Raw genomic sequence first — 60,948 nt, 5'->3', positions numbered from 1 at the left:
AATTTATTAAGATATTAGTATTTTAAAATTTAAATAAGTAAATAAATAGGTAAGATGAAAAACAAACTATTTATTTTAAATGTGAGTTAAAATTTATATATTAATAAGTAAATTTTATTTGATTTAATAAAAAAAGTAAAAAAAAAATAAATAGCTAGCTGACCCGCGCGTCACCCGCGGGTTAGTGGAGAATGTGCACTAGCACAGCTGGTGCACATGTTCATGCGTCAGTAGGACTGACGCGCGCGTCAGGTCTACTGACACATAGTAGGTATAATATGTAATATTTTAATAAAAAGATGTACCACATGTTATTTAAACCAAAACAATTGTACCGCATGAAATAATTTGTACTTTTTTGTATACATCTGTAAGTGACCCCAAAATATCAAGAGAATAAAAGAAAGAATCCATCTAGAGGTCCCTGTACTTTACACTTTTTTTTTTCCGTAGGTCCTTATACTTCATTTTTGTTTTATCTGGTCCTTCTATTTACCTATTTCCGATTTTCAGGTTCTTTTTGAGTTTTTTCTTGTTCCTCTACTTATAATTTTTTTTTCTCCAGTTCTTTTAGTTATAATCTTTTTTTCCTCTAGTCACACAAAAGGATTAGAAAAAATTCAAAAAAAAACCTGAAAATAAAAAATAGGTAAATAGAGGGACCAGTTAATATAAAAATAAAATATAAAGACCTACAGAAAAAAAAAGTGTAAAGTATAAGAGCTTTTAGATGGATTTGGCCTAAAAGAAAAGGATTTTAATAGCTGGCTATAACACCCAAGTAAGTGTTGTGAAGAGAAAAAAGAGACAAAATGAGTAGTGTGAAGAGACAAAATGAGTATTGTGAAGAGAAGAAGAGACAAAAGAAAGAGATAGTAAGTATTTGTTTGCATGGCAATAATCTGCCATTCGAATCTTTAAATTACTAGGTAGGTTCCATTCAAATTTGATATTTTAATCGGTTCGTTAAAAGGTAGCTCAAAAGTTACAAGGTGTAGCTTAGGAGTTACGTCCAAAGCTAAATGAATATGCAGCGTAAGTTATCAAAGTGATACCACTATCTATATGCAGAGCATAACAACACAGAGATGGTTTTGTCTGAATCCAGCATAGCCGATTTGAATGCCAATGTTACAATACTACAATTTACAATCATTTCCGAGTCTGGCTTCTTCTGTAAAGATGTATACTTCATCATATCCCTTCCTGCAATTAGGACCGAATACGATATCTGTAAATTCATGTCAGTAAAACAAACTTGACGCAATTGAGCTTACCCAGCCTTCCCACAATATGTGGGACTGAAGTTGTAAATAAGATTGTCAAGAACTTTGCGAGCTGCTGGCCTGTTCGATGACTTCCTAGCTTCACTGCAACACCAATAAATATTCAGCATCAAAATGACTCATTCATTCTCCGCATAAAATGATACCACCTTAAGCCAACTATTGGCTGAAATATGATATGTTACATTAAAAGTCTTTTCATTTTCACCTAACAAAACCACTCATGCGTTCAATTTTTAGGAAAATAATCTCGTTGTCATTCAGTGTGTCCCATAGCTGCATTGTACTTTGGTCTCCATGAAATTTTTATTAGTACTTCCTTTGGGATTCCCACCGTAATTTGATGTCGCCTCATGGTCCATGGGCATCGAAACAAAACTATTACTTGCAAAGGATCTTAAAATGTCAAACACATTGAACTTGCCCCATTGCAACATCCTCACATTTCCTATTTTTCCTATTGTTTTCTTTTAAAATATGCAGCATTTATTTAATAGCATCTCAGCAACAATCACGTCCTCACCTTACAAGAAAGTTTGCAACATGTTGAGTCACATGAATTGCATCCTCTGAGTGTGGAATCATAGATGAACCCCATTCAAAGGCATTTTTCTGCAATATTTTCCAAACAGAGCCAATTATGATCCCATTATTTCCAGCATAATATAAGAAATACTGAGTTGTAAAAGATAAATGATATAGGTATACTGCATTCCAAAATTTGACTAGCACTTAATGCCAACATATGGTACCTAGTTTTTTTCCCCTCCAAATCTGCCTAAACCGATGTTGATGTCAAAATATATTAAATATAAGATGCTCACATATGATGTAAGATCTGCAATTTTCAGCGGATCCCAGCAAGATGAGGAGGTTGTCATGGTGTTGTCTCCTCTATCTCAAAAAGCATCAAGTAATAAGGTATAACTGACTATTCATCTTCCGCATAGTATCCAAATACTTAACCAAGATGCATTTCTCAAATAAAGTTACGTTAACTTTATATATATATTAAGATAATAGGTAGATACGGGGAAAAAAGCAAATTGTTGAATCAAGTACATTCATTCACCAATCAAAACCATACAACAGGTTAATTAAAAACAGATTATAATAGAAGTTACCTCTGGATGCCACTGAAAGGCAGTCACAGGATAGTTGTTTGCTTGTACAGTAGAGACATAAACCTAATAAATATGAACAGTCCAGATATTATATTTCTTTAACTGAAGGATAACTGTACCAAAAGAAAACAATTAATCAATTACTTTTTTATCGGCATCTTCACTAGTAGTCAATATCTTGAAGAAACTAGACAGATCTTGATTTTCTTTAAGCCGTTCTGGTGAGATACCATACTGTTCCGGTGGAAAATCAGAAATAATCAGATGACGAAGGAATAAGTTCTATTGAATCATTGGTCAAGTATTTTGATTTGAGAAAACTAAACTGATAAGGGAAGCATTGGTGATATACAGTTTAAGAACTAGATTTAGTCTCAAGTATATTTCCACAAATAAAAAAGGTTGGCATCATCAGTTTGCCACATTAACACCATATCTAATGTTCAGAAACATTTAAATTACAATACTTGAAAGAAAGTAAAAAAGAAAATGCACTTAGGCCATCTCCTTGTTTAGACTCACTGCTTATCGGTCTACGAATGTATCACTCCGAGTGACCAATAAGGAGATGGCTAACTAATGTATCACCCCAAGTGACACATTAGTTAGTCACGATTCACTCGTGACTAACTACCAATTATTAATTTAGATCATTGTCTTATAATCACTTTATTAAAAATTATGAATTTCAAAATATGTTCTCTTCAATAAGGAATTGGATGCTCATTTTACCTGATCTAAATGCATTGCCTCTTGTTTGGTGATCACCTAGGTAGCATGAACATTTCATATAAACAGCATTTACCATTTCGGAAACGTGTCAAAAACTTGGCGTTTCAAACACAAAACTTCATTTTTGACATAGAAAACCATAAAATAACACGCTGTTTCGCTGTGTCCGAGTCCATGCTACCTAGATTACCACATTCCATAGGCTTGTAGGAAATTTAAAATTCTAGATGCCTTTTGAGAATCATGGAGCATATCTTATTCAAACCGTACAGCTAATGATGTTGCTACAATAAAAAAAAAACTCATAGATATCTGCATATTATATGGCTTGCTTCTTTAGAAGAATATTACTTTATATTTAGCTTCTTATTAACAACTAGATTTACATACGCAATCCCCCTCAATATAACCACATAACATCTTTTGGTGGGTCCATTCCAGCCTTGGTGGACATTTGCAGGAACCAAAAGTAATTATTTTATCATCAAGAGGACCTGATGGAAACTTAAGGTTTACAATAGTACTTCAGCCTATTTGGCATTAAAATGGACACATGCAGAACGAAATTTTCCTTTTAGCCTCAAGTGGCAAGTGGAAGTTGGAACAAAAAGAATGTCAAGGACATGATAGATGTTCCCTGCACATCCTAACTAAATTTTGCCTTGAAGTGCTGCAAGAAACTTCAAAGTGACCATAACTGAAAGCAAGGAGAATAAAAATTATCTCATGTGGCAAAATAGTATTTAACCTTAGCAGGTTTAAACTGCCAGCACTATCAGGTTTTATAAGCATAATTCTAAACCACATGATTGCTTCTCAAGCTTTGGGTCAATCCAAGCCATCATAAACATCAGAGAAGGTATCTCAACATCACCCATAAACAGCAATCTAAAGGAATCTATGCAGAAAATCAAATTAATGCTTATTAAAACATAGTGTACGTTGTTAATCATTTTAGGCACTTCAATTCCCTATTAAAAATGTCCAGATTACATATAATAAACCCACCTACTACATGATGACAATAGAAAACACAAGATGTACGTGGAGAACTTAAGTTCAAGAATCAGTCATTTGCAGAATGAAAATTTATTCAACTATCAAACAAAGGGTCAAATGACTTTAAATATGAAACTCTACGAAAAGAGATGCACAATGTCATGTTGACTACAGTATGCCATCAATGCTACTGAACTTACATGATGGTTTTGCATGACAAGACAATCTGTACTCAGCTTTCTAAGCAATTCTGGCGGAAATCTGCAAAAAGCAATGAATATTAACGGGTTTTTCTGCTTGGGTCATATAAATGTTATCTTTCCCCCCTTATTAAACCATCATAAAAGCTTCCGTGCTAATACTCAAGTTACTCCTCAGTTATTTACAAATTGCTTATGTGATTCATTTGAAGCATCAAATGTTCCTACGGATGGAAAGAAGGAGACATAAAAACACAAATACCTCTGAAACACGGTTCCTTCAATATTTATGTTTTTCATGAACTGAAGTGTAGAAGCCTCATCTGCTGCGTTAAAAGATTCCAGAATGTTACCGTCCTATATTCAAGGAATAAAGAGTTTTACCTTGTAATGTACAATCAATAGAGCAAAATAAAATATTGCTTTAGGTTTAAATAGCAATTACATTAATTTCTACCAATGGAAATTTTGTGATACAACAAAACTAATTAGATACACCAAGTAGAAAAATGATCAAGACAGTACAAGCATAATGTTGCTATATCCTTTTCAGGAGAGCCTAAAAACTGATCGAAAATAGGCCAAAGATGACTTGAGCCAGCAAGTCGAGGATGCATTAACTATACATGAAGGTCCAATGATAGAGAACGAGTTGATGATGCATACCAACAACTACTTCTCAAGACTCATTACAAAGAATTAGAGGTCTAATGACTAGAGCAAGGACAAAGCCAATGAAGGAAGTTTTGCAAGGATTAATCATGGAAACTTTACATACGGAAACTGCCGAAGGAGGTGATTATTCAAGTCCTGAACTCGTAAACATTCGAGAAGGACTTAGCGAGTAAAATAGAGAAGAAAGATGTTTGACAATTATGGACTATGTGCATGGCAGATCTGAAGAAGGTCAAAATTAGAAAGTTGTAGAGGACATCTTGATCTTTCTAACAAGTCGAGAATCACATCAATCTGCTATAGGTAGTTTAAAGATGTCATATTTTTAATTTGCTGCATCTGCATAGGATCAACATGGCAAGACAACTTTGGCTGATTGACCAAATCTTCCTATTTGTGGAGAGGTTTCGTGAAATTTACGTAGGTCACTTATTTTTCTTTTGTTTTTGATATCTTTGACTTATTTTCCTTTCTAGTAGCATTTACATATTTCACTTAATTTCTATTTATTTTTGATAGCTTTGATTTACTTATATTCCTTTCTAGTATAGCCTCTAGTATAAAAACTAGAAAAATTATTAGACGCAACCGTTGCGCCATGTCATTCGTGCAACAAGCCAATGATGCGTTAGCCATGTGGAAAAAGTGATAATAAAAAAATTAAATGATAATTAAAAGATTCCCTATCGCAAATGCTCATTGGCTTGTTGTAAATATGACATGTCACAACCAATGCATGGGATAAACACTCATAAAAACTAAGATTATTTTAGAATCTCGGAAGATTAATATTGTCAATTCCAATTCTAAATTACGAATTCAACTGTATTAGGATTTTGGTGCCTCCCTCTATACAAGGGAAAATTTTATGTCTGTGGTGATCACATTGTTCGTAATTAATACTTCTATGTCCCAAAATAATAGTCTTATTCTTAAAAACATACATACTAAGAAATATGGTTATTACAGTTATAAATCATAATATTGTATATAACCCTAATTATTATCAAGTGAGAGACTTCATAAAAAAAGTACAAATGTTATATGATGATTGGGAAGCATAAGAATGTAGCAATAATTGTCAAACAATAATTTTTAGCTATTTTTATGATTAAAAAAATTAACAAATGAATTTTTTAAGTATTTCAATTAATGAAATGAGTTTTCCAATTTTTTCACTTACACTATTTAACATTATCATAAATAAGGATAATGTAGGAATAAAACAAATAAAAAGGGAGTTATAATTGATTGGATTTCTCCATTGCGAGTAATTTTTTTTCTTAGTTTTTGGCCAAGAACAAATACTTAACCTATCAAACCGGACGTTCACCTTATATCTTAAGTTTTAGCTCACATGTTAGATTAGGGTTTCAGGTTTTTTTCGAAATCGGAACTTAAAAATGATTTGTATTCTATTCTGCATATTTGTTCCAGGTTCCAAATTTAATATGCTTGGTGTTTGCATCATAGCTTTGCCTCTTTGAAAAAGGTTTTATCTATCCTTTTGAAAATAAATCTGTTGCAAGTGACATAGGTGTTGAAGCAATTTTAATGCAAGAAAGCAAGTCAATTGCGTTCTTTCGAAAGAAACTGAGTGGAGCAAGTCTAAGTTATCCTACATATGACAAGGAATCCTATACTTTGGTAAGAGTCTTACAAGGAATTCATTATTCACATTTCCATGAGTAAAGAATAAAAAATAAAAAAAGATAAGTCTTAAAAAGCCAAAAAAATGTTTTCCTAAAATAGGCAAAGTAGTGGGACTGTTTTTTAGAAGTAACCAAATTGCCATCTAATATAGGACTTATATTTGTGTTTAAAGCTAATAACCTTCATTGTTCTTAGCTTTTGGCCTATATAAATAAGAATCAAATCCTTTCTAACGCACAAATTGATAAATATATAAATTATTTTAAAAATTGTTAGTGGGTTGTCATAAATTTCTACATGAACTTTAAAACTTATCGAGCTATCCTGTTTGTGGCTTTCAAAATTCAAAAAAATTATTTCCATTCTTTGTTTATCAAATAATTTTATTTGTGGCGTTTTTAAGAAGTCAAAGTGTTGTTTTAATTATTTAATCATAATTCAATTGATAAAGTGATAGAATAATTAACCTTACTTCAATCTTAAAAGATCCAAAACTATTTCAATTTATTGAAGGGTGTAGATTTGCATTTCAACTCTTTAGCTATTGGGGAAGTGTATAATTTCTAAATTGATAATTTCCATCTCTGTTTATGAGGAATGTAACTTGTTTGTACCATAGACTGGACACCTTTCTTGAGTTGATTTGGAACCCCTATCATGGCATTGGCATACCTGCCATATTCTTCTAATCCCATGGAGCACATGTGTGAAGCTATAAACGGAACACCTAACCTAATTGTACACCCCGCATTTTCCCTATTGATTCATCAACTATTTAAATAATCAACACAAAAAACAGAAAAACATTGCCTTGACGGCTTTGAAGAACAGCACTGGCACTTGGCATAGTTTATAAAGGAAATGCAGGTGAAATCAAAAGAACAGGAAAAACTGCTAAATAACTGTAGCTGAAAAACCAATCCAAAAGCAAAAAGGAAAGATGGACTACCTTGCTGATGATCATTGTCAAAAGTTCAAAGCCTAAGCAAATTGCATATAAAGGAAAGTGGTACCCTGCATCATTCTTGTCTAAGACTTTCTGCATGTAACAGACAATTAAATTGCTTCCCGTTAGTGAAGATAAGAGCAAAGAATAGAACTGTTTGCCACGCTAAGTAAATATTATGCTTTAGATGTGAAGACACATGAATCAGCTAATGGTCACGCAAAGCAAATTATATTCCTAAAAGTACGTTACTGCAGACCATTTCTAGAGGGCAAAAGTAAATGAGTTTCTTTACCTTGAAGAACTGCAAACAAACTAGCTCCAAGACATAGAGCATAAAGCATCCTACAATAAGAAAAGAAAAAAGGAATACATTTTGGGCAGTGTACGTGTTAAAACAAAATACACGACTGCCCCTTATACTTGAAAACTAATGCAACTAATTGTCTTGTCAGACTTCAAATATCTTTTTAATAGGGACATGGCCTTCACTACCAAATATCCTTACACGATATAGTTAAACCAGGATAAGAGTGTATAAAAGTTAAGACATATCAAAGTTCTGCCAACTGAATTTCAGACATTTACAACACAAAAACTAATCACATCACATGTGATTGATGGCAAAAAAATATTTAAGAAAGTTCACTTTGGAAATACTTTGACAATAAATAAATTAAATAGAAAAGAATCACTTTCATTTCTTTCTTATTCTTAATGGAGTTTGAAGAATCAGGTGGTTAAAGTGTCTTACTTCAGCCTGCACACCTGTCTGTGTCACACAGATTAAGCTGATCTCATTTGTCTTCCACAACTCAATGATGACTGGGCGAGGCTCAAGAAACGCTGGCATAATCGAGTTGTCCAGAAAGGGGTGGATCATGCATCGAAACAGAATACTATCTTATGATGCCTACCGGGAGTAATTCAAATTTGACTCGTTAAGTTTTTTTGTTTGATATTAGAAAATGGTAATTTAGTAACTTATACTGAAATTTCAGCTCAAGCATTTATATTTCACTGTAACAGAGTTTCTTTTTGTTAAAATATGTTTGTAAACTTTTTACATTCTTATGTTCATATTTCATTATAATAGTTGAGATACAAAAAGAACCATATTTTATAAGAAATTTGCACCTAACATGCCTAGCGCTTTTAACTAGCTTCAAGCTACTAAAAGCACTAAATTCAGTAATGACCAAACAAAAGCACTTAATTCAGTAATGACCAAACATGATCTATTTGTTTGATCTTTCAAAGGTAACCACTTCTACTCAGGCATGTTCTAACCAATGCAAAACTCAAATTGCCTAAAGTAGCTACTAGTTGCGAAAACAACCTGTTTGTGCGCACATATTGATTAGAGAATGGATATAGACATGTATACCTTAAGAATTGCATTTATAGTGTCATAGTATAGACCATTTTTAGCCCAGCCCCCGGTAAAAAGAACTCCATTGATCAGATTGAGCTTCTGCAATACAAAAGCAAATAACATAATTTCATTAAGAATCTTAAAGACTAGCCAAATAGCCATGGGAATGAAGCAAGACAAGTGAGATTACCTCAAAAAGAATGTGGGGAGGCTCGTTATAGATAAGGGGAATAACACGAGCCCCGGCAGATTCAACAAATTTGACATAAGAAGCAGCAATATAGGAAGCATTGGTGGCATTATTCAGCCTCCCGGAGGCCCCATCCCCAGGGTGACTCACAATTCCGATGACCGGCCGGTAGTTGAGCGTGGGATCGGGCGCGGGACATGAGGGCACGCCCTCGGGAAGAATAAGAAGATTGTCAGTGTAGGATTGAGAAATAAGAATCGGAATCCAAACATAATTCCACATGTCTGTAGTAGAAGAGGGAGTGGAAGGGGCGGAAACGACGGCGTCGTTTGGAAGGTCGGAGGAGGACGGAGGGGAATTAGTGAGGAAGTGTGAGGGCATTTTGGGAATTAACTACAAAGGAGGAAGAAGAAGAAGTCATGGTAATTGACATTGGCAGCAACAGCCAAGCACTGTACAAGTAGCTGACATAAAGAAAAAAAAGAGTGGTGATGACTCATTGTCCGTTGCCTTCTTACGTCAAACCATCTGGCTTCTTCGATGGCGACGAATTTGGCATAATATTTGATTAATAAAGTTTGATGAGTTTTCAAAATAAAAAAAATACTAGTCAATTTACATATAACTTGAAATATGATAAAATTAAAAATAGTAATATAAGTAATTTTATGAATTAAGAATTTATAATTAATCGGTAATTAATTATTTTAAAACACGTATATATATACAGCGGCGGAACCAGAAATTTTTTCAACCCGTGCTAAAGTAGGGGTGTAAGTGAGTTAACTTCGCTAGCGAGCTACTCGATACTCGGCTCGATCAAACTGACTCGAGCTCGAATTTATAAGGCTCGCTTAGTAGACGAGTCAATCTCAATCTTAGTGATACTCGACTCGAAAGCTCGCGAGTAAGCTCGTTTATGTATTTATATTGTAATTTGATATATTATTATCTTAATTTTGAACCATTAAATATTTAACTCATATTTTTAAAAAAAAAAAAATATAAAATATAAAATATATAATTTAAATTTATCTACATGTAAAAAGAAATATATTATTTACAATTTTATTAAATTATTAATACTTTAGTTTTGATTTAAATTTATTAAATAAAAATAAAACTCGAGAATTAATATTTTACTAATATATATATATATATATATATGGTTCAGATTTAAACTCGTTAAGCTAGTGAGCTTTCGATTTACTAGCTGGAATCTAAGTAGGCGTAGTCTGTGCACAATTGCAAATTTGGAGGATTACAACGTAATTAGGCGTAAATAACCCATAACAATCCAAAGAAATTGTAATATAAGTCTAGAAATTGGACTAATTGCAATATTTTAGAAGTTTATGGGCCAATTTGCAAGTTTGACAGACTGAAATTAACCATAATCAAACCTATAGGGCACAGGGAACCTTTTTTAACACTTTCAGGCCCCAAAATGCACTTTTAACGCTCTTTTACTTAACCATCAAATTTTAATACGAATTTAATTAATTTAATAGTGTTTCTAGCCAATTCTAATACCTAAAGCCCTATCACTTCACACACTTTCAACCTTAGAATATTCTAGAAGATTTCAGGGAACTCTAGGTCATATCATTCTCCTATAAATACTAATGCTAGTCAGCTGAGTCAAAGGTCTAACCAGAAAGGTAAAAATCATAGACCAAAAATTCGAACACCCTTAGCAAACCCTAGGCCGAATATATGCACACACACCACACAAAAATCGCACTTGAATCCAGTTTAGAAAAACACCTAAGATCGCTTTAATTCTCCAAGAACGCAAGTCTGCACAGACTCGAAGCTGGATTCCGCATCCACTTCGTTAGTAAACGAGTTAAGGACTCAGACCGGTAATTCTAAGGACCCTCTATGTTTGTTCCTTTGATTTTCATGTGCCATGATTCAATAAGAATGTATGTTTAGCTTGTTTGTTAATTTTGTCATGCTATACTTAATATTTTGATTGCCAAATTGCCATGGAATTCGATGATAGACATATTAATTAGCTGTAATTAATTGAATTTATGTTCAAATACAGAAAACTAATTGATTTAAAGCCCTTAGAATGCATGTTTCTAGGTGTTATAATTTTTTTGCTATGAAAAAGCCTTATAAATAGTTGCTGCCCAGAAACAATTGTTTGTTTAAATGAGCTTTTAAAAACTCTGAAATTGCTATTTTTCGATTCCTTGTTTGATGTTATGCGGTTTTGACTATTTTTTCATGAGAAACGGACTTGAAACGAGTGAGAACGAAGCAAAATAAAATCTCATAATTGTAGTAAAAAATCCCCCGCCGCCAGCACAAATCGGCGGCGCCGCCATATCATCATGCCGGCGCCGGCAGCTTAATATGGCGTCGTGTTCTTTGTTGTCGCCTCTTCCCAGATTCGCTTTCAGATCTTTCAGACTCCGATCCAAATTTCAAAATGTGTTTCTGGGCTCATCCGGACTTTGAATCGGGTTCAGTTTGAACCCAGACGTGGATAATTTAGTTTAGAATCATATTATATATTGTAACGGGCCAGAATTGATGTAAAACGGACTAAGAAGTCCAAATATGTAGCATAGTATATAACATGAACCGAACATGAACACCTTGTTCGCTAAACGAGCCGAACTTGAACACTCCAAAACTCGGCTTGGCTCGGTTCATTTACACCCCTATGGACGGTTTTTAAAACAGTGTTAGAATGAGGGGCTTATTTGAGTTATTTTTTAAATGTTAAGTGTGATTTAGCACCTTTTCAAACATAGAGGGTCAATCTGCTTCTCATGCCAAATATGGAGGACTCATTTGATCCTTTTCTCGTTTCTTTATTTTGTTACTGTTCGTCTGGAAATAATCCGGACTCGAATCTTTGAATTTATAGTCGGGATCAGTTTGATGCTTTAACAAGCTTGTGAAAAGATATTCACATGGCTTCGTTGGTTAAAATACTTAACCACGTAATCTAACAGTATTAATCTGGGAGTTAAGGAACTCATGCGAAATTAATATCAAAACTACTCCTAAATTAAAACAATTCGGGGATTACGGGATAAAAATCACTTGCCTTGGTTTTTTATTGATTGATTTGTTGATAATAAAATATAAAGCTCTGAGCTATTTATAGCTCTAAAAAAATCAAGTCTCCTAATTTAACTCTAATTCATATTCCTAAAGAGAAATATTCCTAATGAGTTAAAAATTCCTATTTAAAAAGTAAAAGACCAATCCCTCAAAAAAAAAGTAAAAGACCAATATGAAAAAGGCTTTAATTGGGCTTCATTCCCTAAATAAGCCCATGTGATGCTCTGACCTATAATTCTCTGGACCGGTGTAAACAATGCCCCCAACAAGTCTGAAATAATAATTTTGGGCTTGTTCCTTACAAAAGGCCCAGATTTCTGAGATTTCTTGGCCCATATACTGGTTTTGCAAAATGCAAAAGGGTGCGCATCTATAAACGGTTCGGTACCTCCTTGATGCCACGTCACGCCAGCTATTTCACATGATGCCACGTACCGTCCTCATGAACTCTTCGGCTTCCTCTAGTTTTACTCTTTTAAGAAAAATTGCAAGTCTTTTCTTCATTACTTACTTTCTCAGCAATTTCCAAGATTTTCTCTCTCCTCTGCAATCTCAAGCTCTCTGCAATTCTTCCTCTTGGTAAGCATTCACCTTCTTCTCTTTTTTAATCGCCTTTCTTCTTAGTTCGCCTAACCAGGGCGATTTTCTTTTGTAGCTACCATGGCTGTTCTCGATGATGCTATCGCCGCTCAAGTCACTAAGAAAATCGCCGAGACGCACGCCGTTGCTCCAAACACAGACTTCCAGGTAATTACAGATGCTGGTGATGACCAACAACGTGTTGGCCCTATTCTTGTATCACCAAGCCAATTATGCAAACTAGTCACTCCCTTCCATTATGAAGTTCTACCACGCTTCGCTCTACCCCATCAGTCTTCCATCTGGGTGAACACCATGTTCAGGAACTGGCCGATCGAACATAAAAGGTATCTGAACCGGGTAAACAAACTCAAGCCCCATTTCGGCAAATTGTGGGCCGAGATCGATATCTACGACATGATCAACCGATGCAAGGCAAGCAGACCAATCGCCAAGCATTACATCATGGGGTCCTCGCTCTTCTGATCAAGTGCCGTGAACTGCTTCTGCTTCAAGTTCGGCGCTATGACAGTCACACTCTTAGACTTGGCAGCAATTCTTAACATCCCTGTTGTCGGCGAGCGCATTTCGCCAATATGGATGCTGATACCCCAGTATTCAAGCTGAACAAATCTCAAAGAAGCTATGGTCCGTTCGTCAAGCTGTTTATGGGCGAGGAATTTACCAAACCTGATCAGAAAGAACATGTTGCCTTTCTGGCGTTTTTTGTGGCGAAGTTTGTCATGAGCACTTCTTCATTCAGAGTTTACCCAGGATTGTTTCACCTTGGCAGCTGCTTTGACTGAAGGTCGTCGATGTAACCTCGGATAATTCATGCTCGTCCACCTTTATCGTGCCATAAATGATATCACCCCACACTCTGTGCATCATGTCTTCAAGTGCCCGGGAGGTCCTCTATGGATCGTACAGCTGTGGCTCGCCTTGTATTTCTTGGAACTCTTTGAGGTTGGACCCCAGATCAAGGCGCGCTGTGCGGGTACTCATTGATCTCAGGCGGTACTCGCCTCCCCCATGTTTTTGACGTCTTGGAGGTCTTTACTAATTCGGTCAGATCTTCTGGACTATTCTGCCAAGTTCTCACATTGAAATACCCCCCCCCCCCCCTCTTGGTTGTTCCTCGGATGGGATAGTGCCGATACTGAAGAGGCTCGTGCCGATACTGAAGAGGCTCGTGCCGATCCTAAGTTAAATTTCGGCGGTCAATACTGGGGCAGCTCTTTAAAATCTCGCAACTTGATTGCTGGTTTGGAGTACGAACGTAGCGGAATTGAAGCATATTGTCCGAACTACGTAGCTCGCCAATTAGGCTTTAATCAAGGAATTCCCTGTCCTTTATTGATCTCCGTCAATAATCGCAAAATCTATAGACCCTTCATGGAAAATTACCCTGACCTACAATTTGTCACTCGCCTTAACCGAGCCTACCTTCCTCCTATCGCTGAAATATCTCCCCCTTGTAAGTCTTAAAAATGCACCCCTAAGTAGGAAAGCTGGTGGGCTTCAGTCATAGAGTCCTACTTCGACCTCAACCCAAAAGAAATTCTTGCTCTTCGTGATTTTCTTTACTTCCTTTAACAAGAAACCCCACTCATGCCGATCTGTTTTTTTTGTAGGCCCCGAAACGTTCCGAATTTGAAAGTATTCATTTCCATCTTTTCGAAATAGCTAAGTTTGAGCATTTTTATAAATTTAAATATGATCCCCTTGATCATCCGGGTATGAACCATAAAATGCAAATACATAGGTGTCTAGCTCGGTATAAATATGACAAAAAATGAAAAAGGTATGGGAAGAAAAATTCAAAGACACTTATTTGTACGAGTTTTACCTAACCCATATCGCCCTAGGTTTAAGTACAAGAGCCCACCAGTACCTAAGTGCAATATGTAAATTGTCACCCCAATTAAAAAACCTAAGAAAAAACTTAAGAAATCAGAGCCGATTATCAACAGTGAAGGTGTGTCATATACTGACATCAGATGCCCCTCTATTGTCGAAGCAATAAACGAAATAGTCAAAATCGGCTAAAATTGGATACCAGGTAAATGATATACTTTCCTTTTCTGATTTGATTCTTATATCGCCTTATTAACTTTGCTTTCTGCCTTCAGTGGGTGTGCCGATATGGAACAAGGGTGATATCTTCGACACTGATGGGGAAGAAAAGCCTGAATCGAAACGGGTAAGACAAAAACGGCCGGCGAGCAAGAAAATATCCAAAAGGGAACCGAAACCAAAAAGAGCCAAAACAGAACTAAGCAGATCCCACATGTTCAACCCCAGCCCAGGCGAGGTAGAGTCTGCTCCTAACCCCTCGCAGAGTGCCCACCCATCTTCAAGGGGCGATACTCAAACCGGAGATGATCAAATCGGCGATGAAAGCAACCAACTTCAACACTCCCTGTCTTCCAAGCGAACTCCATCCCAAACGACTCCCACCATTTTGCAGGTGCTGACGTTCTCGTCGCTGCCTCATAAGCTTTCGTCGCTCGGCTCTGATCTGCTTAACCTGCCTGTCAGAATTGCAACCAAAACTGCAACTAAGGTATTTTCTTAACCGTCGCGTTATTACTAACAGTCTCCCTGGCAGCTAATATTATATTGTGGTCAAACCTGGAAGATCCCTGATGTTGACTCGGCTGACAAGGATATTGTTACAGCCAAGATGAAAGCTTTCCTCGAGACAAACAGTGATGGCGAGGATGCACCTGTACCAACATCCGAGGAGGCGACCATGGAAGTTAGTAGCCAGTTATCTGAAAATTGGGGCGAACATCTGGATGTGATGGCTCAAATTAAGGAGAGGGGAATCAAATCTATACAAGTCGGCCGAGGACGTCAAAAGGCTGAAGAAGTCTGTGGCTGCGTTGTCTGAAGCCCCATCTAAAATCCTGGAAGCAACAGCTCGCTCTTCGGTGGGGAAACTTCTAGTAGCGCTTCCACGATTTCAAAAAATATACAAAGAGTCTGTGGCGATCCAGGCCGATCATGACAAGCTTATTATGCAAGATACTGAGGCGGAGAAGATTGATTCCCTAAAGACAACTGTGAAGTCGGCTGCCTCCAAACTCCAAGATCGCCGAAATCATGCTAAGGATCTTAGCACCAAAATTGCTGCTCTGCAGCTCAAACTGGAAACTGAAGAGCGCGATGGCGACGATCTTGAAGCATCTATGGACAAGGACATGACCGAAGGCCTTGATTTGAAGAAATGCTGAAACGTCCTTAAGAGCAGCATCGTCAAGAGCCAGTCTAAGGCTGAAGGAGCTTGTGCATGGTACAATCAAGTTCGCAGCGAGCTGGGGAATTTTTTTCAGTCATTTCTAAATTTGTAAGCCTGATATTTTTCCAGGCTTAAAACATTTGAACACTGTTTAGTTTATGCCCATTATGTATTTTGGTACTGTTAATCGGCCTGGTGGCCGAATTTTAATATTTCTACAACATCTCCTTTCAATTCCAAATTATGTTAATTGTTAGCTTCATCGGCCCTTAAGTCCGATATATGTCAATTGAATTGCTTTGTTAGAATCATTAATAATATTCTCTTAATAGTTTAGAAAAACGGAGACGCGTTGAACTAACTCAACTTACAATAGCTATGGCCGAATTATTACAATAAATTGATCAAGAAATAATATATTTCAACCTTTCTAATAAAATTTCAATTTATCGATCAACATTTTTCGAAAAGTTTACTCTTTGAAAGAATTATTCTTCGGCAGCCCCAAACAATCGTCGGTATATATTCTCCCAACAACTAGGAACTTATTTCTTTCAGAATTGACCGTTAATTGCCTTATTGTGTTCGTCTCCATCAATATCGGCCAGAACATATGCACCATTGTCCAGTTTTGTAGTCACGATGAAGGGACCTTCCCAATTTGGACTCCATTTACCGAATCGCCTGTCCTTGTGGCCTATGGGCAAGATTGCCTTCCACACCATATCGCCCACTACAAAAGACTTTAATTTTACTCGCTTGTTATATGCTCGTTCCACCCTCCTTTTCTGAGCTTACAGGTGGTCTAACGCTGTCAATCTTTCTTCGTCCAACTCAAGTGCTTCTATCGCAATCTTATCAAAATACTCATCCTGAGATAGCTTATTTTGATACAGGCGGTGAGTTGACATGACTGTTGATTCCATTGGCAGCATCCTCATCGTGCCCATACACCATCCTATAGGGCGAGGTTCCCGTTGCTGATTTTTGACTGGTTCTATTCGCCCAAACAGCTTCTGACAATAAAACGTGCCACGGCCATAGATTTTCTTCAATCATCTTCTGGACGATAAGCTTGATGGCTCTATTAGTTGCCTCAGCCTGCCCGTTGTCTTGTGCATAATATGGTGTCGAGTGCAACATCTTAATTTTCATCTGAGAGGCCCATTCTACCATATCTCCTCCTATGAACATCGTCCCCTGATTAGTAATAATGGATTCGGGTAATCCATGGCGATGAAAATATACTCTTTGAAGAACTTTATCACAGCTTCTTGTGTGGGCGATGTTAAAGGTTTGGCCTCAACCCATTTTGTAAAGTAACATGTGGTGATAATGACAAAAGTGTGGCCATTTGATGAACCAGGGTATATTTTCCCTATAAGATCTACGGCCCATCCCCGAAACGGCTATGGCTTGATGGTGGAATGAAGTTGTTCGACAGGTACATGCTGTATCGGTCCGCATTTCTGACAAACCTCACACCCTTTTGCATACCTGATGCAATCTTGCTCCATCTTCGGCCAGTAGAACCCATACTTGTGAATCAACCATCTCATTCTTGGCCCTGCCTGGTGAGCGCCTGTTATCCCTTTATGAACCTCGGCCATTGTCAATATTGCTTCTTTTGGGCCGATGCATCTGAACAACAAGCCTTCAAATCCTTTTTTATAGAGCTCGCCCGCAAGGACGACATAATTCAAAGCCAAGGTTCTTAATCTTCTATTTGTCAAATCTGGCTTCTCTAACCATTTGAGGATTTCAGTCCTCCAATTTTGGGTTACATCCAGCTGATACAATAAAAAATTCCTTTCTTCAATGGTGATGCCCCCGGTATAGAGATTCGACGCTTCTCTTTCGTAGGAATCAAATTGGAGGTTAACCATATAGCCGCTACTATGCTGAGCCAAATCATTGGCGATAAAATTGTCAGGCCTCTCGGTATATTCCAACCTTGTGTCATGGAAACCCTATAATAAATGTTTTGCCTTGTTGCAATACCTTACTAAGAGCTCGGATTCGCACTTGAACTCTCCTATCACTTGCTTGATGACCAACAAGGAATCTCCCCATACTTGAATCGTTGTTGCCCCCAGTTTGGCCAATATCTCTAAACCGAATGTCAGAGCTTCGTACTCAGCTTGGTTGTTCGTACATTCAAAGTTCAGGGTGAAAGACACCTTGTATAACGCCTCTAATGGTGATATGATATGGACTCCTGCCCCTGCCCCCTGGCTGGTTCTAGATCCATCGAACCACATTCTCCAAGTAGTTTCATCTACATAGTTCACCTTCTCCTCCTCCAAGGTGATATAGGGATGGTCTGACAAAAAATCGGCTAAGACTTGTCCCTTTACTGCTCTTTAAGGGATGTACACCAGGGTGAACTCTGACATAGCAATCGCCCACTTCCCAATTTGATTTGTCAAGTATGGTTTCAAAAAAATATACTTGATGATATCGGTTTGAGACATGACATATACTACCACCGACAACATGTTATACCGGAGTTTGCAGCAGGTGAAGTACAAGCAGAGACATATTTTCTCTATGTCGGTGTAGCGATTTCTGTATCGGTCAAACGTTGACTCATAGTAAACCGCTCTTTCGACTCCTTCGTCCTCCTGGGCGAGCATGCATCCTAAAGACTCGTGAGCAGCCGATAGATATAACAGTAGAGGCTTGTTCGACTTTGGAGGCATCATAACAATGGGGTTTCAGCAGGTACGCTTTCAACTCGTCGAATACCCTCTGTTGTTCGCTCGTCCAAAAAAACTGATCGGTCTCCTTTTCCCTTAATAAAGCGCTCCAGCTGCGAAGTCACCCCGCAGTATTTACAATAAATCGCCTGAGAAAATTTATCTGACCAATGAGCCTCTGAAGTTGCTTCTTGGTTTTTGGTTGTCATAACCGTAACCTAATCTCGTTTAGAATTCATTAATTAATTTCATTTAGAATTCATTATGCATTGCATATAATGTGTAATTATTATAAAAGAGAAATTGAATTAAGGATATAGGCATTTTAGATGTCCAAATTTAAATTGAAAACAAAAGTTACGATTAGTTAGATTGAGTTGATGTAATTGAACGAAATAAAAGACTCGGGGATTAAAAGATATGGTAAGTATATCATTGAGGGCTTAAGAGGATATTAGTATGGAGCATATATATCCAAGTATAAATGTAAAAATTACCCTTAAGGATTTATCAAGTGTTAAGGTTAAACACCTATTCTATTTTGGTAAATTAATAATGTTTATGAGTATATAAAAGAGAATAAGAGAAAGGCATAACCAATTTTCACAAAATCAAACCTAATTAAAATTTCCAAAGCTTCATTCTCAGAGTTCTTGTGGTCTAGGAAGGGATTCATGATAAATTGGTAAGTAATTTTTTCAAATTAGCTTGTTTATTTAAGTTTTACCTATGATTTTCTATGTTATGTTTTAGAATCCAGAAATTGCAGCTTATTGCGATTGATGTACATTGAGTTCTATAAATCCAAATTTAGTAATTCTTGATTCCACAGAAACTTTAGAGTGTCTCATACAATGTCCGTTCTTTGAGTTAGATCTGATTTTGTTGTTTTGATACCTAAAATGACCGCAACATTTTACTGTTTCAACTATGAAAATAGTTTGACCTCACCTTACTAAAACTGGTATAACTCATTGCTTTGATATTGAAATTATGAAATTGTTTTTGATTTGGATTCTATACTCAAAGGGAGAAAACGTCGCCGAAGGGTTTATTAAAATTATGTCTAGACTATTCACAAGATATGTTGGATTAGAAGCTTAATGTTCTGCCTACTAAGTCAGATTTGTTGCCATGTTCATAATCATGCATAAACCATATAGAAATCCATTTGTAGGATCTGAATTTAGGTCAAATGTGTATTGGGTATCTTTATAGGTATGTATATGTGATTGTGATGGTGTTTTGTGATTTACATTACTCATTTAGGTGCTCGTTTTGGCAACGACGGTGCAAGTAGAAAGTAAGGCAGCTTGTGACGTGATTTTTGACTAGTTTTGGTTGTTGTGTGGTGAGTAGATATACTAGCCCTTGCTACTGAAATAAATATGCTTTTTTGATATTCAAAATATCAAGGTTTATTGTGTTTTAAATAGTTATATACAGTTGTTTTGGAATGCACGAAAGGTGTTGGATGAAATGCCTTGTTTAAATATTTCAAATACTACCTTTGGCAAATGTTGTATAAAATGAAAGAAGTTTTGAATTGAATCTATATAAGTGTTTGATTTTAGTAAAGCGTTTTTGATGCTTTTGATATAATGAGTATTTGTTTATGAATGTGTAATACCTTTCATCATTTTAATAGTCGTTTGATTTGATTAAGTTTTGAATGAAAATTTGAAATGGTTTTACTATTGAATTGTATTGCGTTTTGATGAAATGATTTGAGATTTCTTTTTATATAATATGCCTATCCTGTAATGGTACATATTTGAGAGGTGCTGAGTTGTGATATGCACATGGTTATGTGCTGAGTTAGTGATATGCACATGTGAGATATTATGAGTGTCTATGCGCATTTGACACAAGGCACTTGATTAATGGTCAGTGAAGGGAGAAGGGCTGAGCCGTGATAATGATGGAGAAGGGTTAGCCATCAAGTGTTCCTAGATATGTTGGTTAGACAGTTGATCAGTGTTGTGTTCCTGATTATAGGTCTATGTTTTATATTATTGTTGTAGAGTAATATATCAATCTTATAATTGATGATTGATACGAACTATGTTTCATATTTAAAGTGAAATTGTTTTGATATTCGTTTATATTTATAAATGCTTTCGTGATGGACTTTACAAGTATTTTATGTTGTATTGAACTGTTTTCTAGTATACGTTATTATATGATATATGTAATTTAAGTATATAAATGTTTTATGTTTGTTATGTCTATTCACTAAGCTTTCGCTCATTTTAGTTGTTTTAAAACCTTTTCAGTTAGCAAGGCAATCTACAATACAGTTGACTAGAGAGGGAGTTGGACTTAGAGTTTGGGCTTGAGACATAGAGGTTGGCCACATCTCCGAGTTTTGATATGCCTTGATGTTTTTGTTTAGAATAAACTTATTTGTACCTAAATATATATTTTGAATCATACGTATAAAAGTTTGTACCAATACTTAGTTTCATACAGTGGTTTAAATAAAATGTTGTATAAAAGGTTTTCATATATTCGTGCTTAATTATTTATAGAACACGTTTTAAAATGTTGATTTAGAGATAAATATATTTTAAATAACCGTCAATCTCGTGCTAAGTATGGCGAGGTTCGACATCGGTGGTTCATTATTGATAATCACCTTTGCTTTGTTCTTGTCTATTTCTATCCCCGTTGGTGAACCAAGAAATCCAAGAAGTTTCCCGCCGACACTCGAGATGCGCACTTCAGATGATTCATCTTGAGTCCATTGGTCCATATACGATCAAACCCCTTCCGTAAATTGGCCAAATGTATTTCCTCGGTGTTTAACTTAATTACTACATCATCGCCATAGACCTCAAGACAGTCCAAACCTTTGAACATTTTGTTCATCGCCCTCTGATAGGTGGTGCTTGCATTTTTTAGGCCAAAAGGCATTACTATTTGTAGGCTCCGATCGGCCCTAGACACCAAAAAGCTGTTTTGGACACATCCTCCTTACTACTCGGTACTTGGTTGTATCCCGAGTGTGCATCTAGAAAGCTTAGAACCATGTATCCTGCTGCTCTATCTATCAGCATGTCAGCTACTGGCATAGGATATTCATCTCTGCGGGTAGCCAAATTAAGATTCCTAAAGTCCATATAGACTCTTAGCTTCCCGTTCTTTTTCATTACCGGGACGATGTTGGACAACCATTCAGTGTACTGTGCCTCTCGTATGAACTTTGCGTCTTCCAACCTCTTGATTTCATCTTGGATGAGAGTGTCCACTTCCCTTTACATTTGTCTAGGCGGTTTCCGAAAAGGTCTAAACCCGCTCTTCAAAGGGGGTTTATGCTCGACAATCTTTGGATCCAAGCCTGGCATTTTGACATATGAACAGGTGAAGCAATCTTGGTATTCGACGAGGAGAACGATCAGCTGTGCCTTAAATTCTCCACCCAAACACGAATTGACACAAATAGGATTTGGCGAATCCTCAGTTCCCAAATTTACCTTCAGTAGCTCGTCTTGCACCTAGGCAAGGTCATCTTCTATTTTGCCCGTTGCTAGCTGTAAGTCTTCTATTTTAAGAGCCCCGGTGGGATCTTGCTCCTGGTCTTCATAGATGCACTCAGCCGATGCAACTTCATACAGTACGACGAGTTGTCTGATTTTTTTCCGTTAGCTCGTTATGGTGTACTATCATTTCAAGGTTGATGATGGTAGATCGACTGTTGTCCCCCAAAGGTAATAGATATTGGCCGATCCGAGTTGACCAACAAGCGGGGGATGCTTGTCTGTCCTTTACAGCTAAGAGACTGTATGTTTCGTACCTCTTCGTCATACAACCTTGCTTCTAACACGTTGTGATCTTCACCGAAAGGATTGGGATCACCCTGAACTACTTTGGCCTCGCCATCTTCTCGACATATGAACATCATTTGGTGCATGGTAGATGGTATGCACATGTTGGAATGTATCCAATCGCGGTCAAGTAAGATGTAATTACTTCGTGCATTGACTACGAAGAACCCCTCTCGATCTCTACTCGGCCAACCTTAATCCTGAGGGTGATATATCCCTCGGCTGGTGTTTCACCTCCACTGAGATCTGTCATATACACGTCAGTTGGGTCCAATTGATCACATAACTATGCCGAGCTTCTTAAGCATCTTAGCCTGGAGTATGTTTACCCCAACACCGTTATCTATCAACACCCTACTGATTGAAACTCCATTTAGATCGGCCTTAAAGTATAATGCCCGAATATGGCGAGTCATTCGTGTTGGTGGTTTGCTAAGTGATACTACAGCCGTATTCTCGGCACTATCATCCTCGGGGATGATTACATCTCCTTGCAATGTCACCTTTTGTCCAGGCTTGCTTCTATATGAATCAGGGAGTGTAACCACTTTTACCCCAAATTCGTCCTTGACCATTGGGACCCATGCCTTGAGTAACCTTTTTTGTGAGAGACGATCACCTCTCTATCTCTGGGCACCCTTGCTTTCAATTGACTGTCATGATGGGAGACGAGCACATCCTTATACGATCGCCGCTTATCATTCTCTGGTTCAGGTCCCTTTGGGAACTCTTGACTATGTGGTTTATCTATCGCCCCTTCACTTTCAGTAACCTTTTTCGGCACCCATATCTTTCGTACCTTTGATGGCGCATGGTTTGTTGTTCGGCGTCTGCACAGCTCGGTCGCCACTGGCTCAACTTGTGTTCTTGCCCCCAATCTCTCGGCCATGGGATTTATTTATCTGTCCGTCTTTGAAAGTCAAACGGTCTTTGAGGGGGACAACCGATTTACAGACATCGCCCGTACAATGGTTAGCCCTATACTCTTGCCTTAACCTATGCATTTTCCGCTTTTGGGTTTTCGTCATTCGAGAAGTCTCCTCCGTTGGCCGAAAAAATCCTTTTGAACACGGTCGTCTTAGACTCCCGCTGTAGCTGGTGTTTCTGCCACTGTCCAATAGGCGATTTGGGTTTCGGGTTCTCTCTGACTTTGTCGCCCTTTGTGGTGGAAAAACAGGTGCTGCAAGATGGACAAGTGACTTCTGGTGGGGGTGAATTGTTGCGTTTCCTCTTTGACCATTCGTTTTGCCCCCTGTCTGCTCGCCACTTAGACCCATCAGTTTCTACCTTGAATTTGGGCCTTTTGGGCTTCCATTTGCTTTGCATCTGCCCCTTCTCCTAGAAACTATCAAAATATGGCCGAACAGTCTTGATAGACACATATTTTATGTCGGCTTCCTTCTTGGAAGGGAGCATAAGCTTTCCCTCATTGATCGCCATATGTATCACGTTCCTAAAATTTACGCAATTGTTCGTACTATGCCTCCAGGAATTGTGATACTTGCAATAATCCTTTCCAACCATCTCTTCTGGTCGTGGGATCACATGTCCTTCACTCAAGGTGATCTGCTCATCCTTAAGTGATGCGTCGAAGATTTCGTTAGCCCTGGTTAGGTCGAAAGAATATTCCTTTTGGACGACCGCAGTCTTGTTCTTCTTGACGAAACCCAGCTTGCGTAAGGCCGAACATTCCAGCGGTTTAGAGCCTAAGAATTCAGCCATGTTAATTTTCGTCCTCCGAGCTACTATCTTCACTGTCCGAAATCACAGCTATATCTAACTGATCCTTGTAATAGGTTTCTTTGGACGCCCCTCGCCTCTGTTCCTTCTCTTGGAGCATTCGTTCATAGCTCGTTACCCTGTTTGTTTGTTCAAACAAGTCTCGGAACCAGTACCCTTCAAAATGTTCTCTCATGGCGAAGCTCATTCCTATGACTACCATCGGAACGCAATCGGCCTCAGACATCTTCGTCGAACATCTAGTCTTTAGATTTCTGAATCGGCCGATATATTTCTCTGCAGATTCGCTCAGCAGCTGTGAGATGCGGGCGAGGTCGGCAAGAGTGACATCTGGAGGTGCTCTGTAAAACTTCTCATGAAAATGTATTTCTAAATCCTTATAGGTTTCTACTGAATTCGGCGTTAGCCTCGAGTACCAAGTGAAGGCCATTTTTGTCAACGAGCTCGCAAACAGTCTATATTTCTAGAAATCGTAGGATGCCGCTTCGCCACACTGGGCCGAGAAACGGGTGACATGCTCTACCGTTTACTTCCCTCGTTTTTCTCTAGAGAATAAGCTGAACTCAGGAACCTTATATCCCCGCGGGAATGGATACAACTTGTCTATCTAATCAGGGTAAGGCTTCATATACGAAGGGCGAGGCATCAGCTTCAAGTACACTCTGAGCTTCTCCAGCATGTTCAAGAGTTGCCCTTGATCATATATGTTCGGCTCGCTCACTTCCGTGGATTGGTGTTTGCTAGTGTTCACATCCTGAGCATTAGCTCATGATCCACTCCCTTGAGGTTTAAATGCTTCTTGGGGAGCCTATGTACTCGTCCCTATGTGATCGGCCCTTCCTGGTGAATCAGCTTTGGGTCTAGTCAAGATCTTGACGGACCCATAGGTGTATCCCAGTTTACTGGGTTGTTGTATTTGCTCGACCGTACTACTTGGATATCTGAATCGACTCGGTGTCCGGTTCTGTTCGGCCCTCCTGTAACTCTGTTCGGCCACTAATTGTCCGGAAAAGAGTTTGCCCAAGTTTTCCATCGCCTTACTAAGGTCGTCCAAGTTATTATGAATCCGCCTTTGTTCTGACGCCTGATCAGACATGATGTTCTTCATAACCTACGACATTTGATGCATCACGCCATCAAACATCTGTTTATTTTCCTGGGCGATCTCACCCCTCATAGCCGAGAGTCGGCCTGTGATAAAGAAGGGCGAGATGGAGGAAGCTGGCGAGGGTAGTCTGCGGAGTCATCGGTCACCTCATTGTTCTTGTCCGTCGGAGGGGTTCCATCAGTGACAGAGGGATTCACCCTTTTGCTTGACTAGTTCACCTGCTCTTGTCCTTGGCCATGATCTCTGATATGTCCGAATCAATATCGTCTACTACTTCGTTTCCCTACTTCAGTTGTTGGCGCCGTATAGACCGAGCGTGCCTGGCATCGTCCTTAAAGTCTGTTTTTGTGCTAACCATAAACTAAACGTCCCCAGTGGAGTCGCCGAAAGATGTTCGCCTAGAAATAATCCGGACTCGAATTTTTGAATTTATAGTCGGGATCGGTTTGAGATTTGATGCTTTAACAAACTTGTGAAAAGATATTCACAGGGCTTCGTTGGTTAAAAATACTTAAACATGTAATCTAATGGCATTAATCTACAAGTTAAGGAACTCATGCGAGATTAATATTAAAGCTACTCCTAAATTAAAACAATTCGGGGATTGCAGGATAAAAAGCACTGGGCTTGGTTTTTGATTGATTGATTTGTCGATAATAAAAATATAAAACTCTGAACTATTTATAACTCTATAAAATCAAGTCTCCTAATCTAACTCAAATTGACATTCCTAAAGAGAAATAATCATAATGAGTTACAAATTCATATTTAAAAAGTAAAAGACCAATTCGAAAAAGGCTTTAGTTGGGCTTCATTCCCTAAATAAGCTCATGTGATGCTCTGACCCATAATTCTCTGGACCGGTGTAAGCAGTTACCAATTGCAAATTAAAACAATTTTTTATAAAAATTAAGACATGTCTTTTTACCTTTTTAATTAATTTATTTGGTGAATTGCATAAATCACAGAAGCAGGTTGAAGCCCAAGAAGTGTCCACGGAAGGTGATTTGCACGCGCCATCTCAGTTGCCCAAGAACAGTAGTAGGTATGTATTCTTTTATATTGTTAAAGCTTTCTCTTACTTTAACGTCATTTTTAATATTGTGCTTTGATTTCTTTGTTGTGATTCAAGGCTGCCTGCATTGCATATGCTTGAAGGCTGCTGCATCGGCAAAGAAGAAGGCGAAGAAGTGAAATGTTTTGGTATTTGTAGGGGCAGTTATGTAAATTTATTTGGTTTATTTGACAAGTGTAGATGGATAGTGCTATTGTAAACCGTTGGTAAATTTATAATGAAATTATTTTTTGATGATGCTTTTACTTTTTATGTAATTTTTTTCTTTCTTGTGTATCGGTAATAGTTTTGGGTGTTGGTTAATCAATGGTCACTATTGATATACTAATAAATTTATTTTTAATCTACTAGTAGTAGACTTTTGGTAAGGTATTGGTAAATTTGTAATACAATTTATTTTTAATATATGGTTAATAAATTGTTTGTAAACTGTTGATAACTTAAATTGTGTATTTTAAACAAATTGTACTTTTTAAAAAATTAATAATTTTATTTTTAGTATACCGTTAGTAAATCGTGAGTAAATCACTGATAAATTTATAGTTAATTAATTTTTAGTATATATTAGTAACCTGTTATTATACTATTGGTTAACCATAACCATATTTTTGGAATTAAAAAAACTATTTTTGAGAAAAAAAATACAAATTGTATTTTTTAAAAAACAACTTTGAAGTATTATTTTTGAGAATATTTTATCTTTTTATTGGTATTTGTCTAAAAACCTCTTCATAGAATTATTTCGGCCCATTCCATGAAACCAAGAAAGAAAGAGTTCAATATATAACATTTTTGAACAAAGGATCACTTCACCCCCTGAACCTGACACAAAGTATCAAAAACGTCCAAATTAACAAAACATAATCACTTTTACCATGAACTTGTCAAATTTGGTACAAATATCCCACCTCCCCACTCTCACCTAAGAGAGTGAAATACACTCTCCGGTTTTTTATAGTGGTTTTTTTTCACTAGGTGGTTTTTAATGGCAAAAAGTTTAAAAATATCATAATTTTTTTTAACTCATTCTAAATTAGTACCTAATAATAATAAAAAAAACAAATGAATCCTTTTTATTTTAAAACTTTATAAATCAAATTAATGTTAATTCAAAATAAAGAGAACCATTTTGTATATTTTACAAAAAAAATCAAATGTTTTTTTAATCCTATATTTTATATTTTAATAAAAAAAAAATTTAAAGGAGGAGCTACTGCTCCGGTGAGGAGCAGCAGCTCCTCCTTCATGGGTTTGCCTGAGGCAAACCCATGATCATCTGGGTTCGCCTGAGGAAAACCCAGATGCGCGATTGCATATGGGTTCGCCTTAGATGCGTTTTGCATATGGGTTCGCCTCAGATGCGTTTTGCATATGGGTTCGCCGTCGAACCCAGATGGAAACGCATCTACGTTCGACGGAACCGAGATGGAAACGCATCTAGGTTCGACGGAACCTAGATGGAAACGCATCTGGGTTCGCTGGCGAACCCAGATGTGTTTTCATATGGGTTCGCCGGCGAACCCAGATGCAGCAAACAGACCCGGCGACGGGTCTGTTATTGTAGAATAAGAACAGACCAGCCGACATGTCTGTTCCTGCGCCGGCGGGTCTATTCTTCTTCAATCGGTTGGCCGAAAATTTTTCCGGCCAATCTATTGAAGAAAAAGAAAAAAAAATTCAAATTGTTTTGAAAAAAGTTCAAAAGGATCCCTGAAAATTTAATTAGAATTAATTAGGATTTAAGTGTGAATAATTAGAGTTAATTGTGATTTTATAAATCTTACTCTCCAATTAAGTGCCACGTCAGCATAAGGGGGGGGGGGGGGTTGAGCCGGCTTTGCCAAGTTCAGGGTAAAAGTGATCCGGTTTTTTCAATTTGCACGTTTTTGATACTTTGTGCCAAATTCAGAGGGTAAAGTGATCTTTTATTCTAACATTTTTCATGGTTTGGTTGGTTTAGTTGGATAGGTTGATGGTTTAGTTTTGATTTAGTTGAGTGGATAATTATGTATGATTTGGTTGGGTGGTGATCTTAAATTTGATTGGATTGAGTTTATTTGATTTTTTATTATAAAATTTAGGAATATTTTGGTTATTTTTGGATAAAAAGAAGTTTACTGGCACAATTAACAAAATTTAAAAGGTTTAGTGAGTTGTTTTAGGGAATGTTGTGAGATGTCACGATTGATTATTGAACAATAAAAACATAAAAGTAGAAAATTTCAAAATGGATTGACATAATTAAAAGGAATATATATTGATGATATTTTTTTAAAAAAAAAGGTTAAGTAAATGAGAAGTACATGCACAAAGCCCATACTCTTGAAATAATTAATTATGGTGACCTACATGCACAAAGCACAAAAACCAAAAGCAAGATGATGGCTTAGCTGAAAATGGCCTCCATTTATTATTCGTCTTTTCTCAAATCAAAAGGCTACCTAGAGATAATATAGAATACGAAATCTTATTATTAATGGAAATTAACAATTAAAATAGAACACTCAAAAAAAATATTTTAAATTAAATTGAACAAGGAAAATTAAAAATGCTAATCACTCTTCAAATGAAAATATATCATGTCTAATAAATTTTTTAATAAGGTGTAATTATTCAAAACATATATTACAAACTTTCAAAATCTTCAATTTTATCTTATTTATCTATTTTTTTGAATTAGATTTTTCGAATTTAAAAAAAAAATCTAAATATGTTCTTCATATTTGACATATACTCTAAATAATCTCTTAATATTATTAAAAAGTATTAATAATTGAGGCTATATGTTAAATATAAAGAACATATTTGAACTTTTTTAAATTGAAAAAAACTATGATTTAAAAAATTTGATAAAACTGAAACTAAAAATTTTAAAATAAAATAACTTAACAATTTTATAAATTTATAATATAAACAAAAAGATCATAATGTGAAATATTTTAAAATAATTAAACCATTTGATAATATTATTCTATATTAATTTAATTTTAGGGATAGGGGTTTCAGTTTTAAAAGTTAAAGTTCAAGTTCCATTAATAATTTTGTATATTTCAGTTTTATTAAGAAAATAAATATTTGATTAGTTTTATGTGGTCATGAATGCATGTGATTTAATTATAAAAAGTGATTAATAAGCAATAAAAATTAAAAAAAAAAAATGAGATACCTCTATAAAATTACAATTCCTTTATCACTAAAAATTAAATTTGAAATAATTTCGGTTAACACTATTTGCAATTAAAAATAAGCTTACTCTATCCTAAAATTCCTAAATTTTTTAATTGATTTTATTTTATTTTCAAGTGTTTTTATTTTTTTATTTAATTTTTATATTTTTAAAAATAATTTTATGAAGTTTTTTATTTTTGCACTTAATTTCTATACTTTTAAAAAAAAATTATTTAGTCCTTCACACTTCTGTGCTTTTATAAATAAAATTATTTTTAAAAGTACAAAGGTTAAATAAAAAAATAAACTCATTTATTAAGGATGAAAAAAAATTATAAGGACTTAAAAATAGATTTGACCTAATAACTAGTGTTTGAATGGAGTGAGTGAGATGTCAAGTCCCAAGATTCTTAAAGCAGCGCTTCTCACCTCTTTCTTAAAAACTTGCCTATAAAATGACTCTCATTCTTCATTTTTCCATCAAACATTCAAATCTCTTTGTTACACTCTCCACTTCTCTCAGTTGTGTTCTTCTTAGTTTTACAATCTTTTTAGTATTTTTCTTTAATTTCTCCAGTTTCAATGGCAGCAGTCGAGGTAACTCATTAATAAATTTTTCTAAAATGTAATTTTTTCACGTATTTATATACAATATATGATATATATTGGCAACTATATTAGACATATACGGATTTAACACTAATCAGGATCAAGATATGTGAATGTTTTTCTATAAGGAAAAACCTATATCGCATGGACACAGATATGAAGAAAAAAAGAAAACTTGTATATGAACGAGGGAAAACATTTTTATTTTTAAAGTTATTTATATATGTTTAAAATTAAAGTTATTCATATTAAAAATGAAGTTTCGTGATTCAGTTTCCATCACATTTTCGAAACAGAAAATGTTTCGATGGAATAGAGATTTGATGCAACTTGGGAAAACACAAATCAAGATTTTAAACAATGGTCATTATATATTATCAGCTGGTTGAATATTTTGATAGTTGAACTAAAAAAGAAAGCTTTGATATTAGTTGAAGAACCGTCTAACATAGTAGGGTTAAATTTTACTGCTGTAAGATTCTTCATTGACGAGGTACAAAATAATATTCAGGTTGTGCCATCTCAGATAGGACATCCAGCCAAGGAGAAAGTTGAAGAATTAAAGGCACGAGAGAGTGTTGAAGTTATTGTTGCACCAACGGTAGCATCACCGACAATAGTAGCACTGAAAGTAGCAGCACCGGAAGTAGCAGCGCCGACAATAGTAGTACTGCCAGTTGCAGCACCGGGAGTAGCAGTACCGACAATTGCAGCAGTGGCAGTTGCATCACCGGCAGTTGCAACACCGGCAGTAGCAGCACCGGCAGTTGCAGCTCCGGCAGTAGCAGCACCGGCAGTAGCAGCTCCGGCAGTAGCAGCACCGGCAGTAGCAGTACCGAAAGTAGCAGAACCGGCAGTAGCAGCACCGACAATTGCAGCACCGAAAGTAGCAGCACTGAAAGTAGCAGCACCGGCAGTAGCAGCACCGGCAATTGCAGCACCGAAAGTAGCAGCACTGAAAGTAGCAGCACCGGCAGTAGCAGCACCAGCAATTGCAGCACTGAAAGTAGCAGCACCGGCAGTAGCAGCACCGGCAGTAGCAGTACGGAAAGTTGCAGCGCCGACAGTAGCAGCACCAGCAGTAGCAGAGGAAAAACCAAAGGATAAAAAACCAGTTGCTGTACCGGAAGGTGACCAACAATCTTTGATTGAAGTAATTGAAACGGAAGAAGAAAAACCTGAAGAAACTGTTGAGAAAACATGTGTTGCTGTCGAAGAGACTACAAAAGAAGCTCCAAAGGAGGAGGAAGCAAAAGAGGCACCAGCACCAGCACCGACACCGAAAACTGCACCAAAAGCAGCACCGGCAGTAGAACTAGAAGTGGAAGCTCCAAAGAAAGAAGTTGAATAGAAGACTGAGTAAAGAGTGTTAAATTTGCGTGGTTTTCATGAAAGGTTGTCTAACTATTGAATAAGTATTTATTTAAATAGGTTCGTAATCTGAATTTGCTTGAATTAGTAATGCCAGCCGATCACCATGTAGCAACAAAGATGCACAATCAGCTTGTGCAAATTTTATGTGGAGGTGTAGCTGTTTTTAGCTTCAAGCAAGTTAGATGAGTCCTTTTATTTTATGTTTTGTTATGGTTGGTTTAATATATGCTTTTGTAATAACAATAATGTATCTTATTGATACATTTGTTTAATTATTGTAATCACATGCATTTTCTATTAGTTTCTTTTTGTTTGATTCGTTTAACTAGAGATTGAATGTGTTTGCTTAATTGTCCTTCATCAATCATGCACATTTTCAATTTAGAGATGTTTATTTTTAAGGTATTGATTTCAATTAAGATTTGAGCTCAATCTATTAGAGATTTGAAGGACATATACAATTATTTGAACTAGGTTGATACTGTTTTAGCAACTAAATCACTTATCTTGCTACCGAAATACATAAAAATTAAAAATATACAAAATTGAAAGAAAAAATAAGCATTCTAATAAATCTACTGAATAAACGCATTGATCTAATTGGAAAAATAAACCTGAATGCAACATGACGTTATCCTTGCGATACTAAAAATAATATAACCAATAGAAATTGAATAAAACCATTAACATAACTCTCCAGCCTTGCACGAGGAGCCAATTAATAACCTCGAGTTAAAGAGGTAGCATAATGTAACCTGTTCGAGTAAAGAAAAATGCTACTTAACCCAACAAAAAATACCGCCATCCATTTCCCAACTTATTTTCATTTATTTATCTATCGTACTTATATTTTGTTTCCGTTTCATTCACTGTTTACTACAACTGTGTTTCTTGAAAAGAAAAGGTAAAAAAGTGGGCGGAGGAGAGTCAACCGTCCTCGTGCCGGTTAGATATTCTGGAATACGGTTGCCATGAGTAAGGAAGATGATGACTGGTTATTTTTAAGATGAGAATGGTGTATTAAATAAATGAGTGCCCTCGCCAAAAAAAAAAGAATTTGAGAGCTGGCGAATTAATAAACACTTTGGCAGCTTGAAAATTCTAAAAGAATGCTTGTGTTCTTGCTAGATCTTTTACGGGTGCACGAACGTGTACTGGAAGTACACGAACGTGCACCTAGCAAGGTACACGATCGTGTACCTAAAGTACACGAACATGCACTTTTTATGGTGCACGAACGTGTACTGGGAGTACACGAACGTGCACCAGTGAGGTGCACGAACGTGTACTTGAGTACACGAACGTGTACCTACCGAAGGGCACGCCCGTACACCCCGACTCACCTCCATGCGTATGCAAACTATAATTGATCTAGGTATTTGACGTTTTGAGTAATTTGACTCTAAAGGACGGGTTTTAGACTTTGAGAATCATTAATCTCGAGAGTAGCTCGACGTTTTAGATAATAAATAACAATAATGGAAAACGTCAAGGACATTAAGCGATTCTCAATTATGAGATATGGTATTCGCTAAGTTGTCTCTACGACTAGAGATATCGAATACGTAAATAAGTATAAAATGAAATTAAATCCCAAAACTTAAAAGTATTATACGTATAAGAATGCGAGAATCACGTCTAACTATTAACGATTTATCAGACGTGTCAGCGAGTAGTGGAGTCAGTAGAAGCGGACCAGCGAGGGCATATCATTTCATCGACCATATTTGTGATTGGATTGTGGTCACTGTGAGTTGCATTTTACTTTCGTGTATTATATATGTAAAGTTATTTTATATAGATATGTATACTGTTTTTACGCATCGCATGTTATATGATTTGATTAAATGTTATATGTTTCCATTAAGTTTATTTACGAGAACTAGTATGCGATCCGAAGAAACTAGCTACCTATTGGGTGTCAATAGGCTGTGTGATCACCAGTATCGAGTTAGTCTAGTATGTTTGCATTAAGAAATGACTTGACATAGCTGGGAGCTGATGATGAATATGAAATTTACGATTGGGTATATGATTTGATACGAGTGAGTACTCGGCTACGGTGTAGTCTGGAGTCCCCGTATCTAGTGGCTGGGCCACCAGCGAGTTGGACTCGCGATTGATATTTACGATTGGGTTGAATGATAATGATTATTCGAGAGATGTGTCGCATGCTAGGATATTAGTTTCATACGGATCAAATACATGTTTATATGTTTTATATTAATATTTTATTGAGATGCGATGCTATATTTTATAATAATACCGTTAGTAAATGCGAACTCATTCAGTATTTTCCCAAATACTGACCCCTCACCTTTGCTGTTTCCAGGTGCTTAGTGTGTGGACTTAGCTAGAGGCCAATTTTGAAGTCCAGAAGTCAGCTGTGTATGTATAGTTTCTGACTTCTGTGAATGCTGCAGTAGTAGTCCCGCGTTGACAGAGTCGTAGCCTAGACAGCAGTGTATTCTTGTTGTACATATCCTTGTTGTCCTGTTTATAGGTTTTTGTAGGCTACGTGTTTTATATGTTGTGCACGGCACCAGATGCCGGTGATATGTTGGATACACTAACTGATAGATATAGTACCGCGAGGCCAGTTCGTACAAGGTACGGTAACTAGAGCCCGCGAGGTTTTTGAACAGTTAGTGTAAATGTTTGTGTATACATGTTATGTATACTTGCTTTTGTTGCTTTGTGATAATTGTTTATTATTTGCGAAAAATTAATAGTGATTTTAGGCTTGCTACGGGTTCCGGAGCTACCACTCCCGTTCCCTAGCACCGGTTGCGGCTCAATATTTTGGGTCGTGACAATGTTGGTATCAGAGCAGTTGGTCCAGTTACCACTGCAAGTTTGTTTCAGTGTTTGTTTGAGAGCAGTTGGTCTAGTTACCACTGCCAGTTGTGTTTGAATGTCTATTTGACTTTGAATACTCTGTCAGTAAGTAAACCTAGGAACTACTGCAGCAGAGAGTCGGACCTTAGTTGTCTGCATTCATTTGATATGTGCATTAGTAGTATATGGTATAACGCGCGCGAACCAGGACTATTAAGCTAGCAAGTGACTAGTATCTCTTTATACGGATGACTAAGGCAACTAAGTGTTTATTATTTGTGCAAGGGGTATTTAGTGATTACGTATTTGCAAATTACGTACAGATTGATTTAATGTTAAATGTTTATAACACCTTATAAGTTGGTATTGAAGTTAAGCAACGAAAAAGGGGCTCAGATGGTCGGTGACGTTAGGAATTGTTTCTTTTCAGCATGTCTGGGCAAAATGGAGCTCAGCTACATGCTGCAGAGAAACAGGAGGAAGCGCCTCCTATATATCAGAATGGATTTCATAACGAAGTAGGCGGACCATCTGGCATCCACCAGAATGGATTCCACATAGATATTGGGAGATCATCTGAGATATATCAGAATGGTTTCATGTCAGTATCAGAAAGTGGTAGTTCTTCTAGGGTTAGAGGTAGAACTCACTTGCTTGAAATGGAGTACAGTGAAGAAAGTGAGGAGAATCCTGAGTAGGACTTAGAAGAAGAAGAATTGTTAGACGGGTCAGACGTTGAGGAGTACCGAAGTGAACATTTCTGGTCCAATGTGCGGAGGTACCGTAATTTGAGAGAAGATGGAGGGCTAGCATATGGCCAGGCACAAGTGGTTTTGAATCAGGTTAGGAGGCAAATGCACTCCTTTTCTAGAGGAATACTAACAATGGGACTGTATTCCTCTGACTTTCTGCGTATGGACAAAAGAGTTCTAGACCTTAATGAAGATAATAGGACGATTAACCGTAGATACGTTAGGGGTTTGGGACTCGAGTTTGATGAGCTATATGAGTATGTTCACGAATTTGGAACGCCCACTATGATGGCCCGTAAGATCGAGGCTGACCGCGAGTGGGATGGCAATCCTGTTCGACCCTACTTTTTCAGATGTGCGTTCTATCCAGATTATACTAGTTGATCCTCTGGTATTAGGACTAACCCCCACTCCGTGCATAGAGGTGGAAGTAACTCCAGTAGAAGAGTTAAGGGTCGACACACTGGAATAATTATTAGGAAACCTAGCGTTCCACATCAGGCAACCCCGATATCAAATGACTAATATGCTTTGAGTATTTGTGTTTATATGTTGCATTGTTGTGTATATGTTTACTGCATGCATGATAGAGCATAACGAGTAGAATGTACCTATAGGATAATACCTCAGACAGGTAGGGCCTATAGGAAGCGATGTTAATAAACACGCGACTAATAAAAGAATATATAAACATAATTTGCAACAGCAATCATATAATAAACAATACATAATACACTATCGCGAACGTAATTCCTATCTTACGTTCTAGAACATGTGAAGAAAAAGATGGTTTACTAAAAGGTAATCGATGTAGAACATCGGTACCTGCGTTTGTATAGAATATGATATAGTGTACCGAAGGAGTGGATGTAGGGATGACGGCAATAAAGAACTTTGAAGTGAATTGAGTTATCAGAGACATGGAGAAAGGAGTGATGTGACAGAAGAATAGTCAGGAAAATGACAGAAGGTGACAGCAATACAAAAATTTGAAATGTACCCAATAATAATGAAGAAAGCCGTTAATAGTCGCAGAGTGTACAATCTGGAGTAAACTTATGTTTTATGAAAAGTATGAAGAATTCTTAAGATTTTTCAAAGTACGATTGTGCTCAGACATCGCATATGACATTGCATAATCACGATAGGAATGCATAAAAGAATGATTTTCAAAATATAGACCATGCATCATATTTTCGTAATGATGAAGAAAATGCGATTTCGAGCAACTCTTTGGTGATGAGAGGTGTCATCACTCTGAGCTACAATTGTACTAATGATTTCAAACGATTTATGAAAAGTGGTTTAAAAGAGCTGGCCAGCCAAAGAATGTTTTGAAATCTTTTGTTAGTAAGTGAACTCAGATGTGAAACTCTGCGACGGATAATAAAATGTTCTTAGTAAATAAGAATAAAATTTAAAAGCAAATCCCAATAACAGAATAAAGCCCTGTTAATGATAATTGCAATAATGCTAAGGGAGCTACAGTGAAATGTGAACGAGGAGTTATTGCCGGAGAGCGAACACAGTCAAGATGCAATGCGCTGGCAATATTTAAGGATATAGTAATTATCCTTATGATAAAATAAAGGATGAAATGACGGAGAGTCATGTTAGACGAAAGAAACGTAACAAATACGCAAGGATGAAGAGTATAAGGATTATTCCTATGGTGAAATAAGTAACGTATCGAACGAGAAATATATTAGAGAAAGGAAATTGAAAGTATAAGGGACGAGAAGACGATAATATGAGTGATGAACCTCAAGTGATATTAAAAGGATATATAACCTTATCAATATCCGTGTTTGAAGATACAGAAGTAGAAAGAGAAGGGATATGAACGATGAAGAAGATAATCCAATAAGATGTAAAGGTTCGAAGTTGGATAGATCAAGAGAGATAATAATACTAATGGACTGATATTAAGTGAAGTCACTAGTATCAGCATTAAAAGCTGTAAATTGCGTTAATAGAGAGGAGAAAAGTTAAGCTATAAGACTTAATATAAAGAGAAAGGCACATGTATGGGCATATGTGCCAATAAATATAAGAATTGTTGATAATATGAAAGAAAATATAATGAGGAAAATCATATACCCTTAAGATTTAGTAAGATGATTAGAGAAGTGGAAAGTTCTAGAAATACGTCAGGAGGATTACCAGAATAAAACAGCAATAATGGGGCTATTATAAATGAAGGAAGGACACAATGAACACAGTAAGTAAAAGATAAGATGATACTTCATTGTTATTGAACAGATAAGAGTAAATTATATCCAAGAGGCCATGATGTCATAAGAACGAGAGATGATGCTAGTACAGAGAAATCAAGTTATTTAAAAGAATAATTAGAATCATGATATAAGTGTTAAGGAAACACTTCGAGAAGAAGATGAAAGACAGAATAAGGACAAACTAAGAAATGATCGTAATTAATATTAAGATGATACCTTGAAGAATGAGGATAAAGTTACGAAGCTATTCGAGAGTAAGAAGAAGAAGTATAAGACGAGAGAGGAAGTAGATTATATAGTAGGAAGGAATGACGATAAAAAAGAAGAAGCAAATAAGTTATTAAGGATTTACTGAATTAGTTAAAGATGAAGTTAATTAACGAGAAAGATTCTCGAAACAGTTAAATGGTAAAGAAACATATGAAATTCTTATGAGGTCAACATGAATAGGAAACTGTGACGTAAAGGAAGAACACCGTTGACTAAAAAGTCAATAAGAGATTTGAGGCGAACCTCAAAGGAGAAACTAGAGAGAAGTGAAAAGGATAAGAATATGAGTAGTTCTAGCAAACAAAGGCAATTGTACAAGCCACACGACTAAAAGTAACGTGAAATGAAACGTTTAAGACAATGGTAAGGGACGAAGAATCACGACCAAAGGAACGACGTGAAAATCACGATAGCTTAAAGGAGTAAAGAAAGAGGAGTGGAAGATAGTGAAAAATGTATCAGGCTTAGTTACGTTAAGAGACAGAGAGGGTGTTAGACATGATACAAATTGAGAAAGATTGATTAATGAGGAATGAAGTGTCAGACAATGATAGAAAGGAGTGAGAAATGACAAAAACCAGTTAAGAAAGAAAAGTGATAATTACAGACGATAGTAAAGATCATAACTGCAAGTTATGATTATGAGAGAAAATATTTATAGGAATACGCATAAAGTAAGTACGTCATTAAGATGAAATTGACACGTCGTGACCATTCACGTATAAAGGAGACGAGTAGCAACCCTATGGCTACTAAGAATGAAATGATGAAACGAGAAAACATTAGATTATGATTAGTGACAACTAGGTGGCAATGATGTAAGGACTATGACATCAAGAATACATCCAAGGACCATTCTATCTCGGAAAAGATAACAGATGAGACGAAGGTACCAGTAAGAGAATTCTCGATAACGTAACAGTAAGCAACTATCAAGAGTTGAATGGACAATCGATTAGCAACAAGTATGAAGTTATAGCTGTGCATGGAAAACTAAAAGTTAAGTAAAAGGAAAAGCTGCGATCAAAACGTATTAATGGACGTCAAGGAAACTGTAAGAATAAGTTAAGATCCCAACAAGATTTATGAAAATTCGAGGACGAATTTTTATAAGGGGGGAAGAATGTAATTCCCCAAAATATTTAATTATCTAATTGGACCACGTGTCCAGTTTAGATTCGCCAGAGTGGCGAAATCGGAAAGATTTTGATAAAATTAAGATAAATAAGTTTCAAGTAGGTCGGTTGCGAGAAACTAACTATGAGAAAATTAAGGTTATATTTCAATTCTAAAGTTAGAATTGGAATTAAAAGGAAAAATGTCAAGAAAAGTCCAAAATAAAGTACAGGGACCAAAGTGGTAATTTAGCCACTTTGTGTCGAAAATGGAAATTTTGGGATTTTGACGGGAAAGTATTAATATCGAGTTTCGTATTATTTATTGGATATAAATAATACGTATAAGTTATAATAAAAGGATTTATCGATTTAGTTATGGACTAAATCGAATAAAAGAAAAGTTTAAAGGATAAATGATAGTAAACAAAAAGAACAAGGATCAAAGTGGCACTTTAGCCAAATTATATAAGAAGTGAAATATGAAAGAAGAGATCAGAAGAAGAGAAAGCTCCAGAACGACGAAAAACCCTCGACCACGATCGTTTCGCCGCCGTTTCTCCGTTCGACGTCCGATTCTAGTGATTTTCGCGGCGATCTTTTCAGAATCGAGAGCTCTATCAATCCTAAGCTTCGTTTTAAGGTAAATATCTCGAGAATTGGTGATAAATTCGATTATATAGGGCTGTTTTCATGAGATTATGATTTTGGGTTGAATTTGACGTTTTTGAAGTTATTATGGCGTTTTTGAAGAAACCGAGAGATGGGTATTGAGTATGGGTGTGTGAAGCACGTCGGAATGGTGATAAAACCCCGAAAATCGACTTCCGGGGAGCTGTGTACGTGGTGCACGACCGTGCACCACGGGTGCACGAACGTGTATTGGAAGTACACGAACGTGCACCTAGCAAGGTACACGATCGTGTACCTAAAGTACACGAACGTGCACTTTTTATGGTGCACGAACGTGTATTGGGAGTACACGAACGTGCACCAGTGAGGTGCACGAACGTGTACTTGAGTACACGAACGTGTACCTACCGAAGGGCACGCCCGTACACCCCGACTCACCTCCATGCGTATGCAAACTATAATTGACCTAGGTATTTGACGTTTTGAGTAATTTGACTCTAAAGGACGGGTTTCAGACTTTGAGAATCATTAATCTCGAGAGTAGCTCGACGTTTTAGATAATAAATAACAATAATGGAAAACGTCAAGGACATTAAGCGATTCTCAATTATGAGATATGGTATTCGCTAAGTTGTCTCTACGACTAGAGATATCGAATACGTAAATAAGTATAAAATGAAATTAAATCCCAAAACTTAAAAGTATTATACGTATAAGAATGCGAGAATCACGTCTAACTATTAACGATTTATCAGACGTGTCAGCGAGTAGTGGAGTCAGTAGAAGCGGACCAGCGAGGGCATATCATTTCATCGACCATATTTGTGACTGGATTGCGGTCACTGTGAGTTGCATTTTACTTTCGTGTATTATATATGTAAAGTTATTTTATATAGATATGTATACTGTTTTTACGCATCGCATGTTATATGATTTGATTAAATGTTATATGTTTCCATTAAGTTTATTTACGAGAACTAGCATGCAATCCGAAGAAACTAGCTACCTATTGGGTGTCAATAGGCTGTGTGATCACCAGTATCGAGTCAGTCTAGTATGTTTGCATTAAGAAATGACTTGACATAGCTGGGAGCTGATGATGAATATGAAATTTACGATTGGGTATATGATTTGATACGAGTGAGTACTCGGCTACGGTGTAGTCTGGAGTCCCCGTATCTAGTGGCTGGGCCACCAGCGAGTTGGACTCGCGATTGATATTTACGATTGGGTTGAATGATAATGATTATTCGAGAGATGTGTCGCATGCTAGGATATTAGTTTCATACGGATCAAATGCATGTTTATATGTTTTATATTAATATTTTCTTGAGACGCGATACTATATTTTATAATAATACCGTTAGTAAATGCGAACTCACTTAGTATTTTCCCAAATACTGACCCCTCACCTTTGCTGTTTCCAGGTGCTTAGTGTGTGGACTTAGCTAGAGGCCAATTTTGAAGTCCAGAAGTCAGCTGTGTATGTATAGTTTCTGACTTCTGTGAATGCTGCAGTAGTAGTCCCGCGTTGACAGAGTCGTAGCCTAAACAGCAGTGTATTCTTGTTGTACATATCCTTGCTGTCCTGTTTATAGGTTTTTGTAGGCTACGTGTTTTATATGTTGTGCACGGCACCAGATGCCGGTGATATGTTGGATACACTAACTGATAGATACAGTACCGCGAGGCCAGTTCGTACAAGGTACGGTAACTATAGCCCGCGAGGTTTTTGAATAGTTAGTGTAAATGTTTATGTATACATGTTATATATACTTGCTTCTGTTGCTTTATGATAATTGTTTATTATTTGCGAAAAATTAATAGTGATTTTAGGCTTGCTACGGGTTCCGGAGCTACCACTCCCGTTCCCTAGCGCCGGTTGCGGCTCAATATTTTGGGTCGTGACATTTGCATTGGTTAGTGATAATAGCTTTTGGATGACAACCTAACATACATTTTAGCCATGACTGGAATAACCATACGAATGATTAAGTATTTTCAGAAGTTAATAGCCCACATCCTAACAAAATAGATTTCCCATGATGATTTACTCCAACAAAAGGAGCAACAATCATCATATCATATTTATTAGTCAAATAAGCTGTATCAAAAGTGATAACATCTCCAAATGCCTTATAAGCAGCTCTACTCCTACCGTCAGCCTAAAACATATATTTAATCTGCTTTCATCATTGACTTCTGTTGCATAAAAAAAATCTGGATCTTTATATTGAGTTTCAATATAGTAGTTACGAATTACATCTGCATCACTAGCCCCAAAATCTCATTCTTCTTGCCTTATCAATATAGTTTCGACAATCTTTTTCTCCGAACGTTAAATTTTCACAACCATATGCTTGAACGACAAAAGAATGAAAATTCTTACTCAAATTTATTCCAACTTGATCATTTATTTGAAGCCTTATCTTTACATTTCCATTTAACTTCTTGTTGCATTTAAAGTGTCTTACCTTTCCTAGACTAGTTGATGATCATGAACAAGATGTATAGTTGTTACTTCAACATTTTCATTTTGACTGCAATGTTAATCTCATTTTTTCTTCACAACCTGTCTTGCTTGATCGTTGAGCTCTTAATATATTTCTTGTAGTACTTTTAGTTTTCCTTGATTTAGCACATGCGAAAGTAAAATATTCTAAATTTACATCATCTCCTCGTTTTGAAGTTCTCTTGAAAATTCCAAATCCCTTTTGCTTTGCATAATTCAAATAATAATCAATAACTTCTTTTTGAGAGGCAAATGACATTCAAATTTTAGGTTCTTCAATCACCTGTTTATCACTTTCAGTTTGTTTATCTTTCTCATCACATGAACCATTATTTATTCTTGAAGAAATGTCCATGTCAATCTCTTAATTTAATTTAATCACGTCATCCATAATCTATGAACAATCAATATGATAAACTGATCAAATATTATAACTCTGAGTATGAAACATGCAAACCTACTAAGTTTAGTATCTCTGTTGGTATTTTAATTTCATAAATATTAGAAAAAAACTTAAGGAAAATGCTACTTAACCCAGCAAAAAATACCGCCATCCATTACACATGTGGCACTTCTTTTAATTTATTTATATATCATACTTATATTTTGTTTCCGTTTCATTCATTGTTTACTACAACTGTGCTTCTTGAAAAAAAATTGTAAAAAAGTGGGCGGAGGAGAGTCAACCATCCTCCTGCCTGTCAGAGATTCGAAATACGATGTCCGTGAGTAAGGAAGATGATGACTGAGTTATTTTTAAGATGAAAATGGTGTATTAAATAAATGAGTTCTCTCGTCCAAAAAACAATTGAGTGCTGGCGAATTAATAAACATTTTGGCAGCTTGAAGATCCTAAAAGAATGCTTGTGTTCCTGCTAGATCTTCTAAAAGGCCATGATGGCAACAAGAAATTCATAAGTTATACCGAGAATTGCAATTTTGCTTTTAATTTTAAGTGTAGTTTTACTCATTAACTATTATCGCCAATTAAGTTTATAAAATAAAATTCAAACTATTAAATATTTTATATAGTTGAAGTAAAATAGAGTAATCAAATTTGATGTGCTTTGTTAATGGTTCTAATTCTTTTGTGGGAATAGTCTTTACTAATATGTATTTTGTATGTTAAATTTATCTTGTGTACACCATGTGTTCGAAGAAATGCCTGAAAGAAATTCATTGTCTTACAAAATTATAATTTTTAAATATGCCAACATACAATTCTCAAGATGATATATAACATATAGTCCTGCTAACATAAAAATGAACAGGTCCAACTGGAACCACATGTACCATTAAGAACGATATTGAATTTTAGTTTACAATATGTTTCAAAACATCACATTTTAATGAAAAAATCATCAATTAAACATCCCTTTCATAGCCATTCGCTCACCCAAATTGCTTGCGTTGTGCTTGTTCTCAAATTTCTACCAGTCAAATTGTTTGGAAGACTGTTGACCCATCTTTAAATTAAGGAAAAAGTGGTTCCTGCAAATAAAATAACAAAATATGCACTTTAAAAGGACATTATACCAACATATACTTTGATCAAAATGGATATTTTAAAATATCAAACATTTACTTGTAATGTCTTTTGGGGAATACTTGACTATGGGCATGTAACATAGCAGGTTTCTCAACATCAAGTGGAGTAGGATAATCCTAAAAATTGAGACAACATTACAAAATAAATCAAATGAATTCATTAAATAGAATATTATAAAACATATTTATGGATTAAGTTTCTTGGCTACATTTAGTTTCCTGGAATAAGTGCATTGAGTTCCTCCATAAGTTGATATATCCTATTAAGTGTGAATCATTTACTTGTCCAATTGGATGATCGATGCCTAAGTAATTCTGATGATTTGCCTATTTAAAAGAACAACTGTCGTGAGAACAAAATAAATTCCATAATGTAAAATATGGGCTAAATTGTAATTTTGTTTAAAAATAACATACCATTGAGTCTATATTTTTTGAAGTCCTTAATTCATCAAAAAACTGTGCTGAATTTTCAGTTGATTTTAGTGTATTTATCTTTTTGACCAACCTTAACCTGAGTATTTCAATAATATATAACATATAAATTTTTTTTATACGATGATATAAATAAATTTTTGAATTCATATATTTATAAGTTGCGTACTTCTTTAAGTGATTTTTTGGAATAGTTTCTTTAGATTGTCTACTTTTTCTCTTATCTTTAAATTGTTGTATAAGTTACTCCAACCTCGATATTTTTCTATGGATTAAGTTTCTTGGCTACTTATAGTTTCCTGGAATAAGTGCATTGAGTTCCTCCATAAGTTGATATATCCTATTAAATGTGAATCCTTTACTTGTCCAATTGGATGATCGATGCCTAAGTAATTCTGATGATTTGCCTATTCAAAAGAACAACTGTCATGAGAACAAAATAAATTCCATAATGTGAAATATGGGCTAAATTGTAATTTTATTTAAAAATAACATACCATTGAGTCTATATATTTTGAAGTCCTTAATTCATCAAAAAATTGTGCAGAATTTTCAGTTGATTTTAATGTATTTATCTTTTTGACCAACCTTAACCTGAGTATTTCGATAATATATAACATATAATTTTTTTATACGATGATATAAATAAATTTTTTAATTCATATATTTATAAGTTGCGTACTTTTTTAGGTGATTTTTTTGGAATAGTTTCTTTAGATTGACTACTTTTTCTCTTATCTTTAACTTTTTGTATTACTTACTCCAACCTCGATATTCTTTTTTTGGTGGGGGACGACCCTTTCTCCGTGTAATTAATGGACTTAATACCTTATTTACCTTTATCATTATGATTCAGAATATCTTTTGATTCTGTCTTAGCTTGACTATACTTATCACAAGAAAATGATGATCCATTAGTACCAACTATCCCCTTCAATTCTAGCATGTTTTTCATAACACCTTCATATTTTCCTTCATCATCTGCAGCAAGAACGACAATCTCATGGAATTTACTACACATTTTTTCATATCGCAGTGATTCTTAACTAGTATTATTATAAATACTTTTAACAAAATTGTATCAATGCTTCAAATCGTTTCTCCATCTTGCTAAAACATATCCAGATGGAACTTTTTCAAATTTTCTTAAAGTGAGTACACACAACGCATGCCTTCATAAAATCCCTTTGAGATTGAATAAACAACACTTGCAATTTACTCCATATTCAACTTTATTAAAATTTACTATAAAGATGACGTCCTTCCTTTTGTCTCCGAATCTTAGATCTTCAGCAACTTCATAAGTATGGATGGAACCATTCTTTTCAACCATATATGGACAGCAATAAATTTCTTCTCTCAGCTCTTCTTAGAACTCTTTGAACTTTGCATTAGTATAAACTTCTTGAAATTACTTTTCGAATTCATAATTGCTTATACATTCATATCATGAGTTGAAAGAATGACAATCTGCTAAGTTTTCTTTTTCCACTCTACTTTTCATAGCATTGTCATATTTCTCAACAAATTGCTTCAATGTAGTTTTTGAATTGACATATCCATCAAAATGTGAATTCATACTTTCACTATGTTGAGTGGTCGACATACCTGCCCAAAACGAATCTTTAACATATGCGGGAATCCAATGTTACATTTCACTATACAAACCTTGCAACCAATCATCACCACAGAGATTATAACCTTTAATCATTAGAGCCCATCCTTCTTCAAAATCGTCTATTGTCAAAAAGTCATAAATAACATTTTCTAGAACACCATTAATTTCTTCATATTCAGCATAACCTCTTAACTTTTCAAGCAATTTCTTTAATATATGCCATAAACACCATCTATGACGTGTTTTAGGAAACACTATCTCAATTGCATTTTGCATAGCTTTGCATTGGTTAGTAATAATAGCTTTTGGATGACAACCTGACATACATTTTAGCCATTACTGGAATAACCATACAAATGATTAAGTATTTTCAGAAGTTAATAGCCCACATCCTAACAAAATAGATTGCCCATGATGATTTACTCCAACAAAAGGAGCAACATGCATATCATATTTATTAGTCAAATAAGTTGTATCAAAAGTGATAACGTCTCCAAATGCCTTATAAGCAGCTCTACTCCTTCCGTTTGCCTAAAATATTTTTTTAATCTGCTTTCATCATTGACTTCTGTTGCCTAAAAAAAATCTGAATCTTTATATTGAGTTTCAATATAGTAGTTACAAATTGCATCTGCATCACTAGCCCCAAGTCTCATTCGTCTTGCCTTATCAATATAGTTTCGACAATCTTTTTCTCTGAACGTTAAATTTTCACAACCACATGCATGAACGACAAAAGAATGAAAATTCCTACTCACATTTATTCCAGCTGGATCATTTATTTCAAGCCTTGTCTTTACATGCCCATCTAACTTCTTGTTGCACTCAAAGTATCTTACCTTTCTTAGACTAGTTGATGATCATGAACAAGATGTATAGTTGTTACTTCAACATTCCCATTTGAATGCAATATTAATCTCATTTTTGCTTCATAATCTGTCTTGCTTGATCGTTGAGCTCTTAATATATTTCTTGTAGCACTTTTAGTTTTCCTTGATTTAGCACATGCGAAGGTAAAATATTTTAAATTTCCATAATCTCCTCGTTTTGAAGTTCTCTTGAAAATTCCAAATCCCTTTTATTTTGCATAATTCAAATAATAATCAAAAGCTTCTTCTTGAGAGCCAAATGACATTCCACTTTTAGGTTCTTCATTCACCTGTTTATTACTTTTAGTTTGTTTATCTTTCTTATTACATGCACCATTAATTGTGCTTGAAGAAATTTTCATGTCATTCTCTTCATTTAATTGAATCACGTCATCCATAATCTATAAACACTCAATATGATAAAGTGATCAAATATTATAACTCTGAGAATGAAACGGAATTGTAAAACTACTAAGATAAGTGTCTCTGTTGATATTTCAATTTCATAAATATTAGTCGAAGAGTTTTAAGAGTGAAGAAGTAGTATACGGACCAGCCAAATTACCATTTTAGTTATTTAATTTTCGCAAATTATTTGATTATTTTCTTCTTTTATTAGCTATTACTCCAGCTTGCTTTGATTTATCAAAAATCTGTAATGTGTTTCTGTCATGACCCATCGAATTGTTGATTTAAAGATGACAAACGTGTGCCACGACCCAATTTCAGAGATCGTGACCGGAACTGGGGTATGGGTATGGTTGTACCAAAACCCGTAGTTAGTCTTGCTGATAACCACTCAAACATATAAACCTGCAAGAAAACCACTGCTCGAGGGCAACCGAGACTTCAACCTATGTCTAGCAGTTATATAAACAATTATATAATCAAATTGCTCGGCACAAATCCGAGACTCCAACAACATGCCTTATATATAGATCAAATATTATAAGTAATAATCATGCCAACATCAATAAAAAACAGTTAGACCAACCTGACAACATCAGTCTATAATAGTATAAAAGTCATAACATAGTACTATTGCGGTCTAAGAGTATTAAAAGGAAGACTATCTTTATTTAAAACCAAAAGTGGACCTCCACAGAATTTTGAAAGCTAGAGATCAATCAGACGTGCTCAAAATCATAATCCTGGAAAATTAGGAAAACAACGGGGTCAAATATACTGAAATGAGTACATACCACTATTTATATTTATTAAGTGAATAACCTTTAAAACTGTTAAAACATTTTATATAAGCATTAAGATTAGCAGTTGGAACCCTAAACCACAAATATTCTAATTTATATACTTTAATCCAAAAAGCCTGATTCTGAGAGTTAGGCTCCAACCGAGTAACAACCGGCCGCACTTAATCCTTAAATGGGAGTCCCAAGAGCTGAGCTCCAACCGAGTTACCCTAACCACACATATGGATCCAATACTGATACTTATACCTTTATCCAACTTAATACCGATGCGCACGCAGTCCTAATGATGCCCATTCGGTAGCATGTTCCAACTAAAAACCGTAATAATAAAACAGTATTAAATCTGCGTATATAATATATATATATATATATATATATATATATATATATATATATATATATATATAATTTACTTAATAAAGCGGTCAATAGTAAATATAAACTCACTGCTTGCGAATCCACGAGAAAAATTGGGCAAGCAACTAAACCTGATTCTACCCGACGCACGAGCAGTCGACGAGTCTTAGAAAACATAAATCGTAATTAATATCATCCCCTAACTCTAAAGAGTACTAGACACCACATAAGACTAGCACAACAAAAAAATCAATGTTAATGCATAAGACAAATACAGAGTAAACACACATACTCAAACCATAGCCAAAACTATACAACAAGTTAAGCCCTATTGAGTTCCATTTGAAAACATAATCCGAAAACATTTTCAAGCCATTTGGTAAAATCATTTATAAACCAAAATGGTACTTAGTCGAGTCAACCAAGACTTCCAAGTTCAACTCACATGTCATGCGACCCAAGTCTAACCCGATCCAAAGAAACCAAAACATAAACCAATATGTAAAATACGGAAATTCATTTGATAAAAAAACATCAATGTTGAAAAAACAATGGAACTCAACATTACTTAACCAGTCAACAATTAACAACACGCACCCAGAGTGTCGGATAAAATCTAAAATAACAAACATGCTAGAAATGACATCACAAGCCACAAACATGCCTTAGTAACAAAACATTATACCACATATCCATCATGCCTAAGCAATGCCAACAACAACTAAGCATCAATCCAACATCTTAAATGAATCCAACAATGATTAAATAACACATTTAAATCATTAACTCAAATCTGAACCAATAATCAATCCATATATCAATCAAATAACCATGGCATGCAAAATATAACTTGTGTACAAATAATCAAGAATAGATTGCCGACAATCTTAAAAAATATTATCATACTAAAACCATCACAAACATCTCTATAACAATTATAGGCAACAACAACAATCTCAAATAGAAATTTAAACAAACGTTATATACATATGCAATACAAGCCAATAAACCAACACTTGATTCCCCAATCAATTAAATACCCATAACATCAGTTTTCTAAGTGTTACCACAGCCCTAGGACATGCATTTACAGCCAATATAATCATGTCAAAATAGTAGGAAAACTATGGCACAAACATACAAAACAATCTAGCATTTAAATTCAACAATTGATACGAAACACCAAAAGTATAATCCAATCTCAACATACATACTCAGATTTATATAGAAATTCAAAAACCAAACATCACAATAACTAATGCTATACGCAAGAAACGGCACGTACCCGCGATAAGAATAAATCACATGAACCAATGGACAATCTGAATTTAGATAAGGTACGATCCTCCTAATTCCACAAGCACTGGAAATTAAGGAATAACAAGTCATGAATCAAATTAAATGATGGGGTAGTGATAAAACCAAGAGTAGGACGTGTGAATCACTTACCAAGATCCAAAGACGAGAGAAAAGAATGAATGATTTATCAATCTTAGAGAACTAAAGTGTTTAGGGTCAGCTACGGTTTTAGAAAAATGAAAGAGAGAGTTTTAGGTCGAATAAGGGATCTTTTTATAGGTCAAATTACTAATTTTGACAGAGGGGCGCGTTGGAAGGCGCGTTGCCTAATCGCACCTCGTGCCCAAGAAAAATACAAAACCTGACTGAGGCGCTTTGTGAGGGGCGTTAGACCCAACGCGACCTCCATCCCTACTCGTCAAAACCCTATCTCCACCGCACAGATTTTAGCAATTTCTTGTAAGAACAACATATCCGAACGGCAACCTGATCCGACGGTGCAATTGGAAGATATGGACGTTTTACTAAAGCATGACAAATTCAGAAGGCTCGTGAACACGTCTCTAATAATTATTCGGAAACCAATCAAATTGACAGCGAAAGCCCACACGACACATGTGACACATACAAGATACAACTCATACCCCAAACAAAGTGTAACACTTACTAATTCCACCATAAATAATCCAAAACCAAGCTGGAATCGCAACGAAACCATGATAGAAAAACACGGGATATTATAAATTCTGACCACTCAGACGGTTAAACACGCACGAGTGCACTCAAAAAGTCAACGAGGTTTAAAAGTATTCCTCACCTTGTATGCATACCAACTGCCCATGCCAAATCCAAAATTAACAGGCTAAAGTACTAACCACATTAAATTAGCTAAATCAAATCAATTCAAGTCAATCACTTAGACATCTTAGAACTACCACGAAAAAGTAGTATATGGTTGTATAGGGCATTCAAGATCACCTAATAAAATCAATCAAATTTAGACTCCCGGTTTAGGTTTTGTGCATGTAATCAATCCAGACCAGTCAGATTTTTGCTATTTGTTAGAAACCGCCAGGTTTAAATGTATGCTTAGAAGTATCTGCTACTTGCTTTGCATGACAAGTCCAGATTGAGTCTATGCGAGTCTATGTGTTTATATGCTTTCAGACTTGTTTATATTTCCAGTATTATATTCTGTGGCCTGCCACTGAATGTTGAGATGAGATAAACGAATATGTCCGACAAATAAAACTAGTAACAGATAAGTCAAGCACATGAGTTCGGGGAGGTCCACAAAACTGGTCTTTTGGTCCGATGCACGATAATCTTACTCATAAGCGAGTAAGGTTATCTAGTCGGTATAAAAGGCATTCCCTAGTTGAACTAGGTGGCGACTCCATTTTTGAAACCTTTCCAGATCTGAAGTCAGCCATAAGTTTGGGCGAGCAGCCCCCGAATCCCACTCTGCTCATAATTAATTAACCGCTTAATATATGCGCCAACTCTAAAAACATCAACTAATTTAAAATAGAGGGAGTAATAATAAATGTCCTTAAAAATTGCTTTAATTATTTGATAATAAAAACCTTATTTCTTAATAATAAAAAAATTACCGTTAATTTTTATTTTAAAATATGAACATTTATTTTTATTTTTTTATTTTGAAAATCTACAACTAAACTTTCAGCTATCTTGCATATTTATATTTTTAATTTTGATTACTATATAATTATATACAATGTTATATTTTTTTAGGCCTAATTACTTAAAAAACCCTCACCTTATAATATTTTTTGTTTATACCCTCACGTAGGAAAAAGTTCATTTGTACCATTTTTTTGATTTTTTGTTTTCATCTGTACCCTAAAATTTAAATTTTTGACAATTAAATTAATTAAAGGATGAAAACATTATAAATAATTAATAATATTAATGTTTAATTAGAATATAAGCTAAATATAAAGGATCATTTTGAATATTTTTCCAAATGAAAAGAGGTCAAATTAGCTCTTTAGGGTAGAGACGAAAATGAAAAATAAAAAAAAAGATACAAATGAAATTTTTCCTAGGTCAGGGTATAAATGAATAAATTTTACAAGGTGAGTTTTTTTTAAGTAATTAGACCTATTTTTTATTATATATAAAATTTAATTGAATACAGATATAAAAAGTTAATTATATTAAATGTGTGTATATCGGTGCCCATGGAACGGAAATGAAAATTTCTATGGGGTGCAGACTATACCTACCGTCCTCTCTGCATTTCCGTAGATGGAGAATTAACTACCCCCATTTCTGTATACATGAGGGTAATTTATTGGATTCGAACCATACGAGGAGTAGGTTTCTATGGAAAACAAGAAATTTCCTCCCCATTGTCATGCCTATTTTGATTTCTATACTTGTATCAAACATTATAATTTATACCATTGAACTTGAGAATTTTATGTTGAATGTTTATGTTTTATTGATTTTTAAATTCTTTAAGAAAGATTTTGATTCATGTGAAATTTATTTGGATAATTTAAACATTATAAAAATTTAAAAAATATTGGTCAAAGGAAACGTTGTAATATAGTTGGGAGGATCACAACAATGATTCTTTATTTTTAATTGTTGTAAACCGATATTGTTGAATATCACATGTTGAAGAGACAAATAAAATAAGATGAATTAATTGAATTGAATGTTAAGGGGATACAACAAAAGAAATGAAAAAAATATGAGCAAAAAAATAAAGTGAATATTGTTGCTAAGTTTTCTAGCTAATTAGAAGAGAAGATGATCAAGAGAAGTTGGATGCGGAATTTTGGAGGAGCTGACTGATAATAATTTTATATGCTTTTTCACTGGGATGACCATAATCCCAAAACACATTAGTTTCTGGTAACGGGCATGACATTAAACCTTGGCAGCAACATCCAACATTGGCCACTAGGAAACCTGATTTTGGAGGGTCACGGATAATTTCGAGAAGTGGAGTATAGACATCAATATAGAATATTTTTGCTCCATTTAGATTCTGGTTCAGATTAGTCATCTCTGATGAGAGTTTGGAATTGAACAACTGAGCTGCTTCGTTTACATTTTCTAGGCACATTAACCTCCCCGTAGCTGATGGTAAGCACCCCAACGGAAGTGTTCCCAAGAACCCAATCCTTCGGGCGCCTAATGCGTAAATGTCGTTAACAAATGTAGAAGCCATCGAGACCAACTGCGAAGTGTAAGCAGGAATGTCTTGTGTTAGTCGGAGATGGGTACCGAAATAGGTAATTGCGAGATCATTATTGCCGAAGGAAATAAGAAATTGGGCGTTTGCTATAATTTCATCGGCTCTATCTTTTCCGACACAATTTTGGAGTCTGGACAAATATTCTTTGAAATTATCAAGTTGTTGGGAAGGTGGGATCACATTCTGAATTCCAGAAGTAATAGGGTCAAAACCTGTACCACCAGAAGCGAAACAAACGCCTGTGGGAAGGTCTTCGTCTTGTAGATTGGGATCAAGATATGCTGGCAACAACTCTTTCACTCCTAGTCCTTCCGCTGTCAACAAAGCAAATTATTCATTTTAAAATAGATAATAACTTTTAAATAATGTCACAAATACCATAATTTTTCTTTTGGGTAATTATAATGAATTTTATATTTAGTAAAATTAAATAAATAAAACAAGTTAATTAATTATTATAATAGCTTAGTATAATTGTTATTTAATTACGCTAATATAGTTTTTAGGTAGTATAATCAAATAATAATTTCTATTATGTTATTAGAATTGGTTTTTACTTAGTATAATTAAATAAAAGATTATCCTAAGTGATTAAATAGTTTCTTCATGAAAATAAAAATTTATACTACTAAATAACTAAACATAACTTTTTATCAATAAAAGAAATTAAAAATTATTCATAAAAAAAGAAATTAAAAATTATTCATAAAAAAAGAAAGTAAAAATTATTCAAAAAATAAAATTATAAAAATTAGCATAAAGTTTATGAAAATCATTTTTTTTTACTATTAAACAAGACATAAAAAAATTAAAAATATCTAAAAATCAACTATTCATTTATTAAACTGAAAAAGATAATAATTATTTTTGAATATTTTTATAATAATCAAAATAATTATATTTAATGTAAATAATTATTTTAATTTTAAAAAATATTGTACTTGTTTTAAACTATAATGAGTTAAATGTTTTAATTTGTTTTTACCACAAGGGCTTATATATATTTATTTTTCAAAACAAACATAATTTTTGATAGAAGTAACGGTAATATCCTTTTTATACCAATTTCGGTGACCATAAAGGATTTAAGTGAGAAGCAATCCACCACAAGGGTTTAAATATTTTTGGACTCCAACTATAGGGGCCATAATGTACCTTTTTCCTTTTAAAAAAGGATAGTTTTTTCTTAAAAGGTGTCCAACAATCCAAAATTGGATGCATTATATATTAGGGTTAATTAAAAAAAATCACGAAATTTTATTTTAATCACGACCTTTAAAAGTTGTCATATAAAATCATGTTTTTTTATTTTTTTCAAACCTATCATTTTAGTGTTTTTTTGTTGACCAAGTTTTTCATTAAAACATTAATTAAAGACTCAAATTATAAATTAACATCAAATATTATTATCTTTCTAAACAGTTAGAGTATGTACTATTAGTAATTTTTACTCATAAAAAATACACCGAATTTTACTTTGCTGATAAATTCGAAACAAAATGAAAAGTCGTGCCTTTAAATGCCATTTTTTAAAATCGAATTAAAATGAAATTTTATGTAAAGGTCGTGAATTTTTATAGAACCAACCCTATATATTATGGTTAAAGAGTTAGAAAGAAGAGTAAAGAAGATAAATACCCATTAAGTCAGAGAAAACTTTTCCATTTCCAAATCTGCCGGTTGGTAATCCTCCAGGAAAATCCCTTCCATAAGGCATATAATTGCACTTGCTCATTGTCTTTAGATTGTTGTTATTACCTGTGTCCAGTATTGAATCCCCAAATGCTATAACTGCTGAAATTGTTCCATTATTACTGCCTTCAATCCTACAAATCAAAACTAACATATAAACAATCAACAAAACAACATAAGAATTGGTTTCCATTTTCATTTTGATGTGTGTTTTTACAATTTTAATTTCCTATCTATTTGGACACTTATTTATATACCCAACTATTTTACCATGCATTTTAGAAAATTTAGGACATCTTTGGTATACCGTATTTTTAGAGCTTTATCTTGTTGGGGTCAAACTATTTCAACCAAAACTATTAGTCAAATGTAAAACTTGTTTTTATCTGCTCATAAAATTTAAGCTCATACCGTACCACCCAACAAATATTTGACTAATAAATTCATTTTGACATATCTAGTCTAAACAAAATATTAGTTATCAAATCCCATCAGAAATCGAGTAAAAATAGAAAGTTAATAGTTGGTTTTCTTCTCCAAAAATAGAGATAATATTATGTTGAAAATACTCATTTATCTAACCAACAAAATAGAAATTAAACCGAAATTGACCATGAATTTAAAAATTAATATGTATTATTTTAAGTATCAATAGAGGATTTTATTCTAGAATTCGAATAGTTGTGTTTTTGTTGGATATTATGTTATGGGCAGTTGGTTATTGTTTTCTCAGGCGATCTCCTCTGATATTCTTGACGTCTGTTATGTTAAAGCGGTTCCAATCTTGTTCCTTTTATGGCTTTTAATTTTTAGGCTTTTTTGGTTTTGGTAATAATACTCCATTATTACCTTATTCATCAAAGAAAAATCTATTTGGATAGAAAGACCTATTTTGATAATTTACAATAATAAATTAAGGATGTTAGAGTCATTTTATTTAATAGCAAAAATAAAATGGCAATCGCAACCTTAAGTAATAACTGATGTTTTTATTTATTTTTGTGAGACGTTATCAAGCAGCGATTTTTTAGCGCAATATGTTCGTTCCATTTCAGGACATCAGGAGTGGTTCTGTCACTTTTCTGAGTACCTCGTATCTGTATCTGCTTTCGATTATTAATGAAATTTTATTTACCATAAAAAAAAGTAAAAAGTGAAAATTGATATATAAGTTAAATCAAACAAGATAAAAACAATATTTAAAAATAATAAAAAAAATAGTTGAGCTAGTTTATCTTTTATGATTAACAATCAAAATAAAATTTGAAATCTTAGATTATATTTAATTTGATTAATTTATTTTATACATTAATTTTTTGAATGTTTTTATAATCATTTTGAAAACTAATAATGTTTCTTGGGCAATGCATGGATCGTCAAATTTTTTCTTTCATTTTTAAAAGTTTTTTCAAGAATGAAAAAGTTAAGAATATTCATCCTAGACTTTTTTTTCTAATATTCATCCTGGACTTTCATCCTAGACTCTAATAACCATCAAATGGATTTTCCGATGCTTTATCCATTTCCTTTGATGATTATTTGGGCTAATAATCACCCAGGACCCTTTAACTTTGGAATTTTCCGATGCTTTATCCATGTCGATCTGTTCCTCAGAGGAACAGATCTCTGTTCCTCAACATGAGGAACAGGTCGGCAGATCTGTTCCTCGGGAACAGATCTGATCTGTTCCTCAGAGGAACATATCGTCGGATCTGTTCCTCTGAGGAACAGGTAGTCGAATTTTTAATGACCGGAAAATTTTCCGGTCATCTTCGAATCGGAGAAGATGACCGGAAAATTTTCCGGCGGTGGTCGGTTGGTCGGGTTGGGGTATTGGTCGGGTTAGTTGCTGGGTTAATTTATTAGATTATATTGAGTTGGTTTATTTTTTTTGTCTTTTCTAAATTAAATTAGGGGTATTTTGGGTGTTTGAAATTTTTAAGTATATTTCTGACGTGTCAGATGATATGACAGTGTCAGATTTTTTTTTAAAATGACAATTAACTGAAAAAACGGCGCCAGGGGTATTTTGGTCAAATTTGGAGGAAAAGTGGTTTTGTGAGTGCCGCCACAATAATCAGAGGGTTTAGTGCCCGTTTTTAAATATCAGGGAGTTTAGCGTCCGTACCCCCAAAATTAAGGGGTCATGGATGATTTTTAGCCTATTATTTGACAACATAATATTATCACTTGTCAGGTTGATTTGACCATTACATTGCAATTAATAAAATTCAACTAATAATACCACAGCCTAATAAAATTAGTCTAAATTATTTAAAAACTAGTTGAATGTTCGCGCAGTTGCGCGGAATAAATATAATATTATTATATTTGAATAATTATATTAAAATTTATTTTATACTTAATTTATTTAAATAAATAATATATATATATATATATATATATATATATATATATATATATATATATATATATATATATATATATATATATATATATATATATATATATATATATTATTTGCTAAATATCAGTAGTTAAAGAATTGTAGATAAAATTTGGTACAGAATAGAATAAATATTTAAATAATCTTACAAAATTAATAAAAATATATCATGAAATCTCTTAAATTTATGGAATTCTATTGTATTCTTTTTTAGATTAATTCGAATAATAGATATTTAATTTTATAACATTATATAGTAAACCTTTTTGTATTTTTGAGTAGTTTGTTTTACAATTTCTTCTTGTTATTAACCTTTTGTACAATAGAATTTGAATGACATAGTTAAAAAAATATAAATAGTACTCTAAATAATTTTCAAATATGTTTGTCTTGTCTACAATTGATAACCAAATTCAATTTTCATCATAAAGGACATGCTTTTGGATTTTGAATTGTAGCATAAAATTCGAATGATACGTTAAAAAATACAGATATTAATTTTGGTTAATTGCAAATTCATACACGAACTTTATCTTAATTTGCAATTACAACATAAACTTTGAAACTTGGCAATGTTAATAACCAACTTTACACTTTTGGTAAATCGATACACCAAACACGAAAAACACTAACGTGGACATTGTAATATACCGCCATGTGTCGTTGCGTGATTGGTCGGTGTACCAATTTGCCAAAAAATGAAAGTTGGTTACTGACATTGCCAAGTTTCAAAGTTTATGTTGTAATTGCAAATTAGGATAAAGTTCGTGTATGTATTTGCAATTAACCCTTTTTTTTAACTATAAATAATTTATTAAACTTACACTAAAAATTATATGTCGGATTTTTCCGTAATTTGATATGATTTGCATTTAACCTAATAAAAGGGAAAATCAAAATTCTTATCTCATAGTTAATTGTGTCTCAAAACTTATATAATATATTAAAATAAATAGGAAGTATGATAGTAATTATTCGAACAAAGGATCACTTTCACCCCCGAACTTGCATCAAAGTATCAAAAAAGTTTAAAGCTGGAAAACCGGATCACTTATACTCTGACCTTGTGTAAACCGGCTCAAAAGCACCCCTTTACTGACGTGGCACCTTAATTGGAGAGTGAGATTTATAAAAAATATCCAGAACCCCTTTCCTAATTTCAATTTTTTTTCTTTTTTTAACAGATTGGCCGGAAAATTTCCAGCCAATCTGTTGCTCTTCTTGGAACATACTCAATCTGTTCTTCTTCACGAAGAACAAAACGATGGGTCTGTTCTTCGTGAAGAAGAACAGACCCTCTGTTCTTCGTGAAGAAGAACAGAGCCGGCTGGGTCTGTTTTTCAGGCGAGGAGATCCGGCTCTAGTTTCAGGCGCGGAGGAGCTTCTCCTTGCTTGAGACCTAAAAAAATTTAAAAAAATTTATTTTTTTTGTAAAAAATTCAAAAAGGTCCTTCATTTTTTAGTTAATATGAATTTGATATATATAGTTTTAAAATTAAAAGGATTAAATTGTTTTTTTTATTATTATGTGTTAAAAGATAATTTTTTTTTTTAAAACATTGGACTATTTTAAACTTTTTTACTATCAAAAACCACTTTGTCAACTAAACCACTATCCAAAACCGGAGAGTGTACCTCACTCTCTTAAGTGAAAGTGGGGAGGGGGGTTTTTGATCAAAAATACACAAGTTCAGGGTATAAGTGATCCTATTTTTCAGATTTGGACTTTTTTGATACTTTGACACAAATTCAGGGGTGAAAGTTATATTTTATTCGTAAATTATTCATACCAAAAAAATATTGCAATGAGATAGAAACTAAAAAAACGTTTGCATTCTTTGTTTATTGTTCGATACTTTGGAAGTAAGAGAAAACCACAGAAATGTGAGTGGTAATTAATCCTTGGGTTTAATATAATTTTGGTGTGTGAACTTTTTTTTTAGGAAGGTGTTTGAACTTTTTTTAAAATAACAAAATAGTGTTTAAACAAAGTTTTATTACAAGTTAGTGTGTGAACTTGTTTAAAAGTTACGAATTTGTATTTTTAGCAGGTCACCATCAGGTTGCAGGTTACCAACCAGATTTTTAACTATAAAAAAAAGGCAAGTTTGGTTCTTATAGTTTTCAAGAAGCAGTACTAATAAGTACAAAAAGAAAAAATACTTTCAATTTAGTTCATATTTTCAACTAAGAAGAAAAAAAACTTCTGAAATAGTGTAATTAACACTATTTGAATAATAATTAATTAAATTAGGCTTAATTAAGCTAGTTTAATGGGTAATCCAGCCGAGAGTTCAGACTCTAATAATCCATCAGGATTGACTTTGCTACACAACGTGCAAAGTGAAGTGCACCAACTCCTTGAACATTTTCATGCAAAAGGAATTTTAGGTGATTCACTAGAAGAAAGATCTACTTTAGCAAATGAAGTAGGAAAACTGGTAAATGAAAGGTTAGATGCAATTGAAAGGGAAAAAGGTTTAAAAAGACAAAAGGACCAATAACTGAAAAAGAAATTCTCCGATTAATAAAAGAAAAAAATGTTCCTTTTATTGCAAATCCAGCAACTAAAGCAGCCAACATGAATAATAATAATTTGGCACAAGCCCTTAGAAAATCCTTAGGTTTGGTAGAAGAAGCTTCTCTGCATATAGATGACAGAACCTTTAATGAGCTAGTCTCTACGAATAGAACAATGTATAAACTTAATTATCCATATAGGACAAAAGAAGAATTTGTACCTAGGGATAACCCTCTGAGACCGGTAATTAGTCCGGCGGCATTTCTCAACTTAGATTATGAAAAATATTCGTCCGAAAAAATAGATGAGTGGATTACTGTGATTAGATTTACAGTCAAATCAGGTGGTTATACTCCTGGAGGTGCTAACGAATTGTGCAAAGCCACCATGGTTGGTAATGCTAAAAAATACTGGGAATCATTAATAGCTCATACTCCAATAAAAAAAGAAATTGATAAAGAAGTGTTTGCAGATGGAGTACTAGCTATAGTGGTAGACGCCTTGAAAAGAGAATTTTGTGGTTTTTCGTTGTCAACAGAGTCATTAAAAAAGAACAATCTTTAATCGCTTTAATGAAACTACAAATCTGTGACATGTGCTATTTTGATAACTTTGCATGTGAATTTCAAGAATATTATTATAATTTAAACTTGGCGGCCCAAAATTACATGTCAGGATTATTTTTTGCTAAACTCCCGGATCCTTGGCCAGAAGTAGCAAAGACTGCATTTCAACTGTTAGTGATATGCACTAGGTCAATCATGTTTGACCATGTTTTGACTTTATCATTTTATTATTTATTGATTGGCAGTTTTTATCATTTTATATTAATGATTAAAATACTTGAATGGTTAATTCTTTCTAAGGTCATCAAGTATGTGACTTGATAGTAGAACCCTTAGGTTTAATAAAAGAATTATATACCATCTATCCCTAGTCTTAATACAACATTGAGACTAGTATGATGTTGACTGATGATTATGTTTTACTAATCATGTATATGAGATATTAAGTCAAATCATAGGTGCTATTTGAGAAATAAGGCACTGGATGACCCACTGTGAGAATACTACATAGATCACTGTCATAAGTAATTCTCATTACAGTTCTATTAGTATAATCCTTTGACCTTGAAATCATCATGGATTTCTACATAGCTATTTCATATTTTGATACAGTCTTACATTATCTTTAACAGGATAATGGAATAGATTGTCATTGGATATGAAAGTAACTATGTGAGAAATGTGAGTGACTGAGAAGGAATTTGTCCCTCATTTATTTGAGTGAGATATCTATGTGCCCCTTGAAGAAGATAGACTGAAGAAAATGCATGGCCATGCTAATTGATAAGAAGTTATCATTTTCAGTCTACTTAGAGTCAAGAAACTAATGATTGAATGTTATAAGGATGACATAACTATGCCTTATATTCAATCTGGATATCGAGAGACAAAGGGATTAAAATATTATTGTAAATGGTTAAATCGGATTATCGATATTCATATAACTTGGGTAGTGATAATGTCTTGCTAGAGGCCACTTATGACTTATGGGCTGAAATAGGGATTTCGAGCCTACTGCCAACGTTATATGAACCTACAGGGTCGCACACTAAAAACAGGCCCAAAACAGTTATGGGTTGTACAAGCCCAATGTGATTAAATGATTAATTATATATATATATATATATATATATATATATATATATA

The 60,948-nt window shown here is 34.7% G+C and overlaps 5 protein-coding genes and 1 pseudogene across 6 annotated transcripts; 1 reads left to right on the top strand and 5 right to left on the bottom strand.

The window, feature by feature from the left end:
- Positions 1 to 916: 916 nt before the first annotated feature.
- On the bottom strand, positions 917 to 9,723 carry LOC126667986 (gamma-glutamyl hydrolase 2-like). The gene is made up of 10 exons (XM_050361147.2): positions 9,181 to 9,723; positions 9,003 to 9,089; positions 7,619 to 7,708; positions 4,604 to 4,698; positions 4,342 to 4,402; positions 2,555 to 2,644; positions 2,411 to 2,473; positions 1,810 to 1,898; positions 1,278 to 1,370; positions 917 to 1,206 (listed from the first exon to the last, which is right to left on the bottom strand). Exons 1-10 carry the CDS (start codon positions 9,559 to 9,561, stop codon positions 1,140 to 1,142), a joined length of 1,116 nt encoding a protein of 371 aa, XP_050217104.1. The 5' UTR covers positions 9,562 to 9,723; the 3' UTR covers positions 917 to 1,139.
- A 6,921-nt stretch (positions 9,724 to 16,644) lies between these two features.
- Positions 16,645 to 17,284, bottom strand: LOC126668319 (uncharacterized). The gene is made up of 2 exons (XM_050361524.1): positions 16,985 to 17,284; positions 16,645 to 16,878 (listed from the first exon to the last, which is right to left on the bottom strand). The coding sequence occupies exons 1-2, from the start codon at positions 17,282 to 17,284 to the stop codon at positions 16,645 to 16,647; spliced, it is 534 nt and encodes a 177-aa protein (XP_050217481.1).
- A 215-nt stretch (positions 17,285 to 17,499) lies between these two features.
- On the bottom strand, positions 17,500 to 18,792 carry LOC126668318 (uncharacterized). Its single transcript, XM_050361523.1, has 3 exons — positions 18,542 to 18,792; positions 18,092 to 18,451; positions 17,500 to 18,043 (listed from the first exon to the last, which is right to left on the bottom strand). The coding sequence occupies exons 1-3, from the start codon at positions 18,790 to 18,792 to the stop codon at positions 17,500 to 17,502; spliced, it is 1,155 nt and encodes a 384-aa protein (XP_050217480.1).
- An 11,412-nt stretch (positions 18,793 to 30,204) lies between these two features.
- On the top strand, positions 30,205 to 31,962 carry LOC126667987 (uncharacterized). Of its 2 annotated transcripts, none has more exons than XM_050361149.1 (2): positions 30,205 to 30,304; positions 30,843 to 31,962. In XM_050361149.1, the coding sequence occupies exons 1-2, from the start codon at positions 30,290 to 30,292 to the stop codon at positions 31,665 to 31,667; spliced, it is 840 nt and encodes a 279-aa protein (XP_050217106.1). In that variant the 5' UTR covers positions 30,205 to 30,289; the 3' UTR covers positions 31,668 to 31,962. The 2 variants fall into 2 exon arrangements, with proteins under 2 accessions (XP_050217106.1, XP_050217105.1); XM_050361148.1 differs by having other exon boundaries at positions 30,828 to 31,962.
- Positions 31,963 to 45,111: 13,149 nt separating this feature from the next.
- LOC126668317 (protein FAR-RED ELONGATED HYPOCOTYL 3-like) lies at positions 45,112 to 51,677 on the bottom strand (annotated as a pseudogene).
- A 368-nt stretch (positions 51,678 to 52,045) lies between these two features.
- Positions 52,046 to 54,519, bottom strand: LOC126669790 (GDSL esterase/lipase At1g23500-like). The gene is made up of 2 exons (XM_050363348.2): positions 54,255 to 54,519; positions 52,046 to 52,930 (listed from the first exon to the last, which is right to left on the bottom strand). Exons 1-2 carry the CDS (start codon positions 54,505 to 54,507, stop codon positions 52,170 to 52,172), a joined length of 1,014 nt encoding a protein of 337 aa, XP_050219305.1. The 5' UTR covers positions 54,508 to 54,519; the 3' UTR covers positions 52,046 to 52,169.
- Between the last annotated feature and the right edge of the window lie 6,429 nt (positions 54,520 to 60,948).

This window comes from Mercurialis annua, linkage group LG2 (assembly GCF_937616625.2).
Source record: "Mercurialis annua linkage group LG2, ddMerAnnu1.2, whole genome shotgun sequence".
Lineage (NCBI taxonomy): Eukaryota > Viridiplantae > Streptophyta > Magnoliopsida > Malpighiales > Euphorbiaceae > Mercurialis > Mercurialis annua.
This window is presented reverse-complemented; position numbering and strand designations above follow the sequence as displayed.

Bases quoted from the DNA above. Each gene is read 5' to 3' on its own strand.
- LOC126669790 (XM_050363348.2), bottom strand. From the start codon at position 54,507: ATGAAAATGGAAACCAATTCTTATGTTGTTTTGTTGATTGTTTATATG. The intron at 52,931-54,254 runs GTATTTATCTTC...CTTTGTTGACAG, and splicing joins AGTTTTCTCTGACTTAATGG to CGGAAGGACTAGGAGTGAAA.
- LOC126668319 (XM_050361524.1), bottom strand. From the start codon at position 17,284: ATGTTCATAGGAGGAGATATGGTAGAATGGGCCTCTCAGATGAAAATT. The intron at 16,879-16,984 runs GTATCAAAATAA...CTGTAAGCTCAG, and splicing joins GTCATGTCAACTCACCGCCT to AAAAGGAGGGTGGAACGAGC.
- LOC126667986 (XM_050361147.2), bottom strand. From the start codon at position 9,561: ATGCCCTCACACTTCCTCACTAATTCCCCTCCGTCCTCCTCCGACCTT. The intron at 2,645-4,341 runs GTAAGTTCAGTA...CCACCGGAACAG, and splicing joins TTGTCATGCAAAACCATCAT to TATGGTATCTCACCAGAACG. The intron at 1,207-1,277 runs GTAAGCTCAATT...TCCTAATTGCAG, and splicing joins ACATATTGTGGGAAGGCTGG to GAAGGGATATGATGAAGTAT.
- LOC126668318 (XM_050361523.1), bottom strand. From the start codon at position 18,792: ATGCCTCCAAAGTCGAACAAGCCTCTACTGTTATATCTATCGGCTGCT. The intron at 18,452-18,541 runs GTATATTTTTTT...CATCCCTTAAAG, and splicing joins TCTCAAACCGATATCATCAA to AGCAGTAAAGGGACAAGTCT. The intron at 18,044-18,091 runs GTATTGCAACAA...CCATGACACAAG, and splicing joins GAATCCGAGCTCTTAGTAAG to GTTGGAATATACCGAGAGGC.